The 72,089-nt window shown below is 40.1% G+C and overlaps 1 protein-coding gene across 1 annotated transcript; it reads left to right on the top strand.

Annotated features, from left to right (window-relative positions):
* Positions 1 to 15,480: 15,480 nt before the first annotated feature.
* On the top strand, positions 15,481 to 55,811 carry LOC107504964 (nuclear body protein SP140-like protein). Its single transcript, XM_036236169.1, has 21 exons — positions 15,481 to 17,777; positions 18,715 to 18,883; positions 21,105 to 21,188; positions 22,960 to 23,109; positions 24,844 to 24,925; positions 30,482 to 30,567; positions 32,539 to 32,619; positions 33,721 to 33,804; positions 34,853 to 34,939; positions 38,742 to 38,828; positions 39,043 to 39,159; positions 40,003 to 40,047; positions 43,396 to 43,500; positions 45,337 to 45,479; positions 46,627 to 46,674; positions 48,140 to 48,184; positions 50,376 to 50,491; positions 51,222 to 51,330; positions 51,612 to 51,689; positions 51,900 to 52,043; positions 53,320 to 55,811. The coding sequence occupies exons 1-21, from the start codon at positions 17,535 to 17,537 to the stop codon at positions 53,425 to 53,427; spliced, it is 2,211 nt and encodes a 736-aa protein (XP_036092062.1). The 5' UTR covers positions 15,481 to 17,534; the 3' UTR covers positions 53,428 to 55,811.
* The last annotated feature ends 16,278 nt before the right edge of the window (positions 55,812 to 72,089 follow it).

Genomic DNA, 72,089 nt, shown 5'->3' with positions numbered 1-72,089 from the left:
GCAACTCTCATCACTGGGACCATAGGCCTCCCTGGGTCATGCTTTGTCTTTCTAAAATATATTTATAATCTAACTATTAAATCTCAAAAAAAAGTAATATCATATTCCAGGGGAATGACAGAGACTAGTGCTACCTGTAAGTGAATATTCCCCAACTATTTTTTTTAACTCCTTAACAAACTTCACTCAGAGTCCAGCTACCCAAAGAAGTTCTGGCAGGCCTGGCTTCCTCAAGGCCAGCATCTGGGTCAACAGTCCCTCCACTCTTGCACACAAAGTGTGTAAGTAAGTGGTCCACCCCCCCCAAAATAAGGGTCTTTAGATTAGGGGGAAGGAGGCTGGACAGCTAAGGAAGACTTGACTAACTGATGGCATCCACCCAGAGACCTTTCCCCCAGGTGAGCCTGATGTTTAACGGGAGGAAACATCCTCTGTCTTTGCAAGAACAAGTGGCCCCATCTTCCGCCTGGTCTGACCATGGTCCTCCTCTCATTTGTACCTCCTAATCCCTTTGCCTTTTCTTCCTATCCTCCCAAGCCCCTCCCATCTAGTAGCCCTCAAAATATTCTCTGTATCTATGAGTTTATTACTGCTTTTGTTGTTATCGTTTGTTTTTTAGTTTCCACACATACGTGAAATCATGGGATATTTGTCTTTCCCTATCCTTCCCATTTCATTCAGTGCAATATCCTCTAGGTCCATCAAGGCAGTATCTTTCTCCATCCCTTTCCTTTTAGTCTGTGCGTGTGTTTTAATCTGAAGTGAATCTCTTGTAGGCAGCATATGTAGGGATCCCGTTCTCTTATCCATTTGGCCATTCTATCTTTTGGTTGGAGCACTTCATTCTTTTCCATTTCAGGTACTTATTGATAGGAATGTAGTTATTACCATTTTTTATTTCTGTTTTTGATACATGTTTTTTCTTCTTAAAGAAGTCCCTCCAACATTTTCTATAATACTGACTTGGGAGAAAGGCAGGGAGATACTGGTGGGCAAAACAGGAAGTCTGTGCTTTGATACACGCAGTGAAGGGCCAAGCTTCAGAGGAAAGAAAAGTGAAAGTATTTAGAGCGGATCTTGCAGGAAGCTGAAGACAGTGCCTGCAGCTTTCCCACACTTCCAAAAACTTCTGAGATTCTTAGGACACCTGGGGGTTCATGCTGGAGGGGGCTGCTTCCCCTTGGAGCCAGCCTGTGAGAGGCATACAGAGGAGAGCAGGCATAGGGGACCAGCCCTAGGATCCCCGGGAGCTGAGAAACTACCATGTATTTGCTTCTCTACCGGCCTCTGTACTTTTCGCACTTCTATATTTCGGGGGGTGATGACAATGTTCTAAAACTTGATTGTGATGATGGGGATAGTTATACAACTGAATAAATTTACTAGAAACCATCAGACTTTAAAAAACAAGAAATTAAAGAGGAGAAGAGGAGACTCAGATACGTCTATAATTTGTCAGGATAAAATTATTAGTTTAAGAAAATTGAAATAAAGTGAACCAGAACATACACTGAAATCTCGTAGAGAGAGGCAGACCTCCAGGTAGGAAAGTGGCTGGCAGCCGGGCAGGCGGCTGGAGCTTGGAGAGCGTGGGAGTCTGGTCTACGGCTGAGCCAGGGCAAGAGGGGATTCTAGAACAGCTACTCCGGGGAGGTGGGGAATGTCCCTTTATACACACCCCTTTTAAATATTCCTAATATACATTGGCATGTAGGGTCTGTGAGAAGTCCTAACACATAGAAATGTGTTTACCTTATTTTTTTATATTAAATTGATTTAGGTGGCTGGTTAATAACATTATGTAGGTTTCAAGTGTACAATTCAGTAATACATCATCTGTATATTGCATTGTGTGTTCACTACCCAAACTCAAATCTCCTTCCGTCACCATATATTTGACCCTCCTTTACCTTTATCTACCTTCCTCCTCCTCCCTTTCCTTCTGGTAACCACTAAACTGTTGTCTTTGTCTATTATTTACATCAAAAATTCTCAAAAGTATTTGACCCCTAGATTTCCCCTACAAGGACACCAATAAACCCCCCAGAAAAGAGATGGGGAACATGGTTCTAGGGACTAAGAAGACTTCCATGCTTCCTATAGAGGCACCAGTATGGCGTACCCCATCCAAGTGTATACCAGAGCAACAGGCCCGGCCTGGCAGGTCACTATGGTGGGTAATGACAGGGATGTGGAAGCTACAGCAGGTCGAAGGTAAGGGGGATTAAGACTGTTTTACACAACTGCCACCCTTTACCTGAAGCCCTTTGCTTAATCTGGAAAACCCCTGCATGAACATCCCCAAAACCTGGGTACAAGAACTTCCTTCTTTAGACCTGCCAGAGATATACCAGCCACATGCAGGGGGGGCGGGAAAGATAAAAGAAAGACAGGAGTGGAAATAATGTGAGATTAAACAAAAATCATTAAACCAGAACAGGATGTGAATAAGGATAAGAGACACTTCTAAATACCACGTGCTTGAGAATGCAGTAATGGAAAACTTTACCTGTAATTTCACACTCAAGTGACATATGTACTGAGAGTTTATTAAATTATGTGTACTTTTTTAGCTCAATTTGATTGAGTATGTATTTACCTAAAGTGTACATTTTGATGAGTTTTAACAAATATATACAGAACCACAATTAAGATAGAGACCATTTCATCGCCCCTGCAAGTCCTGGTACCTTTCGTGGGTAGTCATCTCTGCAGCCCCAGCGTTGGGCAACCACTGACCTGCTTTCTATCTCTACAGGATTGTTTTGCCCGTATTAAAGTTTTACATCAGTGCCAATATATGTCATGTGCTTTTTGATGTATGTCTTCCTTTGCTTATCAAAATGTTTTTGAGATTCATTCCAGTTACTGAAAGCCAGTAATTTATTTCTCTTCAGTAGGTGAGCTGGCTGCCTCTTGTTTATCCTGTCTGATCGCCATAATCTCACCCATGTAATCAATCATCGTGATGTTGTACGGTGTGTCCAGGTGATCTGGATCTCTTTGAAGTATATTATGTCAAAGGATAAGTGAGTTATTGTTACCTCAAGAGAAAACTGTAAATAAATATTCCTATCTATCACATGAGAACGAAAATAGTTTCTGATCTTCCTTTCTAATCAGAATGAGAAAAATACATTTGACAAATCAATGGCCACACACCAGGCACCCGAGGCCACTGGGGTGACCTGGGCAGGGAACCTAACTGCCCAGACTGCCTATCTTCTTATCCCAGTTTTCTAGTATTTGCATAAATTCTGTGCGCTACCTAATATACTTCCAAGAGATTGATTTTCTCCAAATCAGCCAGAGTCAATTTGGTTACTCGTACCCCCAAATCCCAACTGATTAAAAAATTGGTACCAGAGAAGGAATTGTACATGATAGATCTTCATGGGAACGTGATTAATCTGAGATTGGTTATCTGACTTAATTGGACTTAAAAATAATAAACATCTCATTAGTGTTCCAAGATGGGATGTGGCTGGACTTTGGCAAGATTAGCTTATAGCACCGGGTTATGACCAGGACTGTACAGTTCACTCCCCAATTCCAAGTGTCAGATCTCAGCTCACTTAGCAAAGTGGAGAGAAAGCATTGATTTTCCTTTAGCTATTTATTACCTACTTGACCTAAATCTAGGTGGGAGAAAAGAAGGAGAAGGCAGTTTAGAATCTTCTCTCCCCATGGGTCATATGGAACAAAAAGGTAACTCTGCACTTGCGTGAGGAACCAAGGACTGTCACTGACAGTCTTGGGCCGGGCACCCTTCACCCAGAGAGGCTGATTCTGTAGGGAATGTAGAGGAAAAACAAGGCAAGGGAAATAGAACCTAAAATTTCAGCTCATTGTTATTTGGGCTTATGCATGATGTTGCAAAGTAGGACTTTCTCATAGACTTGAACAGAATACCTCTTCAGTCCCAGTTTTACCATTGGTCAGCTGAGGAACCCTGAAGACCTTATGCTTATAAGCAAAAGAAACGGGCACATTTATTTCAGTGCTCAGTACAGTGGCTCTTCTTGAGATATCAGCCAGTAGTTGAAGCTCAGTTTTTTTCCCCCCTAATGACTCTGGCTACATTTGTAAAGTGCCCACATATTCAAGAAAATTTGGAATGGCACATCGGGCTTCTCTGCCCAAACTTGGTACTTCCCTCTGATTGCAGGAGTTGGGAGATTTCTCTCCGTAAACGGGCTGTTTTCCAGAATTTCGAAGAACATCTTCCCCACTTTACAATGCTTAGCATATGAGCTCTCCCGATCCTGTGTCCAAACACTGAGCCTTCCTCATCCAGTCCAGGCTCACTACTGTGCCCACTAGCCCCTGGGCCTGGGAGAAGACCAGAAATCTTTGGCTTTCCCCGTCCCTTTTCACTCCACCTCAGCAAGGAGAAGGGGCAAATATGAAGTTCACTTCCTCTCCATGTAACTCTGCCACCTCACCTCAAAACAGCTTTGATTCCTTTGAGTTAATGAATTAGACGTTCTGTCCTTCTGTCTTTGCAAGAACAAGTGGCCCCATCTTCCGCCTGGGTCTGACCATGCTCCTCCTCCCTGCGGCTGAGGACCGCCTTTAGGGTTGGGAGGTGGGACAATAGTGTGTCAATGCACCCACATCACGCCGCCCGGCAATTTCCCTTTTCTTTTGCCCTTTGGGTGCAGTACCCGAAGTGTCGATCGAAGGGCAGACGTTCTTGTCAGAGCTCCAGAAAGCAGAGAGGCAGAGTAAGTCTGATCAGGCGTGATCGTAGCCCAGCTCCTGGGCCAGCAGCAGAAGATGGCAGGTGGAGGCAGAGAGCTCAACCACAGGTCAGTTGTAGCCTCCTGCCTTGTCCTTCATGTCTGGTAAGGTCGGCATCTTCTTTTGTTCTCTCTGTCGACTGAGCCTCACCCCCACGGGTATACAATAGAATTCGATTACAGATAAATACACGGTGAGCAAATCAGGTTTTTAAACTTACAGTGGATGAGCCATTGGGGAAATTGAAGGCCACCTCATTTCTTTGCAACTGCCATGCAGATGGGCTGCTGGTGGTGAAACTCCCGGCCCCTCTGAGGCCTCGTCGCAGGCTCGAATGATTCCTCATGCTCTCTGAACCCTCTCTTCTCCCCTACACTTCCTCTATCCCCACCCCAAAGACACCTCTGTCTAGAAAAGGTCTTTTTAGAAAAATTAACATGCAAATCAAATGCCTGACTACCTCGTCGATTTTTTTTCAAGTTAATGGTTCATTTGGGAACTGATTCTCTCAGAACCCATCTCTTTGGGTCTGAGCGGGAGAGTTAGCTCAGTGCCTCTGAAGACTTGACAGGAAGAAGTGAAAATAGATGGGGCCCTACGCGGGCAAATTCAGTCAAGTGGGAAGTGTTATTTTTTAAATTCTGAGGTGGAATGCACATCTGATTAAGAAGGATGCAAATTATCTTTTACAAACGCAAGACAAATATGTCTATAATTCTTGTCGGTAAAAATTAAAGCACTGTATAATTGTATGGGACGTCTTCTAACCCTAGACTCTGAGCTGGGGCTTTTTCTGGCCATGGCCGGGCCCCAAGATGGCAGCGGCATTGGTGCCAGCAGTAGTGAGCTCGGTGAGTCATCTGTGCCCATCACATCCCTCCTGGGGGCAGAGAGCACATCCTGACTACCGCTACTCCACCCGCTGCCCTGAGATGGAAAGATGAGTGAGTGGAGTTTGAAGTCCAGTCAGCCTTCAGCCTTCAGGCAGGAAAAGAAAGGCACTGAGAAGTGTGAGTGCGGGTGATGCTGGCCTCGTGGGATGAGTGAGGAGGTGTGGCCTCTGCTGCCATTTTCTGGAAGAGATGGCCGTTGAACTGGTTTAGTGGAATTCACTAGTGATACCACCCGGGTCTGGTGCTTTTTTGGGGGGGAGGGTATTAAATATTGATTCAATTCCTTGGATAGATATAGGCCTATTCAGATGACCTATCCTTCCTTGTGTGAGTTTTGGTAGTTGGTGTCTTTTAAGGAATTTGTCCATTTCATCTTTTATCCAATTTGTAGGGTTAGAGTTGTCCGTACTATTATTTCTTTATTATTCTTTTAATGTCCTTGGGATGAATAGTGATGTCTCCTCTTTTGTTTTTGATATCAATAATTTCTGTCTTCTCATTTTTTTCTTTGTTAGCCTGGCTAGAGGTTTGTCAAATTTATCAATTTTTTTTTTTTAATTCAGCTTTTGGTTTCATTGAATTCTACTCTAATTTTTATCATTTCTTTTCTTCTGTTTGCATTAGGCTTATTTTTTCCCTTAGTTTCCTTAGATTATTAATTAGATCTTTCTTCTTTACTACTATGTACATTTTAATGCTATACATTTTCCTCTAAGCACTACTTTTGCTGCATCCATACACTTTGATAAGCTGTGCTTTCATTTGGTTCAAAATATTTTTAACTTTCTCCTGAATTTTTTATTTTTATTCTTAACCTGGTTGTTTAAAAATATTTATATATTAGTTCTTTTAAGTAACTATAATAGACCAATTACAGAAATCATATATTTTTATGAAAATTATATTTTCCAAATAAAATTAGTGAGAAAAATAGCAACATTTTACATATTTGCTAATCTTTTAAAATTTTTTTCCGACTTTATTATTGATATAATACACATTTAGTTGCTCATACTTATGTTGTACAATTCAATGAGTTTTCATTTTCAATTATAGTTGGCATACAATAATATACCAGTTTCAGTTGTGCAACCTAGTAATCGGAGATCCACATACTCACAAAAGGGTGACACCATTAAATCTGGTACCTCTCTTCCCCCTCACATATTTATTACGTTATTAATCATCTTCCCCATGCTACATTCTACATCTCCATGTCTATTCTGCAACTACCCATTTGTACCTCTTAATCCCTTTGCCTTTTCTTCTCATCTTTCCAACCCCCTCCCATCAAGTAGCCCTCAAAATATTCTCCGTATCTATGAGTTTATTACTGCTTTTGTTGTTGTTATTGTTTATTTGTTCTTTAGTTTCCACACATACGTGAAATCATGCGATATTTGTCTTTCTCTATCCTTCCCATTTCATTCGGTGCAATATCCTCTAGGTCCATCAAGGCAGTATCTTTCTCCATCCGTTTCCTTTTAGTCTGTGTGTGTGTTTTAATCTGAAGTGAGTCTCTTGTAGGCAGCATATGTAGGGGTCCCGTTCACTTATCCATTTGGCCATTCTATCTTTTGGTTGGAGCACTTAATTGTTTTCCATTTGAGGTACTAATTGATAGGAATGTAGTTATTACCATTTTTTATTCCTGTTTTTGATAAATGGTTTTTTTTTTCTTAAAGAGGTCCCTCCAACATTTTCTGTAATACTGGTGTGGTGTTGATAAATTCCCTGAGCTTATTTTTGTCTGGGAAGCTCTTTATCTGTCCTTTGACTCTAAATGATAGCTTGCAGGATAAAGTATTCTTTGTTATAGATCCTGGGTTTTCATCACGTCCAATAATTTGTGCCAAGCCCTTCTGTTCTGCATGATTTCTTTTGAAAAATCAGCTGCCAGTCTTGTGGGTGCTCCCTTGTAGGTAATTAAGTGCTTTTGTCTTGCCGCTTTTAAGATTTTCTCTTTGTATTTAACGTTTGGCATTTTAATTATGATGTGTCTCGATGTGGGCCTCATTGGGTTTCTGCTTTTTGGGGACCCTCTGAATTTCCTGGGAGTTTTATATCTATTTAGTGATGGAAGTTTTCCATCACTATTTCTTCAAATAGCTCTCCAATGTCCTGTTTTCCTTCAGGTACCACTACAACATGGATATTTTTACCTTTAATAATGTCCCATAGGCTCCTAAAATTATTATTATAGACTTGACTTCTTTTTTATTGCCATTCTAATTGAGTGTCTTTGGCTTCTTCATCTTATATATCAGTGGTTTGATCCTCTTTTTTTATCCACTCTGTTCTTTTCCATCTAAAATCTCTTCATCTCAGATAATGTGTTCTCCATTTCTGACTGGCTGCCTTTTATGATTTCAATTTCCTTTTTTATGTTTTTTTTAACCTCCTGCTTAAAGTTCTCACTGAATTCATCTATACTTCCCCTAAGTTCATTGAGCATCTTCATAATCAGTGTTTTGAACTCTGCATCTGTTACATTGCTTGACTCCATTATTTCTGGATCTCTGTTCTGTTCTCTCATATGGTTTCTGCTTCTTTGTCTTCCTATTTTGGCTGTCTTTTTGTGTATGTTTCTATGTACTAAGCAAAGCTCCTACGTCTCCCAGTTTTACAGTGTGGTTTTGTGTAGTAGGTGTCCATTGGCACAGTCCTGAGAGGGGTTCGGCTGTAGGCCAAATTTAGCCCCAGCCTGTGACCCTCTGGGGCTTCCTGTTAAGATCCAGCAAGCAATCCACAGATGCTGTGCTTATAGTTCCCTCAAGAGGCCATGCCAGAAACCGCAGTCAGCTGCCACCAGTGTAAGTCTAGGTACTGCTCAGCAAGGAGCACCTGAGTCACTGAGGATACACCTGGATGTGGCTTGGGTGGGGCGGTGAGTTCAGAGGGGTAGAGTTTCAGGGAATCCTCTGGGTGGAGCGATCTCTGCTATCCAATTTGATTACTTCTCATCTATAGTAGCTCTGTGTCCATGCACTGGGAGCAGAGAAGGCTCAGCAGAGAACAATTGATACCACTGGTACTTCTGTACAGAGCGAGTCTCATCTCGACCCTCACTTTAAAACTCAGTGTCTGCCTGTAAGTCCCTGGTACTCTCCACGCAGCCAAACCAGTGCTGATGCTCAGAGCAAGCAAGTCCGTCACTGCAAATGTCCACTCACAGATATGGCTCATTTAAGAGGTATCCGCAGCTGCCGCCTGCCACTGCTGTGGCCTCTGCCTACTCAGCCGCTAGGGATGGGCAGTCCCGAGTCCTCGCCTCATCTGACCCCTTACCTTTTCAGAGTGATTTCTTATTTCTCTCCCTAGTTGTAGGGCTTGTTCACCTAGATCCCAGGTGATTTTCCTTGCTGTTTGCTCCTTGTTTCTGTCACAACTTTGATTTGGGCACCAGAGGGATGAACAGAGCCTACGTCATCTACGCCATTTTTTCTCTCCTCTATTGTCTTCAGTGATGTTAGCCTTCGCTAGATGGGCACAGTCCACCAGTACGTCCTTTGGAATGTCTCCTGTCTTCTCTCCCTTATGTAATTGAAGTTATACATGAGCCGAAGAGAGTTTGTCCACATGAACCAGATATCTTCAGGCCAGCTGTACTTTATCAGATCCTCATTTTCCTATTTATCCTCTCCCGAGTCAACAGTGTGAGCAGATGAGTTAACAGTGCTGCTGGTGAAGTAGGACACCAAGCCCCCGGCGGCTGCACGGTGACACCACCACACAGCAATAGAGCTCAACTTGCGAAGCTCAGGCTCTCTCCCGAACTTTTTGATCTTAGGAGTGTGCAATTTAATCTTCAAGTATTTGGGGATTTTCTGGCTATTTTTGTGTTCTTTCTGCATTAATTTCATTTCATCTGAGAACATATCTTTTTATGATTTGAATTCTTTTGAACTTGGTAGGCTGGAATGTGGTATATTTTGATAACTATTCCATGTGAATCAAGGGGTACATGTATTTTTTGTTGTCGAATAAAATATTCTATAAATGTCAATTAGATCAAATAGATTGCTGGTGCTATTCAGGTCAACCATATACTTACCAATACTTTGGCTGATTGATCTATCCATTACTAAAAGATGGGATCGAAATTGTCAAACAAACTCAAAAAGAGCCTAGAGGATTTGGCTAGGCATAAATGATAAAGATTTATTTGAGGGTCTTGGAGTCTGCAAGCTTGGAACACAGGTAACATGCAGGGGTGTTTCAGAGAAGAAGAAAAATAAAAAGTTTTTAGAGCAAAGACTACGTTCTTGAGAATGATCAGTCCTGCATTCTCACCCTAGGATTGGTCCAGGACAATTATCAGTCAGACATCAGGTAGTCTGGATGATGGACACCAGGTGGTCTAGAAGATGAGCACCAGGAGGTCTGGTCATATCCAGCGGTCTGGATAATGAATGTCAGGTGACTGTTTATGCAAGTGCTTTAGGGGGGTAATCAGGTGCTCTGGATACTGAGTCCTTCAGGGAGTAATTGAAGGGGGATCTGGAGGTTCAGATGTTTCTCTTGGCATTGACGCAGGACTGGAAAGTTCAAAAAAGTTTAAGATTCAGGCTAGTTAGAACAAGAATGGAGCCTTTCGTCACGCTTCAACCTTCATGATGGTAATAATTTTAGCAGCTTGTTTAAAATGACAGCATTTTATGTATTCCCTAGCTTTACTCTCCTCAAAGTCTTCAACAACAGTAGCGAATTTGTCTATTTCTCTTTTAATTTCCATCAATATTTGTTTTATGTACTTTGATGCTGCTTTGTTAATTGCATACACATTAAATATTGTCACGTCTTCTTTGAGAAATTCATCCCTGTATCATTATATAATGCCCTTTTAATCCCCGAACAGTTTTCTTTGTCCTGAAGCCTGCTTTGTCTGAACTTAATATAGCTACTCAGCTCTCCTTTGATGTTGGTGTGGTATATCTTTGCTCATCCCTCACTTTAACCTCTCTGTTTTAATATTTAAAGTGGCTTGCTTATAGACAGCATATAGTTGGACTTTTTCCCCCCCTCTGTCAATCTGTCTTTTAATCAATGTATTTAGACCATTTTCATTTGAAGTGATTATTCATTTAATTAGATTAATATCTATAATTTAAAATTGTTTTCTGTTCATTGCACTTGTCTTTATTTCTATTTTCTTTCTTTTTTCTATATATTTAAGCTTTTAATTAAGCATTTTACAAATCCATTTTTTCATCTTTCTTAGCATATCAATTATACTTCACTTAAAATATTCTTATTGGTTTTCTTGGAGTTTGCAACAACTCTTTACAAATAGTCATATTTATTCTAAATTACAGTGTATTCCTTCATGGTTACTGTCTACATCTTATAAGAGAATGTCACAAATTCCTCTCTCCTATCCTCTCTAACACTCCTATCAGTCTTTTTACTCATTTGTTTGACATAGTTGCTATTATCCCTTTAAACAAATGGCTATCTCTTAGATAAATTTGAATAGGAAACATTATTTTACCTTCATTATTCCCTCTCTGATGTTCTTCCTTTCTTTATGTAGATCTGAGTTTCTAACCCATATTATTTTTATTCTTCTGTAGAACACTTTAAAAAAAACATTTATTTCCAGGTAATTCTTCTGGCAAGGAATTCCCTTCATTTTTGTTTGAGAAAATATTTATCCTTCATGTCAAAGGTTAATTTGAAAGGATATGAAAATCTAGGTTGGTGCTTTTTTCATCACTTTATCTATTTCTCTTCATTTTACTTACATAGTTTCTGATAAGATATATGATTTAATTTTATTCTTATTCTTCCACAGAATAAGCTTTTTTCTCCTCCTGCTTCTGGGTTCTTCAAACATCTCTTTGTCTTTGTTTCTTTTTGCAGTTTGAATATGAAATGATGTGGTATAGATTACTTGGTATTTATCCAGTTTGGTGTTTCCTGAGGTTCCTGAATCAGTGGTTTGTTGTCTGTTAGTAATTTGGATAAGTTTTTTGTCAATTACTACTTCAACTATTTGTTCTTTTTTCTCTTTCTTTTCCTTTTGGTATTCCACTTGCACACCTATAACAGTTTTTGAGATTGTTGCAGCATTCTTAGATGGTGTGTTTTGTTGTGGGTTTATTTTCTCCTTGTAACTTTTTCTCTTTGCATTTTAATTGGTGAAGTTTCTATTGACTTATCTTCAATTCACTGATTTTTTCTTCAGTCATGTCTAATCTACTGATGAGCTTATCAAAGGCATTCTTCATTTCTAAGGCAGTGTTTTTGATCCGTAGCCTTTTCTTTTTTATTATTTTCTTGTCTTTGCATATTTTTGTTTACTTACCTATCTGTTCTTGCATGTTGTCTGGTTTTTCCAGTAGAACCTTTAATGTAGTAATTAGCCATAGTTATTTTAAATTCTTGTGTGATAATTCAAAAACTGGCATATCTGAGTTTGTTTTTGATGATTATTTTGTCTCTTCAGACCTTGTTTTTTCCTTGTCTTTTGACATACTTTGTAAAGTTTTTGAAACCCAGATGTAATATATCAGGTAATAGGAACTGAGACAAATAAGTGATTAATGTGAGGTTTTTTGTTAATTTGGCTAGGAGATGGGCCGGGTTTAACGTGTGTTCTGTCCGTGGCAGAGGCTTTGACATTTTTTTTAGGGGTGAGTCTCTCTTCTTTTCAATGAATTTCCTTAAGAACCCTTTCTTAAATAGAGCCTTACTACAGAATTTTCAGTTTAAGGCAGTATTTGCTGGAGCTCTGTTCTTAGAGTAGTAAGGTGTTGGGGAAGGAAAGCATTCTATAATCTTATTATTAAATCTCAATCTTTTGGTGGAACTGTACCTTTTAGAATGGTTTCCTAGCTATGTTCTCTCTCCCTACCTTATCTGGATAAGATTGAAAGGCTAGAAGTGTCCAAATTTTGGTAATTCTCCTTCTCTTAGGTCAGATAAGTGTTGGGTAATATATTTTCCTTTGTAGAGTATATCTTTGTTTGGAGAATGCTCTGGTTGTTTCGAAAGGTATTGTTTTCCCCATCTCCTGCCAGAAACACAATGGTAGTTTCTTGGCTTTTCATGAGTACTTGGTGGGGATTGTGGAGATAAAAGGCCACCCTGAGGCTGAAGTCCCAGGAGTTTTTTCCTCTCATGCAAGTGAACATTCAGTCTCCAGAAATTCATCAATCTTACCATTTAACAGTTTCTACCTGTTTATATAGTCCAATGGCTTCTGCTTCAGGTAACAGACCTTATCTGTGATTTGCCTGTCAACACAGATTTTGGGGTGCAGTTTGCCCTGTGACCTCAGTTTTCTTCCAGGTACATAAAAAGTCATTGATTTTCAGTTTGTTTGGCCTTTTTTTTTTTTTGGTAAAGATGGGAGAAGCGGTGACATCCAAGGTCTTTACGTGTCAGAGCTAAAACCAAATGTCTAGTGATTTTTTTAATATCTTCATAATTTTCTTAAAAAAAGATCACTTTTTGTTTGAAAATTTGATCTTATTGTAATATTCTCTTATCGCCAGAACTTGTAACCTTTTAGACAGCTCTTTATTACTATTTATTTAGTTTAATTTGAGACCAAATACTTGGTATGTTCTTGTGTGTTTAAGAACAATGGTTATTAATAAATATGAATTGATAATTTATAGGACTTATATCTTATAAACAATTATTTTATTGTTTTATACTTTAGGAGTTAAAGAGTAAAGGAAAACTTTTCATTGTTTACTTTTTAAATTTAACATTGAACACCGTGTGATTGAAACAGAGTGCACGCGCAAAATGTTTCTGAGCCCTTCCACAACCATATTGCCTTTACACATGAATAAGGGTTGTACATCTTTAGTCATTTAATTTTACCACTGATTTTATAGACTTTTATGACTATTTTAGACATTTCCTTTAGTGGTTTTTTTTCTAGCCATTTTCTGGAGGAAATTCCCTCCCCTTTGAAGAAATTTAGCAATTATTTTGTTTTCCGGGCCTGCTGTCTTATTTTCTGGTATTTTTTTTTTGTGACATCCTGGACATAATATCTTCTTCTAGCCGTATGATGACATTTTAAAAATAATTTTTTTTATTTCTAATTTTAGTTGTCACACAATATTATATTAGATTTAAATGTACAACGTTAGACATTTATATATGTTATACAATGATCACTCCAATAAATTTATCTGTCTGACATCACACAGTTATTATATTATTGACTGTATTTTTTGTGCTATATATTATACCCCCATGACTATTTTGTCATTACCAATTTGTACGTCTTAATCCCATTCTTTTTCCACCCCTACCCCCTTCCGACTGGCAGCCGTCAAAATGTTCTTTGTACATACGAGTTTGTTTCTTTAATTTTTGTTTGTTCATTTGTTTGTTTTTATATTCCACATGTAAGTGAAATCATATGGCATTTGTCCTTCTCTGTCCAACTTATTTTACTCAGCAGACTACTCCCTAGGTCCATCCTTGTTGTTGCAGATGGCAAGATTTCATTCTTTTTTATGGCTGAGTAATACCCAATTTTACATATGTACCACCTCTTCATTATATATTCACCCATTGATGGACACTGAGGTTGACTCCATATCTCGGCTATTGTAAATAATACTGGATTGAAGGTATGCATTCTCACGTCCCTTTAAAGTAGTGTCTGGGTTTTTTCAAATAAACACTCAGAAGTGAAATGACTAGGTTTTCTTTGTCTCTTGTCATAGCCATTGTTTTAAGCATATTTTGTCTGGTATAGGTATTGCTACCATAGCTTTTTTGTTGTTTCCATTTACATGAAATATTTCTATCCTTTTACTTTTAGTCTGTTTGTGTCTTGATCTGAAGGGAGTCTCTTATAGGCAGCATATCTCCTATCTTTTGACTGGAGCATTTAATTCATTCACTTTTAAAGTATTTGTTGCTAGATATGTAGTTATTGCTATTGATTATTCATATATTAATCTTTTCTTCTTCTTAAATAGCTTCCTCTAACACATCTCGTAATACTGGTTTGGCGGTGACAAACTTCTTTAGCATTTTTTTTTTTTTTGGTCTGAGAAGCTCTTTAATCTGTCCTTCACTTCTAAATAATAGCTTTGCTAGGTAGAGTAACATTGTTTATAGCTCCTTGCTTTTCATCACTTTGAATATTTTTTGCCATTTCTCTGGCCTGTAAAGTTTCTGTTGAGACATCAGCTGACAGTCTCATGGAGCTCTCTCGTAGGTAACTAACTGATTTTATCTTGCTGCTTTTTAGATTCTCTCCTTGTCAATAGACTTGACATTTTAATTCTGATATGTCTTGGCATGGGCCTCTTTGGGTTAATCTTGTCTGGAACTCTCTCCTGTGCTTCCTCGGCTTTTAAGTCCATTTTCTTTGCCAGGTTAGGGATATTTACAGTCATTATTTCTTGAAATAAAGTTTCAATTTCTTACTCTCTTCTTCTGATACCCCTCTGATGCAAATTTTGGTATGCTTCATGTTGTCACAGAAGCCCCTTAAACTATCCTCATTTTTTGCATTCAATTTTTCTTACTGTTGTTCTGATTGAGGGTTTTCTGATACCTTATCTTCTAAATCTCTGATTTGTTTCTCTGCTTATTTAATCTACTGTCGATTCCCTCTAAAGTATTCTTCATTTCAGTTATTGTAGTCTTCATTTCTGAGGTTTTTTTTTATGTTTTCTCTCTCCATTTTTATGTTTTTAAGATTTCTTTGTTGCAGTTCTCATTGAGTTCATTTACTCTTCCCCTAAGTTTATTGAGTATTTTATAAACAGTGTTTTGAACTCTGCATCTGGCAGATTGCTTGTCTCCATTTCGTTTAGTTCTTTTTCTGGAACTTTGTTCTAGTCTTTCGTTTCAGACATGTTTCTTTGTCTCTCCATTTGGCTTCCTCCCTTTGTTTTTTCTATGTATTAGGTATGACTCCTATGTCTCCTTCTCTTTGTAGGGTGCCCTATGTAGTAGGTGTCCTGTGGGAAGCAGTAGCACAATCTGTTGTAGTTACCTGAGCCAAGTGCTCCAAGTGTGTCCCTTTTATGGGTTTCGTTTACCATCCTTGGTTGCTATTTGCACGTGGCTTAGAAGGTGGCCCTCAGGCTAATTGGTGGTGATGACTGGCCGATGAGGGGCTAACCCTATAAAACAAAATGACTTATCACAGCTCTGGTTCCTGCTCATTCTGCTCTTTGGGTATGTTGTCCTCAGATGCAGACCCTGTCTGAAGATGGCTACCAGGTGTGGCACTTTCAGGGCCTCCTGGGAGTGGCTCTGTCACAGGCTAAGGGCAGCTGCAGCCTGTGCCCTGCCCAAGGCCACCTGGCGAGTGTCACCAAATAATCTGCAGGTGACCACAACTTGCACTGGTCTTGGAGGTGCCTCAAGAGTACAAGCTGCAAAACGAGGCCAGCCTCTCCTAATGGTGGGCTTGGGGCTGCTCAGAAAGAGGTACGGGGCACTTCGAGACCAGATGCTACTTGTGTGTTTTGTGAATTTGAGAGATTTTAGGAAACTCTGCAGCATGAACCAATACAGGAAATCCATTGGAAACAGCTTGGTTGGGCTTGCATATTAGGAATAATGGGGCATCAGGGAATCATGAGTATAGAACAAATGATGTTAGCCAGGTTGATGGAGACTAAGATATGGCGGCTGCTTATGTCTGTGTACCAGGAGCGGGGAGGGCTCAACCAAGGAATAATGGATGTTGACAGCACTTCTGTCTGGGAGAAAGTTGCCCCTCCAGTTCTCCCTTGAAGTCATATAGTTCAACCTCCTTGTATGTCTCTGTTGCCTTTGAAGTCACTGGAGCTCTGAGCAAGTTAGTAAGTTTGTGTGCAGGCCCTTTAAGAGGAGTGTCTGTGGCTCCAGCTGTCCTCTGTCTCACTCAGCCACAATCTCCACTGGTTTTCACAGCCAGAATTTGTGGGGACTTCTCTTTCCAATGCTGGAGCCCTGGGCTGGGAGCCTGGTGTGGGGATGGGAGCTCTCACTCCCTAGAAAGGATCCCTGCAGCCAAGTAATCCCTCTCGATTCTCAAGCACCATAGCTGAGTGTGGGACCAGCCTGTTCTGTGTCTCTGTCCTCAGTCTCGAGGTGTTCTCTTCTGTATGTCCCCAGTTGTAGAATGTCTGTTCAGCTAGACTTCAAGAGATTTTTAATTTATGGTTGTTTTGCAGTTTAGCTGTGATTTTGATGCAGTTGTGGGAGGAGGTGAGCACAGTGTTTATCTTCTTCACCATCTTGACCAAAAGCTGACAATACTTGTTTTTCAGAAACTCTCTTCTGTTCCTTAGAATATTTCTGTTAATGCTGGTGTGATTTTTTTTTCTTTGCTCATCTTGTTTCTGCTCCTTTATGTAGTGGGTATCCACAGTTGCCTGTGGCCTGTTGTCATTTGTTTATATTTAAGGGTGAAGCACTAAAAAGCTCATGCGGAACTCCATTTAATGAAGTGTGCTGGTACCTTGTGGGCTTTGCTGGGAGAATCCAAAATTTATGAATTGAAGACCTTTTTTTATTAATCCTTTTTATTTTTCTTAAGAGGAACCTTTTAGTGTCCTGGCTGGTTGCAGGTGTTCTGTGTGGCACAGTCAGTGGGAAGTAGGAGCAGATTGTTGTGTAGTTTGCCTCTTGAACGACCCCTCTCTTTTTGGCCTTGAATCTTTCACCGAACATTCATTACTTCTCCAGGGTCTGACAGAGTTTCAGGTGAAAGTCTTTTTATAGTAGTAGTTTTGATTAGCACTTGCTGAAAATTTTCAGTACTAAGTACAAATCTTTCTTAAGTTCAGTATTTTCTTCTATTACACCTTTGACTATTATATAAATAAAGAAATTCCCCTTATTCTGGTTACCCCACAAGAACACTTTGGCTCTATTTTCCACACATTGGCTCTCCAGTGACTGTGTTTTACTTTAAAAATGTTCCTGCCACCACAAGCCTCTTGGAAACTCAGTGTGTTTGACACTGTGGTTTTGTTTCTCAGGATGTTCAATGGAGACCTGAACCCAGAGGAGCAGAACCCAGAAGGGCAGTTTAACTATGAGTCCATTTTCAGGCTCTTCAAAGAAAGTAAGGTAGAGATTGCAAGTGCAATAACAAACATATTCCCTATCCTTATGGGCCTCCGAGACCGTGGCTTCATTTCTGAACAATCCTATCAAGTAAGTGAGCAGAATTTCCTCATGATAAATAACTACTCTTTACATTATTATAAACATCAGGATGCAGTGAACAAGCAAAGCTCCTCGCATGAGTGGAGCATTTCACCATCCTATAAGTTAGGAGGTGACAGGAGAAGCAGCATCACAGAAAGAATTTCTTCTCTGTAATAAATGTTGGTGTTGGGGCATGGGGATGGAGATGTGGAAAGACTGGAAATGGGGATCATCCACAGATGCAGAGCATCTTAGGTATATTTACATATTATAACACTGATAACTAGAATTAGCACAAATATGTGAATTAATAACGTTCATTATATGCCCTCTTATTTTACGTACTTGAACTGAGATTATTGAAACTGACAGGGAAGTTGTGTTACAATAGGATCAATTTGAAAGCAGGTGCGTGCTGCTCTCTCTCCAAATTGTTTCTTGTTCTTTAGACATGTCTAGAGCCTTAGAATGCAGGTAAAGATTAGTGGCAGGTTTTCCTTGGGATACTGAGGACAAGACTTCTCTTTCTCTTCGTGAATATTCTTTGCCCTTTGGCAAGGTTCACAGCAGGGGAGAGTGGTTGTCTGATTTCCTGGAGACTTTGGGCTAGGTCAATATGGGGCGGAGGGCAGTGATTACTGCCCGGTCGCCAAAATGGCCCCCCATTAGCAGTCAGGGCCACTCCTGAAGCATCCTGGCCAGGCTCTTCAAGCACCCACATTCAACGTTTATTCTTCAAAATTGCTCTGTCATGTGTACGTCAATGTCAGAGTTGAGTTTACAAAATGATAGTCTCTTTTTTTCAGGGAGAGTATTTAAAAAGTCATTTAAACATATGTAACATTCTAACATTTTACAAGAGGACAAATGGTCTATTTATGATCTGAGTCTTCTATAACCCATAAATGTCTATCCTCAAAATTGTCCATTCATTATTTTTCAGCATTTTCTTGAAGCTTGTAGAAATCTGGTCCCAGTGGAGAGAGTGATGTATAATGTTCTCAGTGAAATCGAGAAGACATTTGACAAGACATTTCTGAAAGCATTGTTCAGCAGAGTTAACCTGAATGCCTATCCTGGATTACGTGAGATTTACAGAGACTTCCAAAATGGTAATTATAGCTTTCAGTGACATTTGGGGAATAAATGCATTTTATTCATGATTTGTTCATTTTTTTATTGACAAGTATTTTATTGAGTGACTACAATGTAGCAAACATAATACAGTGTTGAAGAAATCACACATGACTGTGTCCTCATGGAGCTGACACATTGTGGGGGAGACGAACATTAACCAATTAATCTCACAAATGATTCCTCAAGCAGGAGCAGAATTCTGTGCAAAGAAACATAGGATTTTAGTCTCCACTTTTTTGGGGGAGAAATGAATTATACTCTTTCGTAGGAAAGGAGGAAGCCCTCTCTGATACTTGAAGACATATTCAAAGATGAAAAGTTATTTTTTGTATTAGATCATTTGTCATTTAATGCCATCTGTCCCAAACCACTTTACCAAACAAACAGTGGAAAAGTCACAAGAGAAGATCAACATATCCTATGCAATCGGGAGCGGAAGCATGTGAAAGCTTTAAAGTGTGAAAGAAACTGTGGTTTTAAAGAATTCTGTGGCTAAAAATATAGACCTTTGGAGGGAGTGCTTGAAAGTCAATTTCACAGAGAGGAGTTGGACGAGATATCTGAGGGTTTAACATAATGTGCCAAGGAATTTCAAGTTTATTATTTGGTAAATAAAGATGCGATAAAGGGTTTTTATAAAAGTAAAATAATTCTTTAAAAAAAAAATAGAATGTTGATATGTGAAAACCATGTCATGATTATAGTGAGTTATTTCATTTTCATACTATAATATACCTGAGTCAGAGAAAGAAATAACAGAAATCAAATACTCGGTTAGGGTCTCTGATCCTTTCAATAGAATTTTGGGATACCCCTAACTGAGTCTGGCAGCCACGACACACATTTTGTTGAGGGAACTTCCCATGCTGGGATGATGTACACCTCATGCTCACTACTACTACCAGTGGACTGCACTGCCCAGCACCTGGCCCAATGCAACTGCCTACCTGCCCCCATGGGAGGTTGGAACAGGAACCTCTGAGACCACAGTGTCCATGAGTGCTGCAGGTCAGTGGAACATCCCATCATATTGAAACACTTGTTCTAGCCTGCTACTCTCCCCACCTCCTGCCCCCCATTCGCATTATGTTCTCTGGACCACTGACACTCACAGCATTTATCTGCTTAGTCCTCCTCCAATCTTTGTCTGTACATGAAGTCACTGTGTCCTGGGTATGACAAATGTAATTGTTTTTTGTGATAGGTCCTTTCTACCTTCACTCCCACCCTCCTGCCCTTCCTGTCAGTGGGATTTATACTCAGAAAGCATGCTCCAATCACTTTTCCTGGTCAGCATCTTTTTGAATTTCTTTGGTGTTTTTCCTCATCTCTTGCGAGTCTTGCTTTTCTATTTGCTGAGTCACCTTGAAATGCTGCTCTGAAGTGAGATGCCCTGGACTGGTTTTTACAACTTCTTGTTACCACTTTGTGGGTCCATGGTATAGCTGTGGTGTATTCACTTCCTCTATGTGCCTTCATGATATATTCACTTCTTGTTTGTACCTTTTGGAAAATATTTACTTACTGTTTGTGCCATTTGGAAAGTGTCTTTCCTTTGTTCCCTGGATCCCTCTCACCCATTTCACCCTAGGGAAGTGCTAGTTCTTTAGTGTTATGCTTCTTTCTCTGTAACCATATCTTCTTTAAACCAAAATCCCTTTCCTTCCTTTCTTTTAAATTCTCCATCCTTAAAAGATGTCAGGGTTTCTTTTCTTCTTCTTTTCTTTTTAAAAGTAGGTGGATTTTTTAAATAAACATTATCTTACTTCCAAAGAATTCTCTCTGTTTCGTTTCTATTCCTAGTCACCTGTAGAATTTGCAAAATAAATTCCCCACATATTATTTATTTTAAATTGGCTATTAATGTTCTCTGATCATTTTAAAGGGGGTTCATCATGAGTTACAACTTGTCCGCTGTCCATCCTTTTTAAACCTTGAGAGGTGCATCTCTATGTACAACAGCTATAGGATTCCAGGAGTAACACCAAATCACTGGTCCCAGTGAACGGAGTGGCATATGATATTCTTAGTAAACTGGAGAAAGTATTTTGAGACCCATGGCAGTCCAGGACACCCTGAAAGCTGGAAGATTCTCTCTGAACTATTGGAGTCAAGAATGTGCCTAGATGTGAACTGTGAGATGCAGGTCCTGGTCACTGCTTGAGATCTCTAATTGCCTTTTCTTCCTCTACTCAGTGCTTCCTGAGAACTTCGATTACCCAATTACTGATGATAAAAATAGAAATTACAGCCTCGACTCCCAATTAAGCTGTGAACAAGGTAATTACGACTTGACAGAAACTTGTTTCCTCATGTACTAAGAGGAAAACAATCAGGGACTAAGCTCTTGATTGGAGAGTGTAACCTGGGGGGAAAAAAAGAGAGATGAGGAAGCTAGAGTAGTGGTGTGTTCTACGGATTCCCAGTTAGCCCACCAGATGTAGAATCCAAAAGTATTGCGAGACAGATGTAACAGCTAAGAGGATGGAACACAAACCTAAGGGAGAAATCTCACTAAAACCAGGAGGTAGAAATTAGGGAAGAACTGACTGCAGAAATTGTGAGTTAGAAATTTAGTGGATCTGAGAAGGAGTAAGGGTTTTGTCCTATGTAACAATTCCAAAGAGGAATTCTTTGGGTTGTTCTAAGAGAGAACTATTGTAAATATTACTTGTAATAGAAGAGAAGAAGAGAGTGAGTTGTAATTGTGTGTAGAAGAGAATATGGAAGGTGTGGTGCTGTGTAGAAAAGAAAAGGAATAAGAAGGGGAGAAGAGAATAAAGGGCATTAATAACTTTAACGAAGACAATAATAAAGGGAATTAATCTCTTAACAATGATGATAGCAACACCTAACTTTCACGGACAACTAGGCATAGGTCAGCACTTGATGTGGATCAACTCATTTAATGCCCAAATTGAACTATATGCTATTGCAACCAATAGCCACTGAACCTACTTTTCAATCATCCTTCCATTCATATTATTGCTAATAATTAATCATTAAATTATAATACACAAGGCATTAATACTGAAAAATGTGATCTCTATCAAGTTACTATAAACCAGTTATCCTTTTACAAGTAGCTTCACATTGAATCCTCGTAACGATTCTATCATTAGGGTTCTGTTATTCCCATTTTTCAGGAGATTAAATGGAGGTGTGAGGGAGGGAAGTTACTGATGTGTGCAGGTCACACAACTGAAATTGGCATATATAGGACTCTAAACGTTTTTTTCCATACCAGTTGAAAGCAAAGCCTTCGGACGCCCCACTGCCAGGCTTCAAGTCTTGGCTGTACTACCCGCTTGCTTGGGCAAGTTACTTTTTTTCTGTGTTTCAGTTTCCTCACCAATAAATCTGTATCTATATCTATATCTAAAATAATGTGGTTGTGAGGATGAAGGGACTTAATTTATGTGAAGAACTGACAATAATTCATGGAACGATGTAATTGCTATGTGTTGTAAATTGTCAATGTGTATCTGACTCCAAGAACTAGATATTTAATCAGTGCTCAACGTTTTGAGACTTTTCTCCTCAGATACTGACTAAAGAAACAATTATTTTCCAGGCTAGAATTGCAGTTTGTGAAAAAGCCTTCGATCCCAAGAAAAGGTCTTGATCCTCAGGCCAAATGATCTATGACAAATTTATTTGTTTATTAAATGTCGACTTCTTTTTTCTTGGAAATAACCAATGTAAACAAACCATAAGAAGGTGATCAGCATTGTAGAATGCTGTTAATATCTATCTTTTATTTGGATGTATATCACAGGAATTATATATTTTTAAGTATATGAATGCAGTCATATACAATTTGGATCTATTTTAATAATTATAATTTCTGTATAAAGAAAAAAAGCTAAAAATCTAAAATATGCATTAAAATATACAAAGCATATAAAATATATTTAGAGATTCATCTGCTACTAAGAGTAGGGGGAATTAGAGTGGGTGGTGGGAGGATGAGTAATAATTATCAGAGTAAAGTTCGTTTATCACAAAGAGAAGGGAAGGCAAATTCTTCAACCTTTCTAATGTGATCCAGGTGACACCCTACCTAGAGAAAGAATCCTAGAGCATCTCAGTGATGGACAGCAAATGAGTATTAGAGAAGAAGAGTCATCTCATGATCGAAATAGTACCATAGAAACCCAAGAAATGACAAATGAATGCGCCCAAGAAACTGAACAAGCAGGTAAGGTTGACTGACTCTCCAACATTTGCCTAGATGACTCTGAGTGATGGTAGCCCATACGGCAAGGGGATAAGGCTGTGTAATTTGTTCATAATTCAGAAAGGGTGTCTCAAAGAGCCATGAATGAGGATAGAGGAGTAGACCAGAGTCTGAGGGTAGGAGATGTTTCATTACCAAGAAAAAAAATGTGGTTTCTGTAGCAAAGGACAAAGAACACAAATAGACATGGAGGATAGGATGCCTGAATGCCTTAGTACAGAGAAGGCTGGAGGGAAAAAGTTAACTCAAAGGGAAAAGGCTAGAAGTCTCACTGGGGAAGGGAGAGGCAGAAACACAAAGGGACAGGAGTGGCCAAGGAGAGACATGGCCTCAGAATCAAGGGTGCTCAAACAGTTCTTAGAACAGAGGCTACAACAGGAACATGACTAGAAGTAGAAATGTGAGAAATGGAGAGAAGTAGCATGAGCTGCAAGCAGACTGCAGAAGAATTGGAGATAACATGGACAAATATAAACCATCACTTCTACTTCCACAAAGAATAATTCAAGGTAGATAACAAATCTAAAAGTCAAGGCTAAAACTATAAAGCTTCTAGAAGAAAACACAGTAGAGGATCTTTGCAACGTAGGCATGCAATAATTCATTATATGTTACAAAAATCATGGCTCATAAAAGAACATCTTGGTAAATTATACTGCATCAAATTTAAAAACTTAAAACTTCCTATTCAAACACAAAATTAAAAGAACAAAATGAGTCATAGACTGGGTGAAATTATTGCAATATATGTATCTGACAAAAGGTTGTACCCATACCATATAGAAAATTCCAATGAGCAAACAATAAAAAGACACACAAACAACTCAAAAATGAGCAAAAGTCTTGAGCAGACATTGTACTGCAGAAGATACAAAATGGCCAACAAGAATAAACACAAAACATACGATGTCATTAATCATCAGGGAAACGCTAGTTTAAAAGCACAGCAGTTTACCATCCTCGCACCAGAGTTGCTAAAATTAAAAAGACTGACAACACCAAATGTTGGTGAGAATATAAAGCAACTAGAACTCCTGTGTATCTTGGGCTGCTTGGAATGTAAACTCACAACCATTTTGGAAAACTCTTTGACAGTCTCTTACAAACTTAACCTAGCCCTTGACTCAGCCAGTTCACTCTACTACAAACCATGAAGGCTTATAGTAGCTTTCTTCCTAATAGCTAAAATGTGGCAACAAGAGGATGCCCATCAACAGGAGAGTAAATAATCACACTATGATATTGTGATAGAGTGGAATAGTGATCAGCAGTAAAAAGGGATGGACTACTGGTAAATGTAATCACATGGATAAATCCCAAAAACATTATGTTGAGTAAAAGAAGCCAGCCACAGGGTATATGCTGTGTGATCCTGTATGTATGAGCATCAGTACAGAGAAATACAATACCCCAAAGAAAGAACTTATTAGTGGCGATAGAATTCAATACAGTAGCCGGTCACACGTGTAGTCACTGACTGGAACTCAAAGCCCAATGGGACTTTCTGCCGTGGTAAAAATGTTTCATAATGAGACTCTTCTATTAGTTCCACAGCTGTTTTTTACTTAAGATGTGCACATCTCAGGGAAAAAGGGGAACAAGTCTCTGTTGGGTTTAAGGTGGGGCCTTTGGTGCTTGAACATCAGAGTTCAGCTTGAGGACTGAGTTCTGCCATTCTCTTGTCACCCTCTTCAGTGTGCCGTGAACACTCACCTTTCCAAATAAATAATGTAAGAGTGTTAGAAGAGAGACCCAACTTACTGCCCCAGGATGGACAAGGTAAGTGTCGTGTAACTCAGATTCTGTGTTAGATCTTTGTTTATTTGTCTTCATGAGAGCAAAGACTGCATCATGTCTCCTACGGTAGGCCTCTGCCAGCTCCACTCCTCCTACCTGCCCTACTTGCCCACAGATGTGAGAGAAGTCATGAGAAAGAAATTCAAACTCCTGAGTAGACATAGCATCCACTGATAAAAATATAAAATATAAAAAGAGAAACTGGAAAACGTAGACAGGAGGTAATAAAGAACAAGTTACATAAAACGGAACATACAATCCTACCATTCCAGGTTGGGGTAGAAATATATTTCAATTTATTTCCCAGAACAATTAGGAGGAACTTGGTAATAATGAAATGTCAGGTTCACATGGGAGACCTTCATTACAGAGCTAGCCAGTTGGATGCCCCTGGTCCCACAGTCAAGGTCCAGGAAGAGAGTTTTGGAGCTGAAGAGAGAGGGGAACCTGGAGGATGAAATCACAAAGAGACAGTGGTTGGAACGATATAGGTAGATAACAGGTCAACATAAAGTGAAAGAGACAGATAGAAAGGGAAGAAGTATAAGAGTCAGCCGAGAAGAGACACGCTGAAACCACTTTTAAGGATCCGAGAGAAAAATTGAGAGGAGTACATTATGGAAAGAGAAAGATGGAGAGGAAATTAAATGCTGAGAACTGGGGAAAGTCAGGGAGATGTAAAAGAATTAAAGGGGAGTGGATGGAAATATGTTGAGTGTGAAGGAGGATAAAGGGAGAGAAGAATAGATTGAGACACAGTAAGTTTGAGGTAAGAGTATTGGGAATAATCATCTTTTGGAACAAGGGTTGACAAGATTAGCTCTTCCGAGTTTTCAGATGAAACTGGCTTGAAACCTCAAAGTGGCCCTTGCAAAATGCTCCAATCATGTCAGGACTCTTTCTGAGAATTCCTGTGATTCCATAGACCAAATCTCTACCCAGATTATTGCAGAGTTCATTTGTCCATGACCTGAGAACCAGGGTTGTGATAGAGATCTACACCTGAATTTCTTGAGAACCTTGAACTTGGCACATCCAGAACCAAAAACAGTATTTTCGTTGCTGAAGCTAGATCTAACCACTTCTCGACCTTCTACTCTCAGTGAGTGATGACTGTTAAGTTAGAATCCTGGGAGTCATCCATGTCACCACTCACCCTCAAATACTTCTTGTTTCTCCTTTACCATTGTCATTTCTCATTCACAGTGTTCCCCACCTATTCTACTGTCACACCCCTCAAGGCCAAGTCCGTAATCCAGATTTCCGTCATGGTTCTCAGAACAACAGCCACCTTCTCATCTCTTCATGCTAGTCTTGCTCCCATCAAATGACTTATTTGCATTTCACCTAGATGGGGCATTTGAAAATGACATTAGATTATACTGTTTTCCTACCTAGCTTCTTAATATGCTAGTGATTAAATACAAGTTTCTTTCAGTGGCATCCAAGTGAGCCACCTGGCCATTTTCCCATTCCCACCACCTGCACTATTCAAAATAGAATAAACTTTCTTCTCCAATAATTTTTTTCTTGTAAATTTTTCTTTTCTTTTTATGGTGACATTTCTTAACAAAATCCAGTAAGTTTCAGGTGTACAGTTTAGCAGTAAGGAATATATATATTGCATTGTGTGTTCACAGCCCATAGTTAGATTTCTTTCTGCCACCATATATTTGACCCCTTTACCCCATCTACTTCCCCCCTACACACTGGTCAAGACTAGTCTATTTTCCCTGTCTACGAGTCTCTGTTTGTTTGTCCTGTTCATTTGTTGCTTTTAGGTTTATATCTCGCATATAAGTGTATCATGTGTGTTTCAACTTTTTCTGTCTGGCTTATTTCATTTAGCATGATTATTTCAAGATCCATCCACTTTGCTGGAAATGGCAGTATTTCATCTTTTCTTATGGCTGAGTAGTATTCTATTGGGTATACGTACCACAGCCTCTTTATCCAATCATCTGTTGTAGCACACTTCGGTTGTTTCCATGTCCTGGCCACTGTGAATAATACTGCTATGAACACTGGTGTGCAAATATCTTTTTCGGATATGGGTTTTAAAATCTTTGGGGTAAATACACAGTAGAGGGATTACTGGATCATATGGTAGATCAATTTGTAGTGTTTTGAGGAACCTCTATACTGTTTTCCATAGTGGCTACACCAATTTGCAGTCCCACCAGCAAATTTTCTCGCATCCTCTCCAACACTTGTTATTACTCGTTCTGTTGATAACAGCTATTCTAACTGATGTGTGGGGGCATCTCTTTGTGGTCTTCCTCAATAATTTTAATTGTTAAACTTCTCTGTCATATTGGAGCCTTCTCACATGCCTAATTGAGAACTTTATGTTCCACTGCCCTTCAATTTCTTCTCCACTCTGGTAAAATCTTGCTTAAAATTACTGTTTCAGAAAGGCCCTTCTTTAGAGAAACCTGGAAAGAACATTTGAGAGCCAAAGGATAGGAAAGAAAGAGCAATATCACAGAAAGCAAGAGAAAATATTATAGGAACAGAGGAGAATAGAGAAACTCACCAAGAGAAAGAGAGGATCCAAGAGATATCAGCAGAAAGTAACTGAGGTAGAGATCGATAATGACAGATATAATTGAATGAAGGGAGATGTGGAAAGAGAATGAGGGGTAGGAAAGGCCAAATTTCCCCTGATGGGGAGAATCATTCTCAGTCTCCAGTGAAAGCCACTGAAGCAAGGCTAACTTCAGTCAGGTTGTTTTGCAGAGTGGGCCATTCCAGTTTCTCAGGCTCTCTTGGTTTTCTTATGATTTCCTTGGGGTGATTTCTTTTTGTCACAAATTGAGATACTCATGGGATTTCATTCCTTTCTGAAGAGGACAGCAACGCCTGTTATGAACCTGGCGGTGGAGAAGAGCCTCAGGAACTCTTGAGCTCCTCATTGGGGTGTGGAGCAGGTAAGGTAGGGTTTGTCAGTCCTGGACTACAAGGTGTCAGGTGGCTCAATTCAGAACTGGTGTATTCTGCTGTGTTAAACTCTAAACATTCTCCACAGTCAAACATTTCGTGTATCTGGAATCTCATGAGTCACATAAATGTTTCTAAATGCATATTCTAGTACAAATATGCCTAAGACATGGCATGCCTTTCACACCTATTAATGGTAAAGACTTGAATTTATACCTACACCCCCTTTATCTCCTCTAGAGAATAAAAACTAATGATTGTTTTCTTCACAATGAATTATTTTGTGCCTAACTTTGGAAAACCCTCAAAAGAAACACAGTCCTTCCAATCCACTGCTCTGAAATCTAAATTATAACTTTTGTCAAATATTTTGGATGACATTACAGAATTTTCAACAAATTTTGGGAAACAAGATGTATTTTTATCTGAAGTGTATAAGAGTCTTTTACCAGTTGAAATTATTCCAGCAAGTGAATGGACTCACTGTGGCAATGCCCATGTGGGACTTACAGGGGTTCAGGGCAGCCGAGGTCACCTGGATCACAAGAGACCCAAGAAAGTATGTAGATACCCCGTGGTGTGGATCAGAGCTCTGTGACAGGAAATTCTCTTCCAACAAACATTTTGATGGCAAGAGCAGGGTAGAGCAAAGAGTGATGGTAGGACTAGGGCTTGCCTGCCATATGTGATGCAAGTGATCAAGATTGAGCCAGAAAGAGAAACAGAGCCATGAGTAGGAAAAGTGATAAAGAATAGTGAAAGGCAATGAAGTAAAACACTAAGAAGGAAGCCAGTGCCTCAAGCAGATGACAGATCCTTCATGGCATAAAAGTAACGGTGTGTGGTGAAAGAAAAATAGGCATGAAAAGGAGGTGATGGAGAGGAAATGCAAAGGAAAAGAGGTAGAGCAAGGATATGTGAGATCCCAGGTGATGTCCTTGGAGCATGGTACCTTTTTTCAAGGAATCTCATCTGAGTGCTGAACACCAGAAATTAGCTCAGTCTCACAAAGGTCTGTTTTGTGGTCACAATGTCTGCTTGGTTATTTTTGTGTTTCTCTGTTAGCAAGAAGCTCTCCACAGGACTGACAGAGGCAATCGCAAAGATCTCCCTGACTTTCTGGTGGGCGATGGGGATGGTAGTTGTGGTTTAAATGAGTAATTAGCTCATTAAATCTATTTGTTTGTCTGTAGAAAAGGGACACTTCTCTTTCTCCTTTTCAACATAAGTATTCATCTTTCTCTGCCTCTCTTTCCTCACGTATGTGAAAGGCAAGGGGGAAAGGAGGTCTTAGTGCCTTAATGGAGGGTCCCCTGGATGTAGAATTTAAGGACAGAAAAAAAGTAAAATTGTAGGATGGGGGCACCAAATGGAGTTGCCTAAGTGGGCTTCATGTTATCTAAATGTATATGGAATCTAAACACTACTAGCTTGGGGTTTGGAAAGAGAGAGATAATTTTAAACTTACTCCCCTGGTTTTTGTGGGAAGAATGAAATCCTAGGTATAGGAAAGACAAATATGAAGTAAGTTCAATGAATAAAAAAGGAAGTAGTGGAGTGAAGAGGTAAAGAACATCACCAAGGAAGAACAAGACAGAAATGCAGATATGGTAGTGGTCAGGAACAGAAAAATGTAGTCAAAGAGATCCATGAATAGCTTTATGGTACAGAGTAAGCAATGTGTAGAATCAAGTTAGTAGAAGTAAAGGGGAAAAGAGAGAGAAGAAGAAAGGCAAATGGGTCTAAGAATGCTCAATGGTGCAGAGCAAAGCTTTTTTTTTTTGGTACAAAGATGCTTTTATTCCGAAGAAGCAATTCTGAGCAGCAGAGCTCTGATGCACTGTAGACATGACCCCCTCCAGGTAGATCCAGGTCATTCTCATTGTCTGTCCAAATTCTGTTTCTCTCTTCAGTGTCCTGTGAACTTGTAGATCTAGAACTGGATGAAGGAGGAAAATCAGAAGAAATGCCAACATTATTACCTTATGATGGAGAAAGTAATTATAATTTAAATGGCCTATGACCTAATTAATCTTTACTTTTTTATCAACATAGAAGACCACCTATTCTTTCATTGTTTTTTCTATTTCTTCATCCACTCATGAATTTATACACCCATCCATCAATGTGTCCATCCATCAATCCATCCATCCATCCATTCATTGATTCACCCATCCGCCCACCCATGAAACCATTCATTAATTTGTCCATTTGTCCATTTGTTCATCCATTTATTTATCCATTCATTCATCAATAAATCTATTCACCACACATCCATACATACATACATCCATTTATCAGTCCGACTGTTCGTTTGTCCATTTATCCATCTATCGAACCATTTATCCATCATTCTGTTCATCTGTCAATTTGTCTGTCCATCCATACATACACATACATACATACATACATACATACATACATACATACATACATCCACCCACCCGTGTCCATTCACCCTTACATTCATTTTCATCCATTTGCACTTCAGACTGTGCTGGGGCAGACATATCCCTTTCCCATCATGGTTGGCATGAACATGCTGAGGTCTCTTTCTTATCACTGTCCATGGTCCATAATTTTCTTCATTCTCTGCGGTGACCTATGATTCCGAAACTCTACAAATAAATAATGAAGGAGTATTCAAGAAGGCAATTAGCATAATAGCATCTGAGGGGGAAGGTAATTATGATTTAAATTCCCAATTACCTCAATAAATGTTTGTTTTCTAGTCATCATTGAAAAAGATCTCTCTTTTCTCCCAACCTACCATATGCTTCCTCATCTTCACATACATAGAGATGAAATTGCTTTGTTTTCCCTAAACTGCCAGAGAGACGAAAGATACAGATGAGCTGAGCTCCTGGGAGGTGAGGGAATTCTTGCACAAAGAATGGAGGGAGACAGAATATGCTACAAGTAGGAGAGAGCGCCAATGTACCTGGGTGATTTTCCTAAATGCGTGCTGAAATAAAGATATTAGTAGGTTATGGCAAATAAGGAAAGGAGAACTTTTACAGCCTACTTCTGGAAATACCAGGAAATGGAAATCAGTTTTGTCAATGATGACTATCCTCATAATTTAGAAAGGTGCTGTGGGAGACTATTAAAACAGAGTTGATTAGCAAAGGCTCTCTGGCACTGTGTACAACATAAAATGGAAGAATTTTCATCAGTTTGAGAGAAGACATCTGTGAGAATGAGGAAATATGTAAAATAATGGAATTTTCATGGGCATCCAGAAGGTTAAGAGTCAGAGAAATAGAGATGGAGAGAGAGACAATGTAGAAAGGTTATAGCCTCAGTAAGAAATGAGATACAGAGATGAAAATTAGAGAAGTTATGTATAGAGAGGCCAAAAAATACCAAAGGATGCACAAAGGAAGATATGCAGAGAAAAAATTATATCAGAATAATTTAAAATCAACAAAGAGTGTAAACTGTTGTAAAAGGAAAAGAGAAGTTGGGATTTTGGGATGGAGATGTACCAGTCCCTGAACAGGAGAGTCTCCCACCAAAAGAGCTGCACCGCAGTAGTGAGTCTTCAGGTTAAGGTCTCCACAGGTAGAGAGTGGTGCTCAGAATATACAAAAGGTAATACTCCTGTCCTTGCAATCCTTAGCTTCTCTCAGTTAGCAGAAATGAGTGTCAAGGGCTTGCCTGCTACGCATACCTGTCCCCCGAGGTCATCATCTATGACCTGATGGCATTTATCCCAGGATCTTCCCCCTTAGGATATTTTTCAGGAACTACCACTTCTAGAAATGAAAGAAACATTTTCTTTTGTGTAACTAGGAACTCCTCCTTACCAGAGTTGGCCCCTCAGTAAATGGAAGATCGATATTGTGTTCTCTCTTGCTCCTATCTTATCCATTTTTCTCCATGTTAGCATGATTGTTATTTGCAAATATAAATCAGATTGTATTACTTTTTCACATAAACCTGGTGACCTTTGTTGTCCTTGGATTCAATCAGCAATTCTTCCTGAGATGTTCTTTGCCTTCCATTCACCATGGCACCTCAGCCTGTTTTGTCTGTCTCATGTCTAATGAGAGTATATCTATTTTCAGTGATTGCAATGTTCTGTTCTTTCTTTTATGTATGAGTCTTTGAACAACTTTCCCCTGTGTTTGTTAATGTTTCCTTGGCTCACTCTGCTCCTTATTCTATGCCCTGATGAGGCTTTTTGTACTCTTTCAAGAATGCCTATCCTAGTACCTAGTATGAGAAAGGGTGTATGAAGGACACAAGTGAGATATGGAAAAGCAAAAAGAAGCAGCATCAGGGGCTCAAGATTAAAAGAGGCAGGAGCAGAGGAGACAGAAACACATCAAATTAAAGAGAAGCATCTGGAGATAATGACAGAGACAGAAATCATGAGCAGAGGCAATGGGGATAGGAAAGAAGTAGAGAGAGGATCAGGTGTATGTGTGGGAAGGGAGAAGGTGAATTGTTCCCAGCCTCTGATGACAGCGATAAGAGTGAGTCCACTGGCAGGCCGGGTGGATGCAAAGGGCAGACCAGGGTGGTCTGGAATGGGGCAGTCTCACCTAGGAAGTATCTTTGTTTCCCAAGTCTTCACTATATGTTTTCTTGCCATGATTCCCCCGGGTTCTACAGTGAGAGTTTAAGGGACTTCATTTTATTCTTCAGAGGACAGCAGTGCCTTTTGGGAGCCCCGTGATAGAGAAGAGACCGAAGAATTCTCATATTCCCCACTAAGATTGGAGCCAGGTGAGGAAGGGGCGGATTGCCAGCCTCAAGGCACAGAGTGTCAGGAGGCTGAATCCAGAGCTGAACAGCATGGCCCTTAGCGTGAGAACTGATGGTTTCCCTCTTCATCCTTTAGTCATAAACACCAGGGATGGACCTTTTCTTTTTTCATTTGCATTCTTTATACTTATGTATACTAAAGATGCAATATTGTGATTTTAATTCCTGCTCACCTTTATTTCTATATAAAAAATGAAAGATGAATGTTTAATAAGTGCTTAATAATTATATCATTATGTTGTCATAACCTGGGTTAAGCTTCAAAAGTAACATGTTTCTGAAATCTACTTGACAGAGGAAGGGTCAATGACTCTCAAACCTGAATTACGGTATGTCACATATTTCCCATAGGTTATGGGATTGCGTAGAACTTTTTTCCTTCAAAGTACTACCTCATAAAGCAATAGATCTTAGCCAGGGAAATTGTTCTCGGAAATAAGGAAATGGAAGCATGAACAAAGGACACTTGTTTTCCCCTCAGATCAATGCAGGAGGAAACGCGGATACCTGTGTCCGAGTATCTCACTGCAGGTGATGGCTGTGTGAGGCTAGTAGGGGTGAACATGGTGACATGGTCAGTGTCAAAGGGAGACCTACTGGCTCCCAGGGTGATGAGAACAGGACCTGATACACAGACGCTGCCGCTTCTCAAACAGAGAATGTCAGGAGGAGGGGAAGGAATCTAGGGAGACAGCGAGAGAAGGACTGGATTTTGGTATAGAGACTGGAGAGGCCTTGGAGAAGTGAGCTAAAGAGAATATGCCGAAAACAAGAGATCAAGATCACCAAGGAAAAACAAAATATAGAAAAGTAAAGAGATAGGAGAAGCAGAGCTCTCAAAATCTAGTAATCATGAAGACTCTCCTAGTGCAGAGGAAGAAATGTTTGGAGGTCGGTCTCTAGGTAACTGAGGAGCAGAGAGCAGGAGCATGAGGTCGTGAGGTGGAACAGCCCCTGGTCAGATATAAGGTGACGTCCTTGGAGCAGATGTGCATTTCCCAAAAGGCAGCTCACCTGTGCTTTGGACAGCCTGACTCAGCTCATTTCCTTGTTTCTCTTCAGTGTTGTGTGATCCTGAAATTCCCCAAATGATCACTGAAAAAGAACGAGAAGAGGCGGCCAGCCCAGCACTACGTGACAGAGAAGGTAATCGTGATTTCAATCCGCACTTCATGAATCAAGTCTTTATTTTTATTTTTTTTGCCTCTTTTTTTCTCTTCTCCTATCCTGATTTCCTTCACATACCCCTACAGAAGCAATGTGTAGATTGAGTGGAAAGATCTGATCATAGTGACAGCAGCCATGTTCTCCTCCAGATCAGGTGAACCAAAACAAAAAAGGTCTAAGGGCAGGGACATCCCAGGAGTAGATAATTGAGCCTCCTTGGTCTTCCTGGTTATCTCAGGGTGAGCTTCCTGCATGTTTTGTTTATTGCCTATAGATTGTGAATCATGAATAGTCTAGGTGTACTAATGTTCACACTAATTGTAAATCGATCATGTGTAAAAGAATTTTCCAGGATTTCTAAAGTTAGTCCTTCTTTAAGACATTTAATCTTACAGTTATGTTTGCAGAATAGATCCAAATCCACTAACTGTAAAGAGGGTTTCTGTTTTTGTTTGTTTATAAAGTGCTAAGTAATGTTTGAGAAACACATTTGATAGGAATCCTATCAAATGTGTTCTTTTCTTTTTGGGAAGCATGTGACTCAGGGACAGCACTTTCAGATACAGAAGCGATTATGAATAAGTTACCATTTAGCCATAGACACAAAATTTCTGGAATGTGGCTATTGCCGATTGGCCAATTTTCAGAAGTGTAAGGCTGCCACTGATCAGCTTGTTTAAATGTGGTTATTGATGTTAGTAGTTGTTGGCCATTTGGAATGAGTTTTAAAATGATCCTGGAAGTTTCTTGTTGTAATTTTCAAAGAACAAGTAGTTTGAATCTAGAAGAATACAATCTTTTAATTTTATTCTTTAGACTACATATAGTCAAAGAAAAGTAAAGGAAGTAGAATGATGTGAAAAGATGGCTCTGTAGCACCTCAGGTTAATTATTGGAGCAGGTATATTTTTCCGAGGAAGCAGTTCATCTTAGCTCGGAGTATAGATGTGCAGCATGAGAGCCCCAGAAACTCTTCCCCTTCCCTGTCTCAGGATCCATGGACAGCAATTTTCTTGTTTCTCTTTAGTGTCTAGCGGAGTAGAAGCTCTCCAAATGGATAGAGAAGGAGAATTGGAAGAGCTTCCCTCTAGCCTACCGCCCTGTGATGGACAAGGTAATTATGACTGAAAAATTATAAAAACAGAAACCAAGTTCTCATAAAGAGAAAAAGAGAAGAGAAGAAAAAAGAGAGACTTAAAGGAAGAGGCAGATATCAAGAATTGTCTAGACCTATAACATATAAGAGGATGTGACTATGTATTGGATTAGAGAGAATGTACAAATGAACTCCTTATCACCTAGTTTTTTTTTAAGACTTGGAAAATGAATATTTTAGTTTTTTTATTGCTGCATAACAAATCAAAAACTTAGTATCTTAACAGAAGATTAATATATGATATCATATTTTGCGGGTTGCATGTATTGATAATTTTAATACAGTTCTCTGATTAGGGTCTCACATGGAGGAAATCAAGATGTAATCCAGCCTGCATTCTTATTGAAGACTCTGGGGGAGATTTATCCAAGTTGCCAGAATCTAGTTTCTTGTGGTTGTAGGACTGAGGTCCCAGTTTTGTTGCTGATGGCTGAATAGGGATTGTTCTTAGCTCCTAGGGGTCACTCACTTTCCTGGATATATAACCCCACGTCTTCAATCCAGCAATAGTTGCAGAATTTTTCTCAATCTTCTCAATCTTCTTTGAAGCTGGCATCTTCTTTTGATTCCATGTAGAGAAAAAAAACCTTTCTATTTACAGGTTTGTGTAATTAGAATAAACCAACCATGGCAATCATCTTTACTTTATTTGTTGATGCTCAGAAAGTTATTTTTTTCTTCTCGGATTTATTAGATACAATTGACACAATGTACTGTATAAGACTGAGGTCTACAGCATAATGAATCAATTTATATTATTGTGAAATTACCACAAAAAGTTGTATTAACGTCCATCATCTCATATAGCCAAAACTGCACGCGCGCGCGTGCACACACACACACGATCACACAAGTTTTGTCATGAGAGCTTTTACAATATGCTCTCTTAGCAACTTTGAAATATTCGATACAGCAGTATTAACTATAGTTATCACATTGTACATTACATTTTTAGTACTCATTTATCTTATAACTGGAAGTATGTACATTTTGACAACCTTCATCCAATTTCCACACCACTACCCCCATTCCCCACTTCTGGTAACCACACATCTGATATATTTTTTTATTAGTTTTGTTTTTGTTTGTTTGATTGATTGATTGATTGATTGATTTAATATTCCACATTAGAATGAGATCATGAAGTATTTGTTTTTTTCTATGTGATTTATTTCACTTATAATGCCCTCACTTTCATTAATGGCAGGATTGCCTTCTTTCTCATGAACAAATAGTATTTCATTTCATATATAATTTTTTTTATTCATTCATCTGTTGTGTTGATGGGCTTTAGGTTGCTTCTGTGTCTTGACTATTATAAACAATGCCGCAATAAAAATGGGGCTGTTGATATCTCCTTGACATAGTTATGTTGTTTTCTTTGGATATATACCCAGAAGTGAAATGCTACATCATATGGTAGTTCTATTTTTAATTTTTTGAGAAAGCTCCTTTCTCTTTTCTACAGTGACTCTACCATTTACGACCCCATATAGAGCTCTCAAGGGTTCCCTTTACTCCGCATCCTTACCAGTATTGGTTATCTTTCTTGATAATGTATTTTGCTTAACTTCACTTCTGTATTACAGCATAATGTAAAGGTGGGGGTAATATCTCATGATATTTATGTTCCTTGAGGGTAGGTAAGGAACTCTTGGAGAGTCATCTTAGAATTTTGCCTACCACAAAGAGGTTTAAGTAAATCTCTAGGACATAACTGTTCAGATGAGCCATTGATTTTTCTTAGCAAATAATATAGACTATCCTTATCAACCAGAACATCAAACAAAACTGAGCATAAATGCATTTAAGAAAAGATTTATTGTTAGAGAAAATGTAGTAATTAGGTTAGGCACTACAAGAAAAAGAAGTATGCCTATTTTATTTATTGCCTGCAGATCTCGAATCATATAGTGTAGGTATACTTATGCACAGGTCAACTATAAATTGATCATGTGTAAAAACTTTTTCAGAAATTCTGAAAGTAGTTCTGTGGTACATTTAATCTGCTAATTTCACTTGAAGAATACATCCCTACCTGTTCAATAGGTAGGGGTGTTTTTTTTAAAAGAAAGAAAATTTTAAATAATAGTCTAAAAGTAACAGTTACTGGTTGAGAAATGGTAACATTTAGATATTTTTCTCTCTTTTTTAATAGAAATACCATGAAATGTATTATTTCCTTTTAATGTGTAAAAAGTTCCCCCATCGAAATCTAAAGTCATTTTGCAAAATTTGGCCACTTATTAAGAGAAGTGCAGGAGGTAGACTCATACTGAGAGTACAAAGAGGAAGTAGAGTTCTGCCGGGGTAGACTGTAGCTTTGTTCCATACAAGTCCGTGACAAACAGTAAAGAGGACACAACATTTAACTGTAACTGTGAATGGTCTCCTGGGTGTGATTGAAGTACTGGGTTTCATCCACGCAGCAGAGACTAAAATGTAGACATATAATCAATTCCACAGTATAAGTTGACCTCAGATGATGTACCTGACAAATGATTTTCTTTCACAAGTTGACAAGATGTCAGGTATCTTTATGAAGGTTTTGGCGAGGGACTCACCACAAAGTGTGACCAAATGCCTTTGCACAAGTTGCTGCTATTTAATGGACCCACACCCATTAATTAGTTTTTGGAGCTGACTTTGACAGGGGACTTATGAGGTCTATGCCTGAATCCATTTTCTTTGGATCACTTTCTTCTAACATTCAAGAAGCACAGAAAAATCAGGAACAAACAAGCACACATGAGACAAGACTTCAAAAAAATAGACAAAAGAGAATGAGAGTAAATTAGGTAGTAAAAGAATAAACATATTAACAGAATTTTTGCTAAATGTCGTACCTCCAAACCAAGTGTCTAACTACTTTGTATCTTACTGCATACACATCTTTAAATAATCAGATAAATTCAGATATAAAAGTTCATGAAATACATCAGAGCTCAAGTTGTCGTTGAGACGGTTTCAGTTGGCAGTGGATGAGGAAGACAATCTGAGTTGGGCACAATAAGCTGGGGATTTATACCTGTTGGTCTAAATATCTCACAGGACACTTCTATGCAAGAATCTTCAAGATTATCTTGGTGAGCACTCTGTTTTCAAGGGATAGCTCATCACACAATAGCTGAAGCTAAAAGAGATTTCTATTGCTCACTTAGCAATAAAAATGCACATGGTGAAAGGAGGCACTATACTTATTGGACCTAATTTCTTTTAAAATAAGAACTACTAATTTATATAGAGTTTTGGGAAGCATGTGGTTCAGTCACTGTAACTTTCAGAAACTGATGTGATTATGAGTAGGTTAGCATTTAGCCATAGACACAGACTTATTGGAGTGTGGCTTTTGCTGATTGTCTGATTTTCAGAAGTGTAAGGCTGCCATTGATTGACTTGTTTAAATATGGTTAATGATGTGCATATTCATTGGCCAACTAAGAAAAGTTTAAAAGTGATTTTGGTAGTTACTTGTTATAATTTTCAAAGAACAAGTAGTTTGAACCTCGAAGAGTAAGATCTTTTCATTTTATTCTTAGAAAAGTAGAAAAAGTAAAAGTAGAGTAAGCAGAATGAGGTGCAAAAGATGGGTAAATCATGACTCTGTAGGACCTCAGGTTGATTATTGAAGCAGGTGTATTTTTTCTAGGAAGCCATTCATGTTGGCTCAGAGTATAGATGTGCAGCATGAGAGCTCCAGGAACTCTTCTCCTTCACTGTCTCAGGATCCATGGGCAGTAATTTTCTTGTTTCTCTTTAGTGTCTGGTGGAATAGAAGCTCTCCAAATGGATAGAGAAGGAGAATCAGCAGAGCTTCCTTCTAGCCTACTGTCCTGTGATGGACAAGGTAATTATGACCAAAAATTTATAAGAAGATGAACTGAGTTCTCATAAAGAGAAAAATACAAGAGAAGAAAAAAGGGAGACTTAAAGGGAGAGATAATAGGAAGGATCAATAAAAGATTTTAGAGAAAGAAGTGAAAATGGGGATGTGCAAAATTATAGAAAAGAGGATCATTGGGGCAAATTAAATGTTTTCATAAACAACAATTTTGTTTCAGGAACAGAGCAATCAGTAGGTGGGAATGAGAAGAATTCTAATGTTGTGAGGTTCTCTAAAGACATTCCAGATGATCCTGAAGCAAGCACTGAAAGTAGCCGAGCATGTGACACAACAGGTAAGGCTGTGCGAGGGTCAGAGGATGAGCATCGATTCACTGGTACCACAGACCCCGGGTAGGGTTGTGGCATGTGGTCCAGTCCATCTTATTATCCTGTCCTCTGCATTTCCTCTACCTGACCATTTTGAGAACAGCAGGGAGTCAAGATATTATTAAAACATCGTATTTAAAGGATTGACCCTCTTGATTATACATGAATGATGTGGTAGAAATACACTCTTACACTGGCAGTGTCTTGTTTACTACATCAGTATATTAGTACTAAAGTTCGTATTTGTACAGTGATTTCCTTCCCTGTGATTTCCAATAATTCTTGGAATCTGAAAAAAGCAGAGTGCACTTCTGCTAGTAGATCAGTGTCATTTTGTCAAAACCTTAGAAATGCCTCAAAAGGCAAGCGATCCTCCCAGTTAATTGACTAGAGGGAAAATTTCAGATCAACTACTCTTAACACAGCAGATGTTTTTGATGGATGTCCTGCAGCCTGTCACTAATTCTACTGTGTTTTCCTACAAACTTTTGCACATAAAATCTTCTTTAGTTTTCTTACAAAAAATCCTAGTGTGACCATGACAGGATACCTATTCCTATCTATGACCAAATGAAAATATTGGTGTTTAGGAGTGTTTTTCGAGGTACCATTGAGAAATAATAAAGTCCTAGGGCTCATTCTGGACCCCTACTTCTCAGTTAACTTTTTAGCTCCTTTAGAAGAAAGTGAGAAATGATCATCTAAACACCTTTATAAACTCAAGCCTCCATAGCATGAATCATCCCAGGATTTGGAACTTTTATTAATTTATTTTAGTTTTTTTTTCACCATCTCCTATTATTTTCTAGACCTTGCAAACAACTCTACTTTGGGAAAACTCAAGAGGAAAAGAGGTAAGCTGCATAAGTTTTACTTGCTTTTGATGTTAAAGTAGTTATTTTAATGCATTTTTTAATAATATGAAAGATGTCTGCATCCTAATCTCTGGAACCTGTAAGGTGTTACCTTCCATGGCAAAGGAATTTTACAGATACAATTCAGGTAAGTACCTTGAAAGTGAAGATTATCCTGGATAGCTATGTGCAATCAATGTGTGAATGGACCTTAAAAATTGGACAGCTGTTTCTGATTGTTTCTGAGCGAGAAGAGAAATGGATGATACTCACCGAGAGATGCAATATTTGTCTTTGAAGACAGAAGAAAGAAGCAAAGAATATCGCGACCTCTAGAAACTAGAAAGTCAAAGAACTAGATTCTCCTCCACAGCCTCCAGAAGGGAGTGAAGGCCTACTTAGACCTTCAATTATCCCAGAGAGACCCTTTTCAGGCTTGTAAACAACATTAACTGTAAGATAATAAGTTTACATTGTTTTAATCCACTAAATTTGTGGTTAATTTTTATGGTAGCAATAAGTTATTGCAGAAGAGTAATGCAGATTTTGGTTATTAAAAGTGGAGGCCAGCTGTGACACACCCCTCTAAATGTAGAAGCGGTTTTGGCATTAGGGAATTGGACATGGGCTGAGGGAATTGGACAAGGGAAAGAATTTGAAGCAGAACGATAGGAAATGCTACATGGCCTTGAACAGTTAGATAGAAACATGGTGCAAAGACTGCTAGTGAGGGTTCAGAAGGAGGCAAAGAACATGGGAAACAAAAACTATGTTGTCTCAGAGGCTTCATACTTCATGCTGAACAGATGTCAGTAGAAATGCGTAGGTTGAAGGTGAGGCAGGTGAGAACTGAGAAGTAAATAAGGAACATGTTTTGGAAGCTGGAAGAAAGGGCATCCTTATTACATAGTGGCAGAAAGCTTAGTGGCATTCTGTCCTTTCAATAGGTGGAAAGCAGAACTTTCTGGATACATAATAAGATTAATAAGCCAAGTGATAAAGGTGCAGCTAGTTCTGTTTTGCTGACTATAATAAAATGTGAGAGGAAAGAGATAAATTGAGGGAAGAATTGCTAAACCAAAAGAATTGGGACTCGATAATCTGGAAAATTCTCAGCCTAGCCAGGTTGCAAGAGATGTTTAAATTATGAGATTCACTGTCAACAAAGTGTGCTCTGTAGAATGAACAGGAGTATGGTTGTACAACTTTTTACTATTGTCTCAGAACTAGCAAAAATTCATAGTATCTAGTTACAGAAAAGATTCTCTGAATAGTTGACTTATGTAGCTCATAGACCTCAGCCATCTCATTAGAACCCCAAAAGAGATTTTATTTTACAGTTCTGAAAAGTCCGTAATTATAATAGGAAAGCTCTATGGAGGAACCTCTTTTTAATGGAGTGATTCTCCACAACATACGTAGAAGATCTATAAGGTTCTATAGAATTCTATACCAGCTGAAACCAAGTCATCTGTGTCCCATTCTTAGAACCTGTAATCTGTTACTTTACATGAAGAATTTTACACTTGAATTTTATATAGGTTCATTAACCAACATCACCCCAATAAGTTTCATATAATTAAAAAAGAGACTTTGAGCATGTGATTAAATTATGAATCTTGAGATGGGGGAGATTATCCTGGATTATCTGAGCGGCACCAACCAAATCATATGGGTCCTTAACATCTGAAAACATTTTGTGCTGTGAGCAAGGAGTATGTACCCCTGGAATAATAATCAGAGAGATGCAGTGATGCTGGCTTGGAAGATGAGGACAGGGAATAATGATCCAGGAAATGTGGGCACCCTTAAGAGAGAGCTGGGAACGATTTTAAACCAAGTGTCTTCTACAATTCAAGAAAGGAACAAAGTTCTGTTGACACCTTGAGTTTAACTCAGTGAGATTTGTGTCGTATTTCTGGCCTGCAGAACTTTAAGATAATAAATTTGCATTGTTTTAAGCCATGATGTTTATGATAATTTATTACAGTGGGAATGCAGAACTAATACTTTTCTCTAAACAAAATGAAAAGACAATTTTACCTTAATATGGTTAGGTTACATCTTTAAAAATAGCAATTTATATTTTTTGAAGATGTTCACATCTTTATGTTATTATTACACCTTATAATATCTGAACTTTGTAAATTTGATATATATCTTTCCAAATTATTTCCATGCATGTATAAACACATTTAGCGTGATATCATAAATCTAAATAAGTCTATTCATACCGTTACTGTTCCCTTACTTTAAATAAACATATCATGCACAAGACATGGTTAAATTTTAACATATTACCAACTTAACTTTAAACACTTTTCTTCGAAGATAAAATTTATGATAAAATGTAATAAAATCAAGGGTATCATTTCATGACTTCTGAGAAATGCATTGTGCTGTATAGTCCAAATCCTATCAAGATGCAGAACGTGACCATCATCCTGGGAAGACCTTTTACTGGTGCTATCCTTACCCCTCATCCATCAGAGGCAATCACTATTCTCATTTTTCATGAAAACTTCATTTAGCTTGCTTTAAAACTTTAAAGAAATAAGGTTTTAGAGCATATTCTCTTTTAGTGTAAGGTTTCTTTCCCTGAGCATCCTATTTTTACTTTTATCCATGTTGTTGAATGTATCAGTAGTTGGTTCCTATTTATTTCAGTTAGTGCGCATTGTATGAACATGCCAAATTTGTGTATATTCTCCTATTGATAGACACAACAAATATTTACATTTTTTTGCCAGTATGACAAAGCTGCAATGAACTTTCTTGTGGAAGGCTTTCTGTGGCTCCACGCCTTCATATGTCTTGAATAAATTCCTAGAAATGATAAATGCATCAGACCCTTTGTCCCTGAAACTCATGTAGGAGTGATGCAGCATACTGGTTGTGCCAAGCTGAGGACAATGATGTTCAGAAACCGTTCCTATCTGTCAGTAACCCACCCACAGTCTTGGGAGGGAGCTATATAGTCTCTCGCTTTTTCTGCAGCTAGCTAACTGCAGCAAAACAGTATAGCTGGAAAGCCCCCTGCTCAACGTGACAGCAGCCCTATTTCGTTGTCATGTAAGAATCATTGGAGCTGATGACATTGGGAGTTTGGAGCTGATGACATTGGGAGTTAACACAGTTTCTTTTGAAGTCCGATGTCTGTCTGAAGGCATTCTGGCTGGCTGAGATTAGAGGTGGGACGTCTACAGTTTTATATCAAAATGGCACTTGAAAGACAGACTTAGTAATTAGAGATTTGTTTAATAAAGTTTCATAAGTACCCCTAAATCTTTATAGGAGTGACCTCAACAATTGCAAAATGAGACAAAATGAAGAAATCTTCTCTTTCAGGGTCAAGAGAGCTCGTAGATAAAAGTGTGGATTTTCACTCTGAAATACTTCCTGTGACCTGTGGTGCACTAAAGGGGATGTTATATAAAAACAAATTGAAACAAGGTGAGTTTTATTGTCTAGTTTAATTTGCAACTCATATGTACAGGAATCACAAGAAATGATATAATTACTCATGTGAATTGTACATTATCTAAGAAATTATGGCCCTCGTTGGGCATAAGAAAAGGAAGAAGGAATCCTAAGATGACATTTTCACACTTTAAGGAATGGTACATATTGGTGAGTGCTCACCCCCACAGGGAAGTGTCTGTGAGGATGCTCAGAGAACCAAAGAGGAATGCAGAAACTTCATTCTATGGGTGTAAAATCCTGCTTATTTTACTTTGAATTAGAAAGAAAAGGGAAGAGGCTCTCAGTCTTCACAACCTATATCTTTTTTGGATCATCATTACTAGGGCAGGGTTCTTGATGTAGTGAGATTACAAGATGAGGCCCAGCTTCAGCTATGCCAAAAGTGACTGATTCATCTGCATGGAAAAGGGGAACTTTCTGAGCCTGAAATTCTCATCTTAAAAAAGGATAATGACAAGAAAGCTGCCTCATGGAGCAGCTGTAGGAATTAACTTACATAATTAATTTAAAATACTTAAATCACTATACTGAGATACAATTATCACTTTGAGTGTCCAATTCAACACTGAATTTTGCTGTACATGCCTACAGGACTATACAGCCTTCACCACAGTGTAATTTATGAACATCTTTGTCCCCCACTGAAGAAAACACCATGTCTATTAGCAGTCGAGGCCAATTCCTATCTCACCCCACCACCCAGCCCCAAGCAAATACTAATCTATTTTTTGCGCAATAAATTGGTGAATCCTAGGTATTTCAAAGTGAAACCATTTAAGATGTGCATTTTTGTGATTGGCTCTTTCACTTAGCCTGATATTTTCAAAGTTCACTCGTGCAGTAGTATGTATTAGTTGTACGTCCCTTTTTATTGCCAATAGATATAATATTCCATTTATCCATTTCACCAGATTGGGTTTTTCTTTTCATTCCTTGGAGTTATGAGTAGTGCTGTTTTAAATATTTGTGTGAACATATGTTTTCATTCTTTTGGGTGTATATTTCCAGGAGTGAACTTGCTGGTTAATATGGCGATTCTGGGTAAACTAATTGAGAACCAGCAAATGCTTTCCACAGTGGCTGTACTATTTTATATCACCTCCAGCAATGTATAAAGGCTTCAACTTCTCTACATACTCTCCAACTTTTGTTATTGTCTGACTTTTATTATAGCCATCCTAGTGGGTGTGAAATGGTATCTCATTGTGGTTTAGATTTGCTTTTCCCCCCATGACTAGTGAATGTTTCACATATGATTCTCTTATACATAACTCAAATATCCCCTGGATAACATTCAAACTTTTTTTTAAATATCTGCTATCTCGGATTTCAAGGATGGATAAATGTATGTTCAATAATGCCATTAAACTAGATGAAAATCATTGCAATAAAAAGCACAGATGTTGTCATGGTCCGTTCTGAGCTGCAGAGCACCAACCTGAGATCTCAGTTCAACTTGAGGTTCCTGAGTCCCTGACTGGTTCCCTACCTCCAGCAAATTAAAATCTTTTCATCCATCAGAATCACTTGCTTTTTCTTTTGAAGGTTATTTAAAAATACTTTTATAAGATTGATTTCTATGGTAATTATTTCTTTTTCATTATATGGATGTCGAAGAAATGCGCACATGAAGAAGAAATCTCTTTTGAGGGGACTTACAGGTTGAGTTTGGAAATTCTGAATTCTGAAAGGGAAGATCAGGCTCTCCTGCTACTGATCCCAAATTATGTGTCTTGAGCCCAAATTATGTGTCTCCAGATCTGATGAGGGCAGAGGCTTCAGGATCAACTTACCCCTGTCTTTCAGGATCCACGATGAAGTGTATACAGGGTGAAGATGGAAGCTGGTTCACCCCTCAGGAATTTGGAGTCAAAGGAGTCCCTTCAGGCTGGAACTACTGGAAGGATAGTGTGCACTGTGGGGGGAGGTGCATACGATGGCTGATAAAGGTATTCCAATGACTAGGGTAGGAGATGTAACTTTCCTTGTACTCTAAGATAAGATCACCATTTGCTCACACAATATATGTTAAGTTATAGCTGAGGCCCTGAGGACTCCTAACTTCTTCCTCTCACTGGGGAGAGGTGCCCCACACTCATACCTCAGTGCAAGGCAGTACCTCAGTGTGGTAAAGGGCTCCATCAGGATACATGCAGGAGCTTGGAAGAGAGAACGTTCATTCTGACTCGGGTGCTGGCAGACAACGTTATGCACTGAAAGGAGAAAGACAGTTGAGTCAGGCACGTAGGAAGAAGATGCTCCAGAGAAAGAAAGGCATGAAAATCAGAACCACGATGAACGTAGCTCCGAGGGTTGAGGTCGACCGTTGGTGTGTGATATGGCAAAATTCATCCCTTAGTATTATTTGTGGAGGGAATTAATGCCAGGCTAAGAAGTTTAAACTCGAAACTTGGACAACATAGAATCCATGAGGTGTCCTGAGGTGTGAAATGATGTATTAAAAACAGTACCTCAGACAGTCACGGGGCCTTGGAATGACTTCATTCTCTTTCAGCCCAACGAAGCTATACTCAACCTGCAATGCCCAGCTCAGCTGTCCCTCCTCTCTGAATATGCCCTGACTGGCCTGGCCTGGTCATCCCCTCCCTGGGCCCCCAGATCCCACTGCTAAGGACCTCTCGCACTGTATTGTATTCTCCTTCCATGCATTCTCCTTTTCTCTCCAGACCCCTCTAGGCTTGTCCACCTTTGTGTGCCTGAGTTTGTCCAGAGTGTCTGATCCCCAGGATGTGTGGGATTAGTGTGTGTTGATGAAAAGCCCTGGTGTGAGGATGCACGCTTGAGTGGCAGTGGTGGGAATGGAAAGGAGGTGCGAAGTGTCAGATGGTGAGGGAAAACACCTTGAGACAGGAAAAAAAGCATAGGAGAAAGGAAAAAGGTTCTCAGTTGATTTTCCAGGTACTACTAATGTATTCTCGAAGTACAGGTGAGAGAGATGATTTGTTGTTTAGACACTTTGGCTTTGAGCTGACTGGGGGACATCAAGGTAGAATTATTTGTGAGTAACGTAGAAATATCAATCTCACGAAACATCAATACAGGCTAACCATACACTTGGATCTTTTTTTTATTCAGGAAGGATTTCTACCTAATCCTCCAAGAATATATGGCAAGAAAAAAAAGGTAATGATGATATAACTTTCTACGTCTTCTCACATCACTGGTTTTTCAGGTACCATTTGTTATTTTATTGCTTCTCAATCGGGTAATTATGATTAAGCTCCCACCAGCTCTTATTTTGGAGGAGGCTGTGCCTTCAGAGTTGCTACTGTGAACATTATGTTGTATATAGAGCAAAGTCATCCTTGGATGGCTAACCATTCGAGATGTAGATGACTAAGGAGTCATCAAAATAGGCCTCAGAGATATACTTTAGTTGTAGATGTTGCAAGGTCTCAAAATTGTAAAAGGAAATACGAATATATAATAGATAATATTTCATAGTAATGTGACAGGAATATTTTCAATTCTAACCCAGAATTTTTTTCATAAAAGTTGCTATTTTCTAATTGTATTAAAATCTGATAGAGCAAAAGTTTGCTTACACTCCTTGAGAGGACCCTATTATAGTAGATCATCTTATATTGGGCCAAATACTAAAGCATACATCATTTCATAAGATAGGCAAGTAAAAGCACATTTCTTTTCCTACTTTTTCATCTTTCAATAAATTGTACACAGACACACAGAACTCTTTCTCAAGGGGAACATATTACCCTTCATGAGGATAGAGCTGTTGGGGAGGAAGCTCTTGGGAGTTCGATGTACCCTGTTTGAGGGCCTGACCTGGAAAATGGTTGACCTTGATGCCACTCCCTTGACACCCCTGAGGGGCTGTGCAGACCTCCTTTATGTCTGTGGAAGTGATTGCTCCTTCCACGGAAGGAGGCAATGGAGGCAAAAAAAAAAAATCCATAATATGCAGTCTAGATTCAGGACGAGGTGGCTGTTTTTCCAAGATCAGGTATGAATGAGAACTTGAGGAAGAAGAGAGGGAGGAAATGACATTCTTATACACTTCAGTGACCTCTGAAATCTCAGCTAGCTGGCATCTTAGGGTTTGTGTGGTGGGGTTAGGAGGGTCAACTTCTGGAGGAGAGTTGCTGCACTGGGGATCTTGGGCACATTATACCTTGGGACCGTGCTCAGGGAGAGCTGCCAAAGGAAATGGGGTACACTATGGGACACTTGCATGGATTCCTGGAATCTAGACTCGCCAGGGGCTGTTGGTGATGAGTCCTCAGCTTGATACTCTCATTGCAGCTCACCCGGTGGGATGACACTTCCTAATATAGAAAAGAGTGACCCAGGGCCCCCTTGAAGTTGGAGAACCAGAGGAGTTCCTCCAACGCCATCTGTGGAAATCAGGGCCCGACTCCCAGCCCACCTTGGGTTTGAGAGCCAGGATATGGGACTACATTGGGCCAAACAGTGGTACTTTGGCACTTTTAACTCTCTTCATAGATATATAGGTCCATGAAATAAAGAATAGACTATGAATTGAATTTCTCAAGAGGCAGCTGTTTAAATAGGTGATAGATGTAAACATCACATTCAATATTGTCACTGAATCATTTTCTCTTTTCAGGAGAGACTTCTGGACTCTCATGACGACACGTTCCTTGACCAATATGTAAGTACCAACTCCCATCTATAGCCCCAGAATTGCCTAGGCCTTTTCCTTCGGTACACTATCTGTGTCATTGCCGTTTTTCCCTGAAGCATGCTCACACTCAGTTGGAGCGTGTCGCTGTGTGTGATGAGCAGAGAACAGTAGACGGCATCCGTGTCAGGTTGATGGTTCTGGGGTCGGGTATCTCAGGGTGAAAGCATCCTTTCCGTTTGTTCAGTGGAAACTTCCCATTTCCATGTTAGAAACTTCCCATTTCCACCACTGGGGTGTCCAGAGATGGGGCTCGAGGTGGTAATGGGCAGGGCTGGCCTGCAGATTAGGGGCGAGGGGCACATCTGAGAGGAGAGCAGCATATCAAAGTAGGCAGTAGGGAAGGAAAGGAAAATCCCTAACATCCTCTCCGAGGTGCAGGCAGAGCTAAGGTGGTTTTATGCTTCAGCCAGAGGGAATAGACCTGGCCAAGCTGGCGAGTTCCAGGAGTGCACCCTGGCATAAGTCCTGCAGAGAAATGTATTCAGGGCAAGTGAGTCCTATACTGAGGTCCTGCACCCAATCTTGAGAGAGCCATCAGGGTGCTGAGCTGCTTAGACCTGAAATCATCACCATTAGCAAATTAGCAAATCATGGTTTTTTTTTTTTTTTACTATAATGATACCATATGGATTCCTGCTTTAAGATCTGCCAAAATTGTAGAAGCCTCTGCTTTCTAAACTAAATCTTTGATTCCACTCTGCGAAAAGATGGGTATTTTAAGCAGAGTCGTCTTTGCATGACTCCAAGGAGCTGAATTCCATAGTATTTCATGCAGCGACATTGTCATATGACATCTAACAGAGGAGGGGTAGTCAAATTGTTTTACACACACTGTACCCCAAAGCAATCCCCCAGCAAGATGAAGATCTTATGCACACTGATTTTTGCCCTTGGCCAGCTGAGGGAGTCTTCGGTATTCTAAGCAGCCTAGAGTCCAGTGTTTCTGTGGCTTGTTTGGGATGGTGGTCGTTGACACAGAGGGCCAGGTTGCACAACCCACAGCCAAGAGTCCGAGAGAAGGAAAAGAAAATTGTTTCAGTCAGAATACCCTTACCTCTGTTAATAGCTTCCCTGGGACATATATTACAGGCCAGTTCAACATCGACCTATATCTCCCAGCCTTAATAAGCAGACTCTGCTCAGAGAAAATTCTGATTTAATCAATCTGTGTTATGGCTTGGGCATTGGGATTGTTTAAAAGTCCCCACATGCATCTGATGCACGAAATTCCTCATTCTATCACTTAAAGAAAAATATCAGTGCCTGTACCCCAACCAGACCAATTAATTCAGAATCTCTGGTGTTGGGGCCAGGACAGTAGTCTTTGATACACTCTCTTTGGATGACTCTAACGTGCAGCTGGGCAAAGAACCAGAAAGATAAATCTTTTAAAAAGATTATAGATGCAAGACTCTTAAACATTGGTTACATCTGTTATTTCCTTGTTCTTCTGAGGAAAGGAGTCATCACTTTTTGGAGAATGATGATGGTATCTGTGAGTCTCTGCAGTGAGGAAAAGAAAAACGGCCCCAGGCGTCCATGCTAGAACCTACTCGGTCCCCACTGGGGATGTGCTTCAGGATCCCCCAGACACTGAGTGGGAGTTCCTGGCAAGATGTTCCTTGGGGCTTGTAGTTCTGCATACATGGCCAGAGAAATGACTAGAACCCCACTCACTTAATATAAGCGTTTGTACCCAAAAGCCCGGAAACTCAAAACAGTTGTTAGTGTTTTTTATCTTTTATTACATTTCACACTAAGAAGCTTATTCCTTCTTGTTAATTCTCTCCACGAGTCTTTTTAGTCATTGTGGTGTGGGCCAATGCACTTAACACTACCTCAGGACTTTGTTTTATCTGCAAATTAATAAAATTATTCAGATTCCTATGAAGTCATCTTCTTGTTCTGTTGCTAGTTTTTCTGTGTTAGCATCTCTGTGTTTATAGGGAAAACTTTTCTGGTCTGACACACAGATCCCTCCTCCTGAGTTTCATTGCAGCTCACTATTTCTTCTGAAATCTCTACTTCACACGGACCGTTCATGGCTCAAGGAGAAGCACATAAGTGTCCATGCAGGTTCTCAAAAGGCTGTGCGTTCTTGATTTCTATAGGGCTGGCCTTCAGGGTCTCGCAGGTGATATATCATTTTACCTTCTAGCTGAGGAACTCAAATGTGTGTGAGGTGTGTTGCAGTGGACGAATGCTGTTCTCTTGTGTCACTTGTTCAAGATCCTTTCACAAGAACTGTCACCTGCCACCTGTGGAGACTGAGAGGTTTGTGCGATGCAGCCCCTCCCTCCTGATTACGGACCGCCCCGCGCCCCCCCCTCCCTCCCGCCCCGCCAGGCACGCTCCCCCAGTGGAGTTCTGACTTGTGTCCTGATGCGGAAAGAGCAGGGTCAGTGGTCAGGGTCCCAGCAGTGTGATCTGGAGAGCTGTTTAAAGACGCTGGTGGCAGGTGCGTGGTGTTCTCTGTCCTCTGGGCAGCTGGGACCGGTGGCTGGCTCCTTTGTCTGTACACTGCTACTGTCCTTCCCTAGAAATTTTCCAACTCAGACTCTTATTCATGGGAGTGGAAATTCCAGCAGTTTGTGTCACATGCTAACTCAGAAAAGGCAGGAAACCTGGCCTGGTTCCCTCATTTCAGCTCATTCTCAACTGGTTGACGGAAGCTCGAGGCGCCCAGGCATTAAGGCCGTTTCCAACACTCAGGCCTGGTGGGCAGGGTTCCTTGTGCTCCCAGCTGCTGAGATGGGGAAAAGAAAGCCCACCACTCACTCCGACGCTGCTCTCCCCCCCCCGCACCCCCCCCCGCCCGCTACCCTCAGTGGGAGGGGTGTCATCATCTCAGACCCCACGTGGGGTCCTTGGCACCTCTGAGCAGTGTCCCCTTCATCCCCTGGCTTGCCCGTCAGCAGTTTCTGAAAGGAGAACAGTGGCAGCTGTAGGAACGGTGGCTGTTTCCAGGGGCCCGGCCCTTGCTTACTTCTGTCCAACCTCTCAGGGACCCGTGGAGTTGCATCTTCTGCAGGATGAAGGCGTATTCAGCAAGTCAGAAGTGTCACAGGGAATCTGAGGTCCTGGCGAAGCAGATGGGGCCTGAGGAGCAGTTGGTGAGTCAAATTCGAACCCCGAGCCTTGTCCTTTGCAGGCACACGTGAGAAGTCAGTCACAGGGTGAAAGGGCCGGCGACTGCTTTTCCGAGCCTTGTCTCGACCACGCTGAAATCTCACCAGAACTTGTTTGCAGAAAAAATAACTCAGCCATTACAGAATTGTTTCCTAGAGCCATACGTGTTTGGGGAAACTTCCCAAAGTCTGGTATGGTCCTGCGTCTGCCTGATCCTGCATGTGGCGACTTTTCATTGACAGCCTCTGTTTTTTCTTTTTTGCAGAAATGTGAATTCCTCCTTGTGAAAGTCTATTGCCATTCACAGAGCTCATTTTTTAAGAAGATTCCATATTATTTTTATGTAAGTAACAATAGCACACATGATTACATGCCGCCATGATGTTTTCTGACCTTGACACAGCGCTTGTGGGATTTGTGATCTGAAACCCACGGGAGTGAGATTCAGAGCTCCTGTCATCTTTTCCTTGTACTTCTGCTAGATTTTACAAAAATCCACAGAAGGCAGACATTGAACTATGCTAGTAATTTCCTTAATAATTTTTTCCATCAGATTAATGAGGTTTCTCAACAACTGAAGGAACCCATGTGGTTGGACAAAATCAAGAAAAAGCTAAATCAGCAGGGTTACCCCCAGGTAGAAGGGTTCATGCGGGACATGCGCCTCATCTTTCAGAACCACAGGGCATTTAACAAGGTAAGTGTCTCTTCCTGCTCCCATTTCCTTTTTTTTTTTTCTTTTTCTTTTTTCCATTATGTCACTCTCTTTTCCTGGCGCTGGGAATCTTTAGTTTCTCTCATTGTCTCACACGCCTACATAAGCAAGGGTTCCGGAAGCGCATGACTTTTGAACTCAGGATTTAAGATCACCATGGACATGTCGACATAAGAACATTCATGCCTGTAGAAAATTTTTGTAAGAGTTTTCTTGAGACAAACTGACGCATGCCCGGAAGCAAGATTTCAAGCACTCTTGAGAATGACAGTTCTTTTGTTCCTACATTTGGCCCTGAGGGAGCTAAGGAAGGTTACATGGGAGAAAGTGAGGTGGGCAATCTCTATGATTGGATTACAGGATAGTTAACAAGGTCCTGAGAGTGGATATGCCTCTGAGGGGTCTGAAAAAGAGGCATTTAAAGATGTGTTAACCTGGATGCACAGAAGCAATGAACAGGGCTTATGTAAGCCAAAGATAAACCTTTTACTAAGGAAGTTATGTGCCTGGGGTGTGCCCACTCACCATGACCCGCCCAATAAGGATCACCCTGTGATCTGATCACCCCGTGAGGTGACTTTCAGTCACTGAAGTTTGACAGCTTTATTACAGAGACCCTTTTTCATTCACAGAGAGTAACCATGAGTCAGACTGTGTCCCTGCAGCCAGAACTCCAGGCCCTTGAGAGCTCATTCCTCCCCACAAAGGTGACAGGATCTCGTTGAAAACAGTTGAGTTCTCCCTGCTCCAAACCCTGGGAGGAGAGAATTGCATCTAAAAGTCATATCGTGCTCCTTTTTGCATATACTCCCCAGATACGCTCAATTAAACTTAGGGTCCCTAACTCCAGGTTCTTTGCATGCGACCGGATCATATAGTTAACAGGAGTCACCAAAGAGGAATAGAAGTGACCACGGGAGAGGAAGATTGTGGAGTATACTTGGACACCCTGTACTACTTGAATTGCTACAAAGAGCATAGATTACTTTTTAAATTCTCACTGAAATGAACAACCCGAACACAACGAGTAAGAGTTCCTAAGAATGGCAATGATTGCTCATTTCTGTCCAGTTTTAAAAAAATAATGTTATACTTAAAAAGCAGAAGTTACTCTTAGCCACGTGAGTTTTTAATCTTAACCTGGTTAATTTATTTAGATGTTTAAGGCCACCATTCTCAATTATAATGTGTCTAAATGCTAAAAATGAGTGTCATTACTTTTGTCATTCTCTCTTTTTTTTTCTTTCTATTTTTTTAGTTCACTGACTTTGGCCTGATGGGTCTTAGACTGGAAGCAGAATTTGAGAATAATTTTAAGGAGGTGTTTGCTATTCAGGAAACAAATGATAACAGTTTCGTGGTATAGTGGGTGCTGTTGGTACCCGAGAAGGTTCCCTGTGGGGGCTGGATGGCAGTCCGTGACCGGGTGCTTCCGACCTAAGGTGTTTTTGTTTGCGGCATAAGAAACAAGGAATTGAAAAGATCTGGATCTGGAATATGTTCTGGTTTTGTAAACTGAAGACATCTTCTGCCAAGCGTTCATGGATTATGACCCCAGGAAAACAACCCTCTCCTGAACTCGAGGAAACCCTGGAGGAACAGAAGAGGGAAATTATTCTTGAGAATCTTAACGAGTTTGTTTGTCTGATCTCAAAAGAGGGAGGCAGTTTTGTGTTCACTTTGACTTGTTGAGTCTGTGTCTTGTCTCATGGAAAGGCGAGGAGGTCACTCAGACCTTGAAGGGGCAGACAACAAGAGGTCGACCAGGCCTAACCCAGAGTAACTGTTCACCTTATCTCGACCAGACTGAGTGGACCTCACACTTGCCCCCTTTAAGGGTCTAATGCTCAGGGTCCAAGGTGTAGCAGAAAGTGTGAGCCACTCCTCCCTTCCTGTTATCTTGTGCATTGTGTCTGACTTTCTTCCAACCTTTAGGAGAATACAAGGTTTACCAAATTGCTAGATCTTATAACTGTTTGTTCTCCTTATGAAAACTATCTGATCTTTGGACTTACTTAACATTAGTCGAGCTAGAAGTGATCAACTAATTGTAACAAGCCTTAATGCTATGAGCATTTCCACCTCTCTACCCCAGTGTAGCTATCTGGGCTGTATCTTCCAGAGCTGGAGATTTAGGAGAACACTGTCCAGAGCATGGGTCTCTAAACGACACTACCATCTTACAGCTAGAACTGTTTTGTAAATGAAGAAAAATAGAATGAGATCCCTTATGTCCAGGCATTTATGTTACTATATCAGAATAGACCTCTTCAGAAAAAATGTATAAATTGCTTAAATTCCTTATAAAAGATTCCAGAAAAGCAGAATTTAAAGTACCTAAATGGTTAATTGATATTCTTGCTGGTCTTATGCAAATGATCAGGCCAGGTTTAATGAAATGACTTATTTCGAAACAAGTTAGTCTTAATTTGGCTATTTTCGATAAAAATTGGGGTGATTAAAGAGAAAAAATATGTCTCAATGGAAACTATAATATACCTTTGTGAATATTAGATCCTAGTGCTGTTCATTTTTTGGGGGGTTTTGTCTTATTTCTTCTTATTATTTGGGCCGGATCCTGACTTTTTCTAGTTTCCTCTACTATCTGCCTAAGACTCTGCAAACATGGTTCCAAATTTTCTCCTATCCTTTGACTAGAACTCATTGAGAACTGAAATTGCCTGTTTTCAAACCCATGCTAGCTACAGGTGTGCAAGCCGATAGAAAACTGAGAAAACTGTTACAACATCTCATGTTTTAAAAAGCTCAGTGACTGAGGCTGTGTAATCCACACGGAAGGTTTACCTCGACACCTGATAACATCATAAGGGACATTTCAAACTACAAAAGATGCTTCCAGCCATATATCTGGAAATCTTGACTGATAGCCTTACAAACTCAGAGGCTGGTTTATAATTTCTACTATTAGTCTTTGTTTTCTTCTGTTTTCATAGACATATCTGTTATTAAATACCTGATGTTATGGTATTTAACCTATGTAGTCAGCCGTTTGGCCCGTTCTACTGCTCAAGCTGTAATAGTCCAACAGACAACCTTGAAATCTTCAGCATGTGGGTCGTGGATGATAGGATTGTTTCAAATGACTTGCTGGCAAGACAAGAAATCTATGCAGGCGCTGATACAACATGCTACACTGACATAAACAGAAACAGAGATTCAGTCAAACTAAAGATAACACCTTACAGCTGCACACCCATGAAGGCAGAGCAGCCCTACCAGCATCCCCTGATGCCATGACTGACATCAGGACCCAATGCAATGATCGACTGCCTCCTACCCTAGCCCTGACCAATCAGTAGAGCCCACGATCCCAACTCCCTCAGCCACTAATGAATTTTCCCTATGTAGCTTATCCCCCTAGAGGCCACGGGAAAGCCAGATCTTTGAGTGCAAACTCACCCATGTCTCTAGGCTTGACGCATCTCCTTAAATAAACCTCTACTTTCTTTACTCCCAACTCCTGTCTGTGTTTCTTTTGGCTTTGATGCCAAAACTAACCCCTTGTGTTCGGTAACACCATTGCTAAAAATTTTACCTGTAAGAAACTGGATGAGATAGAGAAGAGATGTACTAGCTGGTGCAATTGTCTGGTATTTACAAGGAGAAATTGTAACTACAAGAACTGTGGATCTTGGGGGCTATTGCCAAGTGCCACTAATGTGGCAAAAAGAGTAAATGACAGCCTTAAATCTATTAGTCACCACGTAAAGCAAAGATACCCTAATACCTTTAGCTGGAAGGTAGGCATTAAGGAAGGCCTGGCATAGGCCCTAATTCTAAGAAGGCAGATCTTCAGATCAGGGCCCTAATAAACAAAGAGTGAAACCCTGAAACTCAGAACATGGCTTTCTAGGTAGATACACTTGTGAATCTAAACTCTAGGTCTCCTTGTACCTACTGGGCCTGCAGAAGTGTCCCCTGCCCCTCATTGGAAGACAGAATCCCCCCCACCCCACCTCTGCTCATTTTGCTTGAATGAAGACTGCAGAGTTATGTCAGTGTGACCCAATGAATGAGTCCTGGCTAGGGCTCCTAGGTGAAGAGAGGGTTTCTATGCAATGGAGCTCCAGGCTGACCGATGTGTATTAGTAGGTGCTGGTATGCTGTGTCTGAGAGTAGATCCTGGGTACTGAATGGAGGAATATGAAATGGGTTAAGGAGAATTATCAGTGCAGGAGAACTGTTCTGTGGCACAGAGGTTAGCCTGGCAAGAGCCAAGGGGATGATTCTAATATGCTCCTGGGTGGTTCTCAGAGGCTTGCTATGAAGCACGGTGCACACTAGATGAGGTAGAGGTAGAGATACCTGACCTGCCAGGGCAGACTGTGGAAAAGGATATCCAAAGTTCTTCCTAGGAATGTTGGCATAGCTCTACTCTCTCCAACTGGAACACCCATTCCTCAGGTGCCCGTGTTCTCAGGAGGCCTGAGAAACTAACTGAACAAGGCGATAAGGAACACAGTGCTGAGGGGCCACCAGCATCCTGGAGATTCTCAGCAGGAGCTGTCCCCTGTGATTTGGAAAAATTTGGAATGTTTTACAGAACTGGGTCCTAGTAGCAAATGGGATGGTAGAATTTCAGAATAGCAAAAGCAAGTGGCAGCATTAACTGTTGGAACAAGATGAAGTAGTTTCTGTAATGGGCAGCAAGCTCAGAATGACAGCATGGGACCTGGCCCATAGAAGTCTATGGAGATAATTGATCAGATAGGTGTTCTTACAGGCAAGACAGATGGGTGGCCAACAAAAATATTACTTCATGTATATCATCAAAAATGATTATGAAGATATGAGCAGATGTCCGAATTCAGCTACTCCAATAAAAAGTCAAGATCTCTTGCCTACTTTCCAGACTTGAGCCAATTCTTTGACCGAGAACCAGCTGATGGACATGAGAGCATGTAGATGGTAGGAAACAACTCTGCACAGATACATGTAGATATTTCTTCAGTTCTTCCACAATGGGACCAGTGGCCATGAATTTAAGGAACCATATGTCAGAGAAAGGAAAATACACAGATCTTTCAAAGGGTTTTTAACACAGCATCTGAGTTGATGCCTCTCTAGGGACCCAAAGCATCATCATGGTCCCTGGTAGAGTTGAATCTATGGCGGCCCAGTAATGCCCACCTCGCAATGGGTCCACTCTCCTCACAGGGCCACTGGACAGTCATTTCCCAAGGTTCTGAAGGTAGAATCAAGACATTCTGTTCCTAAGTTCCTTTCAGCATTTCCCTAGCTGGAAAGGACTCTCTCACGCTAAGAACCACGCTATGCAGTAGGACCTTTAGGTCTCTTCTCCCAAGCCTGAGAAGTGGGTGGCTCTCCAAGCCGAGGACCACAAAAGTGCCCTTCCCAAACTGAAAGTGGACGGCTATCTCATGCCAGAAAGTCGCACCGCATAGTCTCCCAAGCCCGAGAGTCATTTCTTCTCTCCCCCTTCCCATCTCCTCTGTCTTCAGACAGGCAGCCATCACAATCACATCTTTTGGCACAGGAAAATCTAACACTCTAGATCCAGGCTTTCTCTGAAGACACTCTTTTTTCACTCTATCGTGCACTCCTTTTATTTTCTTCATATCACCACCTAAGTTTACCAATGTAGGATTCTTTACTTTTACTCATTACTTGCAATTAAAGGGCATATGAGATTTTTCTAATTTTCAAGAACTTTCTAGGTCTTACACATAGCCAGAAATGTAACCACTACTATTGCTGCCTCAGACTGAGGAACCTAGAGTAAAAGGGCACTTTGAAAACACAAGCTGCACCCTACCCTGGCCTCTCCTCAACCTCAGTAAAACTGTCAAGGACAAATGAATCGCTTCTTTGCTTACATTTTTTTCCTGCTTCTTCATCTAAAATATGCAAGATATAGAACAAATAATCACTTAGGTGCCCTCTTAGATCATAAACTACAGGAATGAATAGCAAGCAAGCTGAGAAAATACTAGATTTTGTTTTACTCAAGCAAAAAATATGGTCGGTAAACATTCTAGTTGTGTATCTATCTAAAAGAAAAAAAGGGAAGAGGCTCACGGCTAGAAAACTAAAGGTTTTTAGTTTTTCACCATTAAGTATAGTGTTGGCTGAGGATTTGTCATACATGGCCTTTATTATGTTAAGGTACTTTCCTTCTATATCGATTTTGTTAAGAGTTTTGGTCACAAATGGATCCTGTATCTTCCCAAAGGCTTTTTCTGCATCTATTGATATGATCATATGATTCTTTTTTTAAAATTTGTTTATGTGGTGTATCACATTAATCGATTCGCATATGTCGAACCATCCATCCCTGTGCCTCTGGGATGAAACCCACCTGATCGTGGTGTATAATCTTTTTAATATGTTGCTGTATTTGGTTCACTAGTACCTTATTTAGGATTTTTGCATCTGTGTTCATGAAAGATATTGGTCTGTAGTTTTCTTTTTTTGTGTTATCTTTATCAGGATTTGATATAAGGGTAATATTGGTTGCATAAAGTGAGTTAGGAAGTATTGCCTCTTCTTTGTTTTTTTTGGAAGAATTTGAGGAGAATAGGTATTAAATCTTCTTTGAATGTTTGGTAGAATTCACTAGTGAAGCCATCTGGTCGTGGACTTTTACTGTTTGGTAGTTTTTGATGATTGTTTCAATTTCCATACTGCTGATTGGTCTATTTAGGTTTTCCAGTTCTTCTTGATTCATTCTAGGAAGGTTGCATCTTTCTAAGTACTTGTCTATTTCTTCTAGGTTATTAAATTTGGTGTTATATACTTTTTCATAGTATTCTTGTATGATCCTTTGTATTTCTGTGGTATCTGTCATAATTTCTCCTCTTTTATTCCTGATTTTTTAAATTTATATCCTTTCTCTTTTTTCTTTAATAAGTCTAGCCAGGGAATTGTCAATGTTATTAACCTTCTCAAAGAACCAGCTCTTCGTTGCATTTATTTTTCTATTTTTGTTTTGTTTTGTTTTGTTTTCAATTTCATTCAATTCTGCTCTAATTTTGATGATTTCTTTCCTTCTGCTGACTTTAGGCTTCATTTATTCTTCCTTTTTTAGTTTTTTAAGATGAAATGTTAGTTTGCTTATTTGGGCTTGTTCTTGTTTTTTGAGATAGGCCTGTAATAATATGAACTTTCCTCTTATGACCACTTTTGCTGTGTCCCAAAAGTTTTGATATGTTGTACTATCATTATCATTCGTTTCTATGTATCTCTTGATCTCTCTTTTTATTTCTTCTCTTACTCAGTTATTCTTCAGTAGCATGGTATTTAATCTCCATGTTATTGTGGTTCTTTCTGCTTTCTTTTTACAGTTGATCTCTAGTTTCAAAGCATTATGATCAGAGAACATAGTTGGTATGATTTCACCACTCTTATATTTGTTGAGGCTATCTCTGTGCCTCAGTATGTGGTCAATCCTTGAAAATGTTCCATGTGCACTAGAGAAGGATGCATATGCAGCTGTTTTGTGATGAAAGGCTCTATGAATGTCAATTACATCCAGTTGGTCTAATGTGTCATTGAAGGACATTATTTCCTTACTGAATTTCTATTTGGATGATCTGTCCGTATCCAACAGTGGGGTATTTAGATCCCCTACTATGATAATGTTTTGGTCTGTTTCTCTCTTTAGTTCTGTTAGTAATTGTTTTATATATTTTGGGGCTCCCTGATTGGGAGCATAGCTATTAATAATTGTTATGTCTCCTTGGTGCATGATTCCCTTTATCATTATGAAATATCCCTCAGGATCTTTCTTTACCTTTTTTTATTTGAAGTCTATTTTGTTCGATATTAGTAGCTCTATTCTCACTTTTCTCTGAATGCCATTTGCTTGAAATGTCATCATCCACCCTTTCACTCTGAGCCTATATCTGTCTTTGGATCTGAGATGTATCTCCTGGAGGTAGCATATGGTTGGGTTTTGTTTTCTGATTCAAGCTGCAAGTCTGTGCCTTTTTATTGGTGATCTCATTCCATTTACATTTAGGATGATTATTGAAATATGAGGTCTTCTTATAGCCATTTTAAATTTCGCTTTCTGGTAGCTTTGTGTTTTCATTGCTTCCTTGTCCTTGTGTGTCTTGTTTTGTGGGGGAGGATTGGGTTTTGTGGGTTTCCTTCTGGTCATTCTTGTTCGATGTTATATCCTTCAGTTCTGAATCCCTGACACTTCGTTACCATCACAAATATGTAGTAGTCCATTTTCTTCTGCGCATTTTTTATCTCCATCCCCCTTTGTGAATCTGGATCTTTGAACCCTCCCTTTTCTGTTATTGTTGTCTCAATTTGTCCCTATGTGTGCTGAACATTCATTACTATCTTGTAATAGCAAAGTTCTTCTTATCGTTTAAGCTTATAATGCACTGTTCTTAATAAAGGTTGTACTCCTCTGCTTCTATCTGCCTGCTATTCACCTTACTCCTATTTATGCATTTTTTTTTGTCATTTTGTTTTAGGTAAGCCAACCCCTTTTAGTATTTCTTGTAGTTCAGGCCTTGTGGAGAATTCTCTCAATTTTTGTATGTCTGGAAATGTCTCTATTTCTCCTTCATATCTAAAAGAGAGCTTTGCTGAATATATTGTTCTTGGCTAGTAGTTCCTTTCACTTAATAGTATGAATATTTGATTCCACTCCTTCATGGCTTGTAAGGTTTATGCTGAAAAGTCCGATGATAATCTAATGGGCTTTCCTTTGTAGGTTACCATCTTCTTTTCCCTGGCTGCCCTGAGAATTCTTTCTTTGCCATTGATTTTTGATGATTTTAATACAATGTGTCTTAGAGAAGGCCTTTTTGGGTTGAGATAATTGAGTGTTCTGTTGCATTCTTGAATTTTGAGCTCCAGCTCATTCCTTAGATTTGGAAAATTCTTATCAATTTTTGTCTGAAAATGCTTTCTAATCCCTGCTCCTTTTCCTTTTCTTTGAGCATGCCCATTATTCCTATGTTTCCTTTCCTAATGGTATCAGCTAGTTCTTGTATTTCTCTTCAATTATTTTTCATTCTTTCATTTTTCTCTTCTTCCTTCTGATTTATTTCTAAATTTCCTTCTTCAATATCACTGATCATTTCCTCCATTTTGTCAACTCTATTTCTCAAGATAGCTATTTCATTTTTCATGTCCTTCATTGTGTTTTATCTCCAGAAGTTCTATTTGGTTCTTTTTGAGAGTTTCAATTTCTTTGCTAAAGAACTCATTCTGCTGATCTAGCTGTTTTTTTTTTTTTTTTTGATTCATGGAATTGTTGATACGAATTATTTTGCTCTCATTGAGTTTTCTCAGAAGTACCATCTTGAATTCTTTGTCATTTAACTCGCATATTTCCATGTCTTTAGGCTTCTTTTCTGGAGAGTTTTCTCTTTCTTTCCGAAATGCCTTGTCACCTTGGTTGTTTGCTGTGTTTAATGAACTATTTCTCCTCCTGAGCATAAATAAGAGTGTGCTTTGCTTTTTCTTCAGAAAGAAGATTTATTATATAAAGGTTTCTCTTTAGCCTGTTGCTAAGACGGCATTTTTCTTTTGGTTTCCAGGAAGTGACATCCTAGACTAATGGATCCCTGCTTTATAAAAAGTCTTAATAATGCCTTTTTTTTTTCTTATAAATATCCAATCATGCTCATTACACTCAGTCTCAGTACCGGTCAGTGTTAGCGACAGTTTTAGAAGCGTTTCCTCAGATTCCCCTGGGGCTCCACGGTGTTCAGCCTTGGAGGATATGAGGAGAGGGACCCTTTGGGTTGGGGAATGGGGTCTGTGGCTCAGCCTCATTTTTTACAACCTTAGTTGGTAATAATCAACGGTTGCCATCCCCATTTCTCTGCTTTCTGCCCTGATCCGTGGGCACTGCCACTGCGTGGAGCTCACAGCTCTCTCAGGCAGTGTTTTTCAGGGAACTTGCTGTACCTTCTCCCCTCCCCCTACTCCTGCAGGGAGCTCCAGCTGTGAGAGGCAGCTTCTTTATTTCTCCTAGTCCACCATCTGACTCCAAAGGTTCTGACCTGTGGTAGCTCTTATGCACAGATCCCTGGCTCAGCTGTGCTGGTGTGCGGGTTGGGTATTTTTTTTTTTTAGTTTTTGATGTTCGTCTTCTTGTTATTTCAAGGGGAGAGATCTGGAGACATCTCTCACTCCACCATGTTTCTGACGTCACTCTTTTTGCTTACATTTTAACTGCCATTAGACATTAAGAAAGTCAAGTGTCAATAGTAAACTATACAAAACTAGAGCCGTGTTTTTTCTCTCTCTGCTGAATAAGACAATGTTTCTTAATACTACAGACTACTACCAAAGCCATGAAAAAGTTTTCTGAGTAGAAAACAAGAATTCTGTGCTTCATTAAAATAATCTTCTGTGTTTCAAATCAACAGCTGACTACATTTGTTTTGAATTAAACCAGTATCGTATGAGTCTCCATTGGTTCCTCCAAAAAATGAACCAGAAACTATGGCCTACTCCTGTAACCAGAAAATGGCTAAGTGTATAAACTAATTTACCCAAACATTCTGGGTCTGTCATAGTCTTTCTTTCAGTCCTTCTCAGAGACTTTACAATGTCCCCATATCTCTATTGTCTCCATCTCTCTTAGTCTTTCTTAGACTCACTCGTATCTTTGAATTTTCTCACACTTCACCAAAAACTCCCTTCTCTCAGTGCAAAGGCTGAATTCTCCCTATGCTGGGAATTTACTTTGTCCTACATCACTATTACCTTACAGACACTCTGCTCCTTCCCTAAATATTCTCTCTGTGTAATATTTCAATCATCTTTTCTACATAAGAGGTCTACACTACAGAGCTTAGTGGACCAAACATTGGAGGCCAGGCTCATGAGAGGAAAAGGACAGAAGCTAGGATTGCCCAGACACTAGCGGCCTTTTAAGGCCAATCACAGCCCAGGTCCATGGGTACCCAGCTCCCAAGGGCAAAAATTAATCGAAGTACCTCATCTGCCACCAACTTGGGCACTGGGTTAAAGAGTGTCCCAACAAGGATAAGTCTCCCAAATCTGCTTGCAACAAGTGTCAGCAGTTGGGGCATTGGGATGGCCTCTGTCCCAAGAATTGAAGGACCCCTGGGTCAGAGCCAGCCATAGGCTTCCAAATAGTTTCATGGGACTGAAGATATCTCCTCCAGATGGCAGAATATCTTTGTTTGTCTACATCACTGGACCGGAGCCAAGGATACCAATCGATGTAGCAGGTAGGATAATTTCCTTCCTGGTTACCAGGGCCACCTGCTTTGTCATTCCTTCTTTGGCTCCTTCTGCTCTCAAACCTGCACCATTTTGGGAGTCACCAGTAAGCCAATTTCGCATTCCTTTCTAGAGTTCTTGGTCCACACTCACAATTTCTATTTGCCTTTGAATTGGACTCCCTTCACAGAGTCTGCCAGCAATTGACTTGGGCAGTACTTCTTCAGGGATTCCCAGACAGTCCCCACATTTTTGCTTAAGCATTAGCTCATGGTTTACAAGAATTACAACCTGAAGGAAATTCATTTTACAGTAACTACATCATCTCCTTTTCTCTTACCACACTGACTCTATGACCCAAGACTCTTTTAAGATTCCAGAACTCCCTACAGAGGACTCTACTTATACCTGTCAACCAATAGAAGACCTGAAGATTCTCTTCAAGAAGATCTGACAAATTGAGATGAGTTTCACAATTCGTTTGCCTTTCACCTCATCTCTGTTAAAGTTTTACCATAGCTATTCCTATTCCATCTACTCGTTATCAGTTAGCCAACCGAACTGTCTCACTCCTTTAGTTTTCTCAACCCTGGCTCTGCCTTTCTACTCAGAACCAGGAATAGGTAACCCCAACCCCTGTCTTATTGTGGACCACCACTTCTAAACCACCATGTTCGATTTGTTTCTTCCAGGGTCCAGGCAATTCATTTACAAATAGTCCTTCAAGGAAACTATAACCCACTCCAGTCAACAGATCTTATACCATACTGTGGTCCCCTAGATGGGCACCAACAGTTGATGTCCCATGTCTACAGAGAGCAAGTATAAGAGACCCAATCTTCCAGCTTTATCCCTTCTCAGTCTGAAGTAACCAGAGTGGTTATTGTCCCTAAATACAAAAGATTTGAGTCCCTAACACTTGAGGGAGAAATGTTAGGTAACTAGTCAGATATGAATGACAGGGGGAACAAAGGAATAGGGGCCTGGCCAAGAGTCCTCCTAAAGAACACCTACTGGTAGTTTGAGAATCCCTCCTGTATGCCCACAGACAATAGACAGGAGGGTCATGATCTTAGCTGGCCTAATCCGGCTGTAGATGCCTGCGCAAAGGTCGTTATACTACTATGTTTATGCCTGGAAGTTCATGAATCTAATTATGACAGGCTGTATTTTGGGTAAGCATGTGTGCACTAAGCAAAGAGTTATATAGCAACCAGGTATCAATCAAAATGACCTTACTTTTCAATCACCTAGGAATGCCTTTGGAACGACTCATCACAGCTCAAAAATAATGCAGACATTCCCACCTCTGGGCCTTTCTTTTTGCCCTCTTGTTGTGGTGGTGGTTGTTATTACAGCATTCTGTTGCTTCCCTAGGGCATGCTTTGTCTTTCTAAAATATATTTATAATCAAACTATTAAATCTCAAAAAAAAAGTAATATCATATTCCAGGTGAATGACAGAGACTAGTGCTACCTGTAAGTGAATATTCCCCACCTATTTTTTTTAACTCCTTAACAAACTTCACTCAGAGTCCAGCTACCCAAAGAGGGTCTGGCAGGTCAGGTTTGCTCAAGGCCAGCATCTGGGTCAACAGTCCCTCCACTCTTGCACACAAGGGTATAAGTAATTGGTCCACCCAAAGAAATAAGGGTCTTTAGCTTATAGGGCAGGAGGCTGGACAGCTAAGGAAAACATGACTGACTAATGGCATCCCCCGCAGAGACCCTCCCCACAGATGAGCCTGCTCTTTAACGGGAGGAACGGGGTGGTTCCTGAGGTTGTCCGTCATTCCTAGATCATTTCAGCTCCACCATCCATCTCCAAATTAAAAAAAAAAGCTTTGGCCCTCTCAGGATTCCAGTGATGTCTTTAGACTCTGGTTTCTCCTCATCACTCTTGGCTGTTGCTACCAAGGAGGCCCACACTCAGGGTACCTTAAATCTTATACCTAAGATGTCAACCACTGTTGTCAGCCAGGCTTTAGCCTCTGGTCCCAGGGTGTGGAGAGTTCTCTTAACTCTGGCTGATTTCTAGGAATGCTAAGGATATTTACCCCACGTTAGACCACTGAGCATTTGGGTCCTCCCTGGTCCCGTGTCTGAGCACTGGGCCTTCCTCTTCCAGTCCAGGCTCACTACTGTGCCCAGCAGCCCCTGGGCCTGGGAGAAGACCAGAAATCTTTGGCTTTCCCTGTCCCTTTTCACACCACCTCGGCAAGGAGAAGGAACAAATATGGAGTTCACTTCCTTGCCATATAAATCTGCCACCACACCTCAAAACAACTTCAATTCCTTTGAGTTAATGAATTAGACTGTCTGTCCTCTTGTCTTTGCAAGAACAAGTGTTCCCATCTTCCGCCTGGTCTGACCATGGTCCTCCTCTCATTTGTACCTCCTAATCCCTTTGCCTTTTCTTCCTATCCTCCCAAGCCCCTCCCATCTAGTAGCCCTCAAAATATTCTCCGTATCTATGAGTTTATTCCTGCTTTTGTTGTTGTCGTTTATTTGTTTTATAGTTTCCACACATACGTGAAATCATGCGATATTTGTCTTCCCTATCCTTCCCATTTCATTCAGTGCAATATCCTCTAGGTTCATCAAGGCAGTATCTTTCTCCATCCCTTTCCTTTTGCTCTGTGCATGCGTTTTAATCTGAAGTGAATCTCTTGTAGGCAGCATATGTAGGGGTCCTATTTTCTTATGCATTTGGCCATTCTATCTTTTGGTTGGAGCACTTTATTCTTTTCCATTTGAGGTACTTATTGATAGGAATGTCGTTATTACCATTTTTTATTTCTGTTTTTGATAATTTTTTTTTTCTTAAGAGATCCCTCCAACATTTCCTGCAATACTGTCTTGGGAGAGAGGAAGAGAGATACTGGTGGGCAAAACAGGAAATCTGTGCTTTGCTACACGCAGCCAGAGGCCGAGCTTCAGAGGAAAGAAAAGTGAAAGTATATAGAGCAGATCTTGCAGGAAGCTGAAGACAGTGCCTGCAGCTTTCCCACACTTCCGAAAACTTCTGAGATTCTTAGGGCACTTGGGGGTTCATGCTAGAGGGGGCTCCTGCCCCTTGCAGCCAGCCTAGGACAGGGGTACAGAGGGGAACAGTCATAGGGGACCAGCCCTAGGATCCCCGGGAGCTGAGAAACTACCATGTATTTGCTTCTCTATCGGCCTCTGTACTTTTCGCACTTCTATATTTCGGGGGGTGATGACAATGTTCTAAAACTTGATTGTGATGATGGGGATAGTTACACAACTGAATAAATTTACTAGAAATCATCAAACTTTAAAAAACAAGAAATTAAAGAGGAGAAGAGGAGACTCAGATACGTCTATAATTTGTCAGGATAAAATTATTAGTTTAAGAAAATTGAAATAAAGTGAACCAGAACATACACTGAAATCTCGTAGAGAGAGGCAGACCTCCAGGTAGGAAAGTGGCTGGCAGCCGGGCAGGCGGCTGGAGCGTGGAGAGTGTGGGAGTCCGGTCTACGGCTGAGCCAGGGCAAGAGGGGATTCTAGAACAGCTACTCCGGGGAGGTGGGGAATGTCCCTTTATACGCACCTCTTTTAAATATTCCTAATATACATTGGCATGTAGGGTCTGTGAGTAATCCTAACACATAGAAATGTGTTTACCTTATTTATTTATATTAAATTGATTTAGGTGGCTGGTTAATAACATTATGTAGGTTTCAAGTGTACAATTCAGTAATACATCATCTGTATATTGCATTGTGTGTTTGCCACCCAAACTCAAATCTCCTTCCATCACCATATATTTGACCCTCCTTTACCTTTATCTACCTCCCCCTCCTCCCTTTCCTTCTGGTAACCACTAAACTGTTGTCTGTGTCTATTACTTACATCAAAAATTCTCGAATGTATTTGACCCCTGGGTTTCCCTACAAAGACACCAATAGAGCCCCCAGAAAAGAGACGGGAAACATGATTCTAGGGTCTAAGAAGACTTCCATGCTTCCTATAGAGGCACCAGTGTGGCATACTCCATCCAAGTGTATACCAGAGCAACAGGCCTGGCAGGTCACTATGGTGGGTAATGACAGAGACAAGGAAGCTACAGCAGGTCAATGGTAAGGGGGATTAAGACTGTTTTACGCAACTGCCACCCTTTACCTGAAGCCCTTTGCTTAATCTGGAAAACCCCTGCATGAACATCCTAGAAGCCTGGGTACAAGAACTTCCTTCTTTAGACCTGCCAGAGATATACCAGCCACATGCAGTGGGGGAAAAAAGATAAAAGAAAGACAGGAGTAGAAATAATGTGAGATCAAACAAAAATCTTTAAACCAGAACAGGGGTGAATACGAAGTTCACTTCCTCTCCATGTAACTCTGCCACCTCACCTCAAAACAGCTTTGATTCCTTTGAGTTAATGCATTAGACGTTCTGTCCTCCTGTCTTTGCAAGAACAAGTGGCCCCATCTTCCGCCTGGGTCTGACCATGCTCCTCCTCCCTGCGGCTGAGGACCGCCTTTAGGGTTGGGAGGTGGGACAATAGTGTGTCGATGCACCCACATCACGCCGCCCGGCAATTGCACTTTTCTTTTGCCCTTTGGGTGCAGTGCCCGAAGTGTCGATCGAAGGGCAGACGTTCTTGTCAGAGCTCCAGAAAGCAGAGAGGCTGAGTAAGTCTGATCAAGTGTGATCGTAGCCCAGCTCCTGGGCCAGCAGCAGAAGATGGCAGATGGAGGCAGAGATCTCGACCGCAGGTCAGTTGTAGCCTCCTGCCTTGTCCTTCATGTCTGGTAAGGTCGGCATCTTCTTTTGTTCTCTCCGTCTACTGAGCCTCACCCCCACAGGTATATAATAGAATTAGATTACAGATAAATACACGGTGAGCAAATCAGGTTTTTAAACTTACAGTGGATGAGCCATTGGGGAAATTGAAGGCCACCTCATTTCTTTGCGACTGCCATGCAGATGGGCTGCTGGTGGTGAAACTCCCAGCCCTTCTGAGGCCTTGTCGCAGGCTCGAATGATTTCTCATGCTCTCTAAATCCTCTCTTCTCCCCTACACTTCCTCTATCCCCACCCCAAAGACAACTCTGTCCAGAAAAGGTCTTTTTAGAAAAATTAACATCCAAATCAAATGCCTGACTACCTCGTCAAATTTTTTTCAAGTTAATGGTTTGTTCGGGAACTGATTCTCTCAGAACCCATCTCTTTGGGTCTGAGCGGGAGAGTTAGCTCAGTGCCTCTGAAGACTTGACAGGAAGAAGTGAAAATAGATGGGGCCCAACGCAGGCAAATTCAGTCAAGTGGGAAGTGTTATTTTTTAAATTCTGAGGTAGAATACACATCTGATTAAGAAGGATGCAAATTATCTTTTACAAACGCAAGACAAATACGTCCATACTTCTTGTCAGTAAAAATTAAAGCACTGTATAATTGTATGGCAAGTCTTCTAACCCTAGACTCTGAGTTGGGGCTTTTTCTGGCCATGGCTGGGCCCCAAGATGGCAGCGGCATTGGTGCCAGCAGTAGTGAGCTCGGTGAGTCATCAGTGCCCATCACATCCCTCCTGGGGACAGAGAGCACATCCTGACTACCGCTACTCCACCTGCTGCCCTGAGATGGAAAGATGAGTGAGTGGAGCTTGAAGTCCAGTCAGCCTTCAGCCTTCAGCAGGAAAAGAAAGGCACTGAGAAGTGCAGATGGGGGTGATGCTGGCCTAATGGGATGAGTGAAGAGGTGTGGCCTCTGCTGCCATTTTCTGGAAGAGATGGCCGTTGAACTGGTTTAGTGGAATTCACTAGTGATACCACCCGGGTCTGGTGCTTTTTTTGGGGGGAGGGTATTAAATATTGATTCAATTCCTTGGATAGATATAGGCCTATTCAGATGACCTATCCTTCCTTGTGTGAGTTTTGGTAGTTGGTGTCTTTTAAGGGATTTGTCCATTTCATCTTTTATCCAATTTGTAGGGATAGAGTTGTCCGTACTATTATTTTTTTATTATTCTTTTGATGTCCTTGGGACGAATAGTGATGTCTCCTCTTTTGTTTCTGATATCAATAATTTCTGTCTTCTCACTTTTTTCTTTGTTAGCCTGGCTAGAGGTTTGTCAAGTTTATTGACTTTTTTTTAATTCAGCTTTTGGTTTCATTGAGTTCTACTCTAATTTTTATCATTTCTTTTCTTCTGTTCACATTAGGCTTATTTTTTCCCTCTAGTTTCCTTAGATTATTAATTAGATCTTTCTTCTTTAGTACTATGTACATTTTAATGCTATACATTTTCCTCTAAGCACTACTTTGCTGCATCCATACATTTTGATAAGCTGTGCTTTCATTTGGTTCAAAATATTTTTAACTTTCTCTTGAATTTTTTATTTTTATTCTTAACCTGGTTGTTTAAAAATATTTATATATTAGTTCTTTTAAGTAACTATAATAGACCAATTACAGAAATCATATATTTTTATGAAAATTATATTTTCCAAATAAAATTAGTGCAAAAATTAGCAACATTTTACATATTTGCTAATCTCCTTTTTAAACAATTTTTTTCTGACTTTATTGTTGTGTAATAGACAATTAGTCGCTCATACTTATGTTGTACAATTCAATGAGTTTTCATTTTCAATTATAGTTGGCATACAATAATATACCAGTTTCAGTTGTGCAACCTAGTAATCGGAGATCCACATACTCACAAAATGGTCACCCCATTAAATCTGGTACCTCTCTTCCCCCTTACATATTTATTACATTATTAACCATCTTCCCCATGCTACACTTTACATCTCCATGTCTATTCTGCCACTACCCATTTGTACCTCTTGATCCCTTGGCCTTTTCTTCCCATCCTCCCAACCCCCTCCCATCAAGTAGCCCTCAAAATATTCTCTTTATCTATGAGTTTATTACTGCTTTTATTGTTGTTGTTTATTTGTTCTTTAGTTTCCACACGTACATGAAATCATGCGATATTTGTCTTTCTCTATCCTTCCCATTTCATTCAGTGCAATATCCTCTAGGTCCATCAAGGCAGTATCTTTCTCCATCCCTTTCCTTTTAGTCTGTGCGTGTGTTTTAATCTGAAGTGAGTCTCTTGTAGGCAGCATATGTAGGGGTACCATTCTCTTATCCATTCGGCCATTCTATCTTTTGGTTGGAGCATTTCATTCTTTTCCATTTGAGGTACTTATTGATAGGAATGTAGCTATTACCATTTTTTATTTCTGTTTTTGATACATGTTTTTTCTTCTTAAAAAAGTCCCTCCCACATTTCCTGTAATACTGATTTGGTGTTGATAAATTCCCTGAGCTTATTTTTGTCTGGGAAGCTCTTTAGATGTCCTTTCAGTCTAAATGACAGCTTTGCAGGGTAAAGTATTCTTGGTTGTAGATCCTGGGTTTTCATCACGTCCAATAATTTGTGTCAAGCCCCTCTGTTCTGCATGATTTCTTTTGAAAAATCAGCTGCCAGTCTTATGGGTGCTCCCTTGTAGGTAACGAACTGCTTTTGTCTTGCTGTTTTTAAGATTTTCTCTTTGTATTTAACGTTTGGCAGTTTCATTATGATGTGTCTTGATGTGGGCTCTTTGGGTTTCTGCTTTTTGGGGACTCTCTGAGCTTCCTGGGGGGTTTTATATCTATTTCCTTCACCAGATGAAGGACGTTTTCCATCACTATTTGTTCAAATAGCTCTCCAACGACTTGTTTTCCTTCTGGCACCCCTATGACATGGAAATTTTCACCTTTAATAGTGTCCCATAGCCTCCTTAAATTATTATTATAGCCTTGGCTTCTTTTTTATTGCCATTCTGATTGAGTGTCACTGGCTTCTCCATCCCCAATATCAGTGGTTCGATCTTCTTTTTTTATCCACTCTGTTCTTTTCCATCTAAAATACTCTTCATCTCAGATAATGTGTTCTCCATTTCTGACTGGCTGCCTTTTATGATTTCCATTTCCATTTTTATGTTTCTTTTTTTTATCTCTTTGTTAAAGTTCTCACTGAGTTCATCTATACTTCCCTTAAGTTCATTGAACATCTTTGTAATCAGTGTTTTTTCTCTGCATCTGTTAGATTGCTTGACTCCATTATTTCTGGATCTCTGTTCTGTTCTCTCATATGGTTTCTGCTTCTTTGTCTTCCTAGTTTCGCTGCCTTTTCGTGTATGTTTCTATGTACTAAGCAAAGCTCCTGCATCTCCCAGTCTTATTCGTGTAGTTTTGTGTAGTAGGTGTCCAGTGGCACAGTCCTGAGAGGGGTTCGGCTGTAGGCCAAATTTAGCCCCAGCCTGTGACCCTCTCGGGGCTACCTGTTAAGATACAGCAATCAATCCATAGATGCTGTGCTTATAGTTCCCTCAAGAGGCCATGCTGAAAGCTGCAGTCAGCTGCCACCAGTGAGAGTCTAGGTATTGCTCAGCAAGGAGCACCTGAGTCACTGAGGATACACCTGGATGTGGCTTGGATGGGGCTGTGAGTTCAGAGGGGTAGAGTTTCGGGGAATCCTCTGGGTGGAGCGATCTCTGCTATCCAATTTGATTACTTCTCATCTCTAGTAGCTCTGTGTCCATGCACTGGGAGCAGAGAAGGCTCAGCAGAGAACAATTGATATCACTGGTACTTCTGTACAGAGCGAGTCTCACCTCGACCCTCACTTTAGAACTCAGGGTCTGCCTGTAAGTCCCTGGTACTCTCCACGCAGCCAAACCAGTGCTGATGCTCAGAGCAAGCAGGTTCGTCACTGTGAATGTCCACTCACAGATATGGCTCATTTAAGAAGTGTCTGCAGCTGCCGCCTGCCACTGCTGTGGCCTCTGCCCACTCAGCCGCT

This window comes from Rousettus aegyptiacus, unplaced genomic scaffold (genome assembly GCF_014176215.1).
Source record: "Rousettus aegyptiacus isolate mRouAeg1 unplaced genomic scaffold, mRouAeg1.p scaffold_m13_p_2, whole genome shotgun sequence".
NCBI classification, from domain to species: domain Eukaryota; kingdom Metazoa; phylum Chordata; class Mammalia; order Chiroptera; family Pteropodidae; genus Rousettus; species Rousettus aegyptiacus.
Note: the sequence above shows the minus strand (reverse complement) of the source record. Positions and strands in the feature narration are given on the sequence as shown.

What these genes read in the sequence shown, in the direction of transcription:
- LOC107504964 (XM_036236169.1), top strand. Translation starts at nt 17,535, where the DNA reads ATGTTCCTGCCACCACAAGCCTCTTGGAAACTCAGTGTGTTTGACACT. An exon ending in CCGAGCATGTGACACAACAG is followed by an intron (nt 39,160 to 40,002) that starts GTAAGGCTGTGC and finishes ATTATTTTCTAG; the next exon opens with ACCTTGCAAACAACTCTACT. An exon ending in CCACCTGTGGAGACTGAGAG is followed by an intron (nt 50,492 to 51,221) that starts GTTTGTGCGATG and finishes CCAACCTCTCAG; the next exon opens with GGACCCGTGGAGTTGCATCT.